Source organism: Euprymna scolopes, chromosome 13, assembly GCF_053919585.1.
Source record: "Euprymna scolopes isolate OS-2025 chromosome 13, ASM5391958v1, whole genome shotgun sequence".
Taxonomy (NCBI): Eukaryota; Metazoa; Mollusca; class Cephalopoda; order Sepiida; family Sepiolidae; genus Euprymna; species Euprymna scolopes.
The window spans coordinates 73,762,624-73,834,712 of record NC_136494.1 but is presented as its reverse complement, the minus strand read 5'-3'; positions in this window follow the sequence as shown (position 1 = coordinate 73,834,712).

Below are 72,089 nucleotides of genomic sequence, written 5' to 3'. Positions count from 1 at the left end.
GTCTTTGATAGGGTTTGTATCGAAATTTCTTCCGATACGTATCGAATATCGATAATCAAAAACATCCCATTAAGTAAGCACCATTCCGATTTTACTCAAAGTTACACTTTTTTACGGCTTACCATTATAAATACATTTGAGAAATTTTATCATCGCTCAAGCAGAAAGGGCTCGGTATATAAAATCAGCAAAGGTTCTTTGATAAGACAGGGGCGCGTCCGAAATGAGTAGTTCTATTTAGAACACAATTGACCCATGATATTTGACTTTTGTATTTTAAGCTTTAATTTTTGCCATTATACATAAAAATAATTTTATAAAATCAACAGTAGGTTCTCTGCAGTGCAATGTAGACTACAGTTTATTTTGGACTAAGTCACTTAGGGGATGCATGTGAAATTACTTCACGGTGCACTGCGGTGGATTCCTAATTAGAGTAGGAAATCAATCTATTTGGTTGAAAAAATGTTAATTCCGCCAATTTTGACGATAATGTGAAGCGTAAAACATTCGTTGATTCTCATTCAATCTCAGGCAACGTTGGATCTACCTGCTAGTATATATATATATATATATATATATATATATATATATATATATATATATATATATTACTCGATAAGCAGTTTTATAAAAATCGTATTTGATTTACTTATGCCACTATATATGAAAATATGCTAATAGAAATTTCATGGTCGTACTACGACACTTCACCCTATTCTTAAAGACGCGATCGCCTGAAGTTTTTATCTGACCCTGCTGTTGTGTTAAACACAAAACTCAAACTAAAATAAATTTCTTGCCTTTCAAGCTTGGATGAAAATGTAGAATATATTTTGTGCAAAAATAGTACAATGATATCGCGGCGTCAGTTTTCATGCCTGAGATCCATAGAATGACAATATGTCACAAACATCAATAGTCTTTTTTTAATAAGCCCCTACATTAACTAGATATGTTCGGAACCTTACTAGGAATATTTCAGTTTAAACAAAAGTGGTATACAATTTCTTTAGGGTATTCGTTCGCTCCCCATGTCCATAAAATGGAAATGTTTTAAGTATGACAATACTTATCAGATAGAGGATGCTACTGTGGAAATTTCACGGGTCCTGCTTTATAATAATAATAATAATAATAATAATAATAATAATAATAATAATAATAATAATAATAATAATAATGATGATGATGATACGGATGAAATGTTAAGAAAACTCTTTGAATCTAGAGACTAACACACAGGAGCTACAGGCACAAACCGGACACGCAGAAACCGCTACAAAAACACAAACATCACATGGAATCATGAAAACTGAAATTGTATAAATGTAAGGGAAGCTACTCCTCGAGTTCCCTGCTCCCTATTCTTGTGTATATGGGTGGGTGTCACAATAAACTGGCGCCACATCAAATAATTGAGTAGGGTCAAGGAGGAAGGAAAGACTAAGGAGAGAAAGCACTAGCCGACCTCCGCTGGATGAGTGCAAAGAGGACTTGGACGTTCAGGAGGATGATTACCACTCAAATTGCAGTGAACACCAATGGTCGCTACCAACGAGAAATCAATGGTGAGCGTCTGTTGCGTTAACGCAAGTCCATATGTAAAGTTTATCGAAAGAGGTGGAGAGTATTGGAAATCTGGAAAGACTTGTTGTCACTCAAACTCCAGAGAACATCACAAGTTGTTCTCAAAGAGATATCTTTGATGACGGTCTATGTGATTACTCCTCGTAAGTAAATAATAAGATTATCAAAATATTGCTTTTTTCAACTAAGATGGATTGTTTTTGACACGTGGTTTGGTGCGACTCATAGAATTCTTCTTCCCCTTGCAGAGTATAAAATCGGTTCCGATATCTGGAAAATAATCTCATCTGTTTACTTCTATTGATTCTAATTCCACTGTCTTTATTATCATTCACTCACTAGACGAACCCGTAAACCGTTGGGTCACAACCGCTATCACTATTTATGATATTTTGACTTCATTTGAAAATTCTTAAACCATGACATTTTTATTATATAGCAAAAATTAATAAGGTTTGCAAATCTATATTATTATTATTATTATTATTATTATTATTATTATTATTATTATTATTTACTCTCTAGGAACTCTAATGTGGGTCATTGTCAGACGATACTCACTGATAATAGCCTGTGGTGTTCCCTGAAGTTTGAGTGACAATAAATCTCTTCAGATTTCGAGTACTTAACACCTCTTTCGGTAACATTATCGGACCAGCTGCTTACCATTAAATTCTCGTTGATAACAGCCAGTGGTATTCTTTGGGATTTGGATGAAAAACCCCAAAGTCCCAATGTTCTCTTCACTATTCAAATGTAAGTCTGGTTAGTGCTCTCCTTCCTCTGTTATTACATCCTTCTTGAACCCCCATAATTATTTCGTTTAGCGATAACCAAGGTCGTTGCCACTATTTTATCATTATTGTTTGTAGTAGTAGTCGGCATAATCAACTTTGACACACCGGCTCCCGTCAAATCACCGAATTTAAGCTATGATGAGCCTGGCCAGTACTAGGTGAGTGACCATTTAGGACTTCCAGGTGCTGTATATTCTCTCCGCTTATCTTGGCATTGTTTCCAGTCATCTTGGACTTCTCCTTTCCACTGGACTCAAGTAGTGCCGATTCAGGAGAGGTGTAGTTGGTGATTGTGCAACCCTTGCCACACAATTACATACGCAGCTGCCCCTATATGAGGTATCCTTTGTCTTTCGAGATTGAACGGAGGCATCGAGTGAGTAATCATGGTAGTAGTAGCTGCAGTAGCAGAATCAGCAATAATGTGCTCCTTCTGGTGTAATAGTTTTGCTAGTATATAATATAGGTATTAAATTTGTTAATAAGCAGTCGATTGTGAAAATGTCTTTGTTGATGAAGTCTACCGCGTCCAAAAAACAATAATGCATGTACTGTGATGATGGTCTCAATACAGCAGAACATGTACTACACTATCCTCTACGAATTAGGTAATTCACTGGAGAATGGTCTTAGGATAACAGAATATATACTGCAATACCTCCGAATTGCGCATTAAAACATAATATTTTAATCTGAAATAGTACATTAAACTAAACTGAGCTGCGAATAACGTACCATTAATACGTATAGTTCCAATTTCGGATCTACAAAAAGTAAAAGCGTCGTATGTAGTACCAGCTGTGAAATATTAAGCCATTCATACACAATAATTTTCATTCTACAACTAGCAGGGCTACTTGACGTTTCCCGGGGGCATAAATAAGCAAAATAGAACATTTTTTATATTATAACTTCTACCTCTCCTTTTCTCCTTCTCTCCTTCTAGCCATGTTTGTATTTTTCTCTATTTCCCTCTCCCCGACTTTCCTCGCCTCAAACTTTCCTTTTTCTCCGCTTAATCAATGTTTTAATGTGTTGAAAAGAAAATGATGTTATTTATTTATTGGAATATGCACTCATTGCTCTTGTGCAATGCCGGATAGAATAAAACACAATTATACTCTTGTTGCCGGGTAACTCCGTTTCCCAACCCATTTTAATAATAATACAAAGAGAAATTTTTTTTTTGTACATAGGCATCACCACATTATCAAGGCCAAGAGGCCACTCAAGGATAAGGGTTAAAGAGTGTACAGTAGAAATTGGACAATATAGTAATCATTAGTAATGAAAATTTGGTAAATTTGATAACTTATATGGAACGGCTCATCAAGAACTTATTTACGTTAGACTTGAAGACAACCATATTGTAGTCAGCCGGAAAGCAGGAAAACGGAAGACAATTCCACAGGCGTGCAGTTCTAAGAAAGAAGCTTTGTTCATGGAATCTACGTTTAGGTTTAGGTACAGATAAAGAGTAGGGGGAATTATTGATAGTGTTTACAGCTAGACGAGTGTTTCTTGTGAAAGTTTGGCGAGGGGGGACCATAGATTGAGGCTCAGACGAACACTTTCCATGAAAATAACGATACATCAGAGGCAAACTCGCAACATCTCTTCTGTGAGATAGAGGTTGCAAGGAAGAGAAAAGGACATCTCCTACGAGGCTACGAAGTCTATTTTGAACTCTATCAAGGCAGGCCAAGTCCTTTCTAGCAGCTCCTGCCCAGATGTGGCAACAGTATTCCATCCTTGGACTACCTGGCTCTTATATAGATAGAGAATTGCATCAGCAGTGAGATATCTACCGGATCGATAGAAAGATCCCACCATTTTTCCAGCGGCCTTGGCAACAGATTTGATGTACGTGTTCCATTTAAGATCAGGAGTAATGGTCAAGCCAAGAAGCTTGTCAAAACTTAAGGCCTCCTGAAGACGAGAGCCATTCATTTCAATTGATGCCAGATGTGGATCAGAATGTTGATGATGTAAAGAGAGAAGCTTGGTTTTAGATGCATTAAAAGTAACCAGCCACTCCTTACCCCATTGTACTACGTGCTCAAGATCAGAGGAGAGAGAATTGGAGAGAACTTGGTCGTTTACTGTCTTAGATGTGCTACCATAAATGGTAGTGTCGTCAGCATAGATGTCTACAAATGATGTAAGGATGTGATTTGGAAGATCATTAATGTAGATCAGGAAAAGAGTTGGGCCCAGGATGGACCCCTGAGGGACACCGGCATTAAAACTGTGAGCTTCTGATTTTTGCCCCTCAACTACTACTCTTATGAACCTATCAGAAAGAAATGATTTAATAATTGAGAAGACATTTCCAGCAATACCAGAGCTAGAGATCTTATGAAGTAAACCTTTATGCCATACCCTATCAAAGGCCTTAGATATGTCAAGAGCAATTGCCCTAGAAAGGTTGCCTCCATCGAGAGATTTGCTAATCCTATGAGATATAACTGTAAGCACATCTGCTGTAGATCTAGCAGAACGGAAACCATATTGAGTGTCACTAAGAAGGTTATTTTTGTTGAGATGGTTGATTACTTCTGTATTTAACACAGATTCCAGCAACTTACTCATGACGCACAGGAGACTTATTGGCCTGTACTGAGACGGGGATGAGCGATCACCTGAATTCTTAAATACAGGGCATACTGATGAAATTTTCCAGGGAGATGGGAAACTTTTCTCCTTAAGACAACGTTTAAACAGTTTTGTAAGTATGGGCGCTAGTTCAGGTTGAAGTTTTTTGAGTACTATAATTGGAATACCGTGAGAACCAGTTGCTTTACTGGAATCAAGGTTTTTGATTAGCTTGGCAACATCACGTACAGATATACGTATATCACATAGCGTGTTTTCTGATACAGGAGGAAATATTGGGGGTTGGCGGCCTTGATCGCAAAGGGTAGAATTAGCTGCAAAGTTTTTGACAAAGAGTTTGGCTTTGTCAAATAGTGTTGATAACAAAATAGTCCAAACATATTTAAATGTAATACTTACATTTATTGCTCAGAGACAACTCCAATTAAAATACTAGGTTTCATTACGATTCTATCCTATTTCTTTTCAAATTCCTTATTTTAATTTCATTTCATTTTCATAAACAGAATGTCATCATCAAATTCCTTTTTCACATAAACAGAATTGAATCATCAAATTCATTTTAAGCCACATATCTAAGCTATTTTATGTGAAACTAAACAATGAGTAATTCTAAATTCCATTTTTATCTGTATTATTTATTTTAAACTCTCCTGAATCTTTATTCCAAACATAGCTTCCCAGCTTCGAATTCTCGAACTATCCTATCTCATTTTTACTTAGTTACAAGAACAGGCGACTGTTCTCGTAACACTAAGAGTTCTCACACAAACCCTCATCGTTTACTCACTGACAACAACCGGTGATGTTCCCTGGGTCTGGGCAACAAATCTCCTCAGATTTCTAGCAGTCCCCACCTCTTTCAATAATCTTTACAAATGAATTTGTGTTATCGCAGCAGCTGTTTCCAACTGATTCTTCGCTACGATGACCATTGCCCTTCTCTGAGTCGCCACAACCTCTCTATATATAAATATATATAATATACGGCATAATCACGTTACACACTGATTCCCGTCAGATCATCGAAGTTAAGCGACGTTGAACATGGTTAATACTAAAATGGGTGACCATTTGGTAATGCTAGGTGTTGTATGTGCCTTGAGTCTGATGACGAATGAGCGTCGCCAGGCTATTCTTGCCCAAGACACGCTGCATGAAACAATGCAGCATTCATACGACCCAGTGGGTTAAGGAACACGTCACGTCTTTGCACTTATCCAATTATCCAAGTTAGTGCTTTCTCTCATCTGCCTTTCCATTTTCCTTAATCCTTCACAACTGTCGAATTCATGGAGGAGGCGCATAGTTATTTGAAAATGTTGCGGTTTCAGTTTTCTTGATTCCTTTCTATCTTTTTGTGTTAATTCTGTTGCAGTTTCCACATGACTGGTTAGCGTTTCTAGCCCATATGCGTCAGTTTCCGCATTTAAGCGTTTTACATGAAATTGCAGTCGTTGTATAGTCTCACTCTTCTTCTTGACACCAATTTTCAGTAATTATTATTATTTGCACTCACTAGGAGTTCTCGCACAGGAACCATCAGTGATTACTCAATTATAACAACCAGTGGTGTTTCTTGGAGTTTCGGTGGCAATAAGCCTTTCTAGGGTACCAGTTCTCATAGCACTCATCCAGTGGGGGTCTGGTTAGTGCTTTCTATCTTCTGTCTTTCCATCCTCTTTGATTTTCTTGATTTGGTGTGGTGCAAGTCTGTACGGACACTACATATTTTCTTCTATTTTACTAACCAGTTCTAAAATACACTCAAACATACTTAGATCATGCAGATTTCGTATTTATTTCTACAAAGCTAATTCTCTATTGAATCTTATATTGTACCTAATATATAGTATTGATATAAAATGTACAAAAACAAAATGACTTCGGCTTCATCAGCTAGAATCGAAACAAAAACATTTAGCGCTCCAGACGCGTTCTTTTCCGTTTGAGTTTGTGACAGATAGACAAGAAAAGTTTAAAATTAAACTACTTCAAGCTATGGTTGAATTCGCACATGCGGAAAAGTAATAGAAATATATCGCCAAGTTGAAATGAACATTTTATATTTCAACTTGCTGACATATTTCTGTACGCGTTATTCATCCATACAAACAAAGATTTTACTCGTTATAAATCACACCTCCTAGTGTATGATCTTTTGTTTACATTTTCACCTCAAACAAAGCATAGTGCCACTTTGATGTAGGGGGCTACTATCTGGGACATAATTTGAAGGGACATTATGGAGGAAGTTGAGCAGCAAGATGTCTGTTTACATTACACTTGAACGTCTGCATATCGGTACAGTAAGAGAAGCAGAAACCCGGAATGGAATTCCAAAGTCTAGCAGTCCCAGGGAAGTAACTATTAGTGTAGAAGTCTTTCTTACATTTAGGGATCCCTACTGTGTGGGGTGTGATTTTGCTGCTTGTCAAGTTTGTCGGGGGTATTTACGTCGAGGGTTTACAGGTGCGTGTTGTTTCACCATTAAAATACTTGTAAAACATGCAAAGGGACGCAACATTTCGTCGATGAGATAGCGGATGAAGCCTAGCTGAAAATGTGGGACCTATTAGGTTGAACCCTATCTCGGAAGAACCCTGTCTAGGAGGAACTTTGTCTAGGAGAAAGCTATTAATATTTTCTGTTAATTTCAATGTTATGTGACCAGTAGTTTTAGAGTTTATCGATTAAATATTTACAAATACACACACATACAAACATCTACTGTTTTATTTATACAGATTAATAGAGGAAGCTTATGACCGGAAGAAGAAGGAGAAGAATACAGAAGAAAAGGGGCATGGAAAGAACTGTTAAAAGAAGAAAACAACTGTAAAAAAACAACTGTAGAAAACAACTGTAGAACGACCTGTAATAAAAAGTTGTTTTTTTTAATTACATTTTCACCCGAAACAAGGAACATTGCACCTTTGGTGTAGGGGGCTACTATCAGGTGCAACAACTACTACGGTACTATGTAGGGATTTGGGCAGCAAGATGTCGGTTCACATTACACTTGAACTTCTGCATGTCAGTACAGTTATGGAAGCAGGAACCTGAAATGGAATTCCAAAGTCTAGCGGTTCTGGGGAAGAAACTACTGGAGTAGAAAGCTCTTTTACATCGAGGAATCTCTACTGTGTGGGGGTGGGATTTAGCTGCCTGTCGGGTTTGTCGATGGTGTTTACGTCGTGGGGGCACAAGTGCTTGCAGTTTGTCAGAGCATTCACCATTAAAATACTTGTAGAACAGGCAGAGGCTGCAACATTTCGTCGATGGGACAGAGGCGGAAGCTTAGATGCCAGTTCAGGGCCTATCAGATGTGGCGACTCACTTTGAACCTTGTCTAGGAGAGAGAGAGACTAGTAGCAGATGTACCAGCCCAAATATGACAGCAATACTCCATACATGGATGAATGGAGGCCTCATAGAGGTACAGGATACTTTCGGGTGTTAGTAGTTTTCTAGCACGGTAGGGAGAGCCTACCGTCTTCGCAGCAGCCCTGGCAATGCTTTCAATGTAATTGTTCCAACTCATGTTTCCTGTGAACGTTGGGCCAAGGAGTTTGAAAGATGTACTCTCAGATAAAGAGTCGTTGGGCATTGCTATTGGTGGTAGAGAAGGTTTCTTGTAATTATTGAAGGAAACAAGTTTAGTCTTGGCGGCATTGATTATGAATAAAGAACTGTAAAAAGAACGGTAGAAAGACGAACAAGAGCTGAACAAAAGAAGTTAAAATATACTATTTTTATTAGCATTATTATTAGCGTTCGCGTTAGTATCATTAGAATCACGTCTTCTTAGCATTAATCTTATCACTAGCATTATTAAAAATTTCTATTATTAGTATTACTATTATGACTAGTATTACTATTATGACTATTTCTGTCTTCTTTCCGCTGTTAAATCGCTATCCCGTGATCTTAATGATTTGACATTGCTGTACAAAATCGATTTGTTTGGAGAGAAAATACAAAAGAAACCTTATCTTTATAGAATGCTATATTTGAGGCTAAATGTATTATTCCTGGCGAGGATTATACGAGATAAAATATTCAAAAGAACAATCAAGCGATTAATAGACTAATTACGGCACATTCTTTTCACTGTGTAATCAGTGGTCGATTAAAATGTGTTGGCACAAAACCAAAGAAATTGATGTCTTTTTGTTTTTATTCGAGATCGATTCATTCGACATTTTTATATGCACTGGATACTAATAGCTCGTTGCTATCATGTTACTGATTGACACAAATTGTCAAATGAAATGAAAAGAAAAATTAAAATAATAAAAAAGGAATAACTGTGAATAGCGGATGAAGCTCATAAACAGAAGAAAAAGAAGAAGAATACAAAAGAAAAGAGTCGTGAAAAGAACTTTGAAGAGGAGAATCAACTTTAGAAAACAAATGTAAAATGAATTGTAATAAAGGGGATATATGAATAAAAGAAGTGTGAAAAAAATACGGTAGAATGCTGAATAAAAGCTGTGAATAGGAATATAAAAGAACTGTGAAAAAAAGGAAAAGCGTGAACAGTAGAACTGTGAAATGAGCGGTGGAAAGAAAAACTGTGAAAAGAACTAAGGAATCACTATGAAATAATAATTGTAAAAATAAGAACTGCTAATAGAACTGCAAAAAGCATTTTGATGATAATAATAATTGTGAAAAAAATAACTGTGACGAGAACTGTAAAAAGCGCTGTTAACATGATAATTGTGAGAAGGAGAACTGTGAAAAGAACTGCGAAAAGTAATGTTAAAATAATCGTTGCGAAAAGAAGAACTGTTAATAGAACTACAAAAAGAAACTGTGAAAAGAAAACCTTTGAAAATAATAAGAACAAAAGAAAAAAAAATATCAAATCGTTAATGAAATTTGCAATTTTTTCTACAATGCAACTCTATTCGTTCTAAATAAACTTCAGTCTATACCTGATTTGTATTAGTTGGCTTAATCTGACTATTATATTCATCTTAACTAGCAGAGTCCGTGGAAATTCCACGTTAGTTGAAAATTTTAAAAACACACATCACTAAGAAACTTATCACATAATCAAACAAATACAATGAGGTTGGACCATGTACCATTAAAGACTTAACTAAATCACGAAACTCTGGATATTCAGATCCTAATATCTGTGCTAACAAAATTGCATCAATTTATTGAACTGTTCTGATCTTACCCTGATGTCGCAGCACTATGAATCACGTGGCAGTGTAGTAGCTCCCTTTTCGAAATTGAATAAAATTGAATTGGCTGGCGAGAACTTAGTTATTAATATTGTGATTTGCACCGACCAAACATTGGCGGATGATAATTAACTTAGTATTGTAATCTGCACCGACCAAACACTGACTGGCAATAACTAATTAGTTCGTAATATGATCTGTATCTACCAGGTACTGTCTAGCGATAAGTAACTTACTAATATTGTGATCTGCATCGACGAAACCCTGGCTATCGATAACCAACTTATTAGTATTGTGATCTGCACTAACCAGATAACAATAAATAACTTGTTAGTATGCGATATTCACTGACCAAAGACTGGTTAGCGATAGTTACTTTATTATTTTTATATTCATCCACCATACACTGATTGGTGATAAGTAATTTATTAGTATTGTGATCTGCACCAACCAGACATTGGCTGGCGGTAACTAATCTCTTATTTATAAATATCATACATGGACTACTGATAAATTCCACGAATTAATTATTGGGAATAATATTTCCCGATCCCTTCTTTAAACCGCTGTAATGTTGCATATGTTGCTCCCTCTCTTTCCTACATATATAAAGTTTGTGAAAAACAAATCATTCTTTCTTACAATTCATCACAAGTAACTTTTCAAGAATATTTTTTATAATTAATCAGAAGTGACTTTTCAAGAGCATTTTTATAATTAATCAGAAGTGACTTTTCAAGAGCATTTTTATAATTAATCAGAAGTGACTTTTCAAGATCATTTTTATAATTAATCAGAAGTGACTTTTCAAGATCATTTTTTATAATTAATCAGAAGTGACTTTTCAAGAGCATTTTTATAATTAATCAGAAGTGACTTTTCAAGATCATTTTTATAATTAATCAGAAGTGACTTTTCAAGATCATTTTTATAATTAATCAGAAGTGACTTTTCAAGAATATTTTTATAATTAATCAGAAGTGACTTTTCAAGAGTATTTTTTATAATTAATCAGAAGTGACTTTTCAAGAGTAGTTTTTATAATTAATCAGAAGTGACTTTTCAAGAGCATTTTTATAATTAATCAAAAGTGACTTTTCAAGAGTTTATCTTATAATTAATCAGAAGTGACTTTTCAAGAGCATTTTTTATAATTAATCAGAACCTACTCCATCGTTGGCCGTAACTGGCTTTTATATAGGTAGATAATTGCATCAGAAGCGAGATATCTATTGGAGCGGTAAAAGGATCCAACCATTTTTCCAGCAACCTTGGCAATGGATTTGATATATGTGTTCCATTTCAGGTCAGGAGTAAAGGTCAAGCCCAGAAGCTTGTCAAACCATGAAGCCTCCCCAAGAGGAGAACCATTCATTTCAACCGATGCCAGATTGGCATCAGAGCGTGGATGGTGTAGAGATAGAAGCTTGGTTTTAGATACATTTAAAATAACCAGCCACCTTAGTCCCCATAATACGACGTGCTCAAGATCAAAGGAAAGAGAATCAGAGAGAACTTGGTCGTTTACAGTCTTTGATGTGCTACCATAGATTGTAGTGTCGTCAGTATAATTGTCTACGAATGATGTAAGAATGTGATTTGGAAGATCATTAATGTAGATCAGGAAGAGAGTTAGGCCCAGGATGGGCCCCTGGCGGACCCAAGCATTAATACTGTGAGCTTCTGATTTCTACCCATCAATCACTACTCTTATGAACCTATCATAGAGAAATGATTTAATAATTGAGAAAACATTTCCAGCTATACCATAGCTGGAGATCTTATGAAGTAGAACTTTATGCCATACCTTATCAAAGGTCTTTGATATATCAAGAGCAATTGCCCTAGAGAGGAAGCCTCCATTGAGAGATTTGCTAATCCTATGAGATATAACTGTAAGCACGTATGATGAAGATCTAGCAGAACGGAATCCATATTACTCGTCACCAAGAAGGCTGTTTTTGCTGAGATGGTTGACTACTTCTCTATTTAACACAGATTTCAGCAGTTTACTCATGATGCACAGGAAGTGACTTTTCCAAAGCATTTAGTAATTAGCATGAAGTTACTTTTCCAAGGCATTATTATAATTAATCAGAAGTGACTTATTCTGGGACATTTTTGTAATTAATCAGAAGTGACGTTCCACGGGCATTTTGCATTAATCAAATGTGGCTTATCCTGGGCACTTTGTAATTAAGTAGAAGAGACTTTTCCATCGCATTTTGTAATTAATGAGAACGAACTTTTCCTGGGCATTTTTGTAATTAATCAGAAATGATTTTCCCAGTGCTTCTTGTAATAAATCAGAAGGGACTTTTCCTGGGCATTTTGTAATTACTCAATAGTGACCTTTCCATGTGATTTTTGTAATTAATAAGGAGCGACTTTTCCAGAGCATTTTGTAATGAATCAGACATGACTTTTCCAGGTCATTTTGTAATTAATCAAAAGTAAATGTTCCAGGGCATTTCGTCTTTTCTATGGCATGTTAGTAGTAGTAGTAGTAGTAGTAGTAGTAGTTACTTTTCCAGAGCATTTTTGTAATTAATCAGAAGTGATTTTTCCAGGGCATTTTGTAATTAATCATAAGGGATATTCCAGGACATTTTGTAATTAATTAGAAGGGATATTCCAGGAAATTTTGTAATTAATTATAAGGGGTATTTCAGGACATTTTTTTATTAATCAGTAGTTACTTTTCCAGAACATGGTCTAATTAATCAGAAAAGACTTTTCCATGACATTTTGTAATTTATCAGAAGTGACTTTTTATGGCATTTAGTACTTAGTAGGTAGTGACTTTTTCAAGGCATTTTTTAATTAATTATAAGTGACTTTTCCAAGATATTTGTAAATTAATTATAATGGGCTTTTCCAAGGAATTTTATAATAAATCAGAAGTTACTTTTCCAGGGCATTTAGTAATTAATCAAACGTGTCCTTTCACTGGCATTTTGTAATTAATCAGAAGGGACTTTGCATGCCATTTTTGTAATGGTAAGGCTTTGCAACATTAAATAAAGCAGTTGATTTTTTTTTTCTTTAATTAATCAGAAGTGATTTTCCAGGGCATTTATATAATATTAAAATTTTGTTACATTTAAAAAAAAAACTTTAAAAACAATTTCTTACTTTTCTTACAATTAATTAGAAGTTACTTTTCCCGGGCACTTTTGTAATGTGAAATTTTGTTACATTAAATAATGTAGGTTAAAAGCAAATCAGTTTTTTTTTACAGTTTGCCTTACAGCGACATCAATTTCTTTTCTTTTTAAATAAAGGTGGAAGCAAATTCGCGTATTTTCTTATAATAAATCAGAAATTGCTTTTCCAGGGCATTTTTATATTATTAAAACTTTGTTACATTAAATAAAGTAGTCGAAAAACAAACCATTTTTACTAGGTTTGCCTTAACAGTTATACCAATTTTCCTTTTATGATAACGATCGAAGTAAACACTTGTATTAATACAAAGATGCACCTAAACAAGGTTGAAATCTTGTTTAAATAATCTGAATTATCAATATTCTAATGTTTTAGATGATGGTTTAATTGTATTGTTCTCATCTTGAATGTTATTCTCACAACGTTTTGGCCGATTTAACCTCCGGATTTTTTCTGGTATATCTTGTCGAACTCGGAAATCTTTCTGTTTAACTCGGGAATGTGTACGGAATTTCTAACGAAACGCTTTATTTAATTCACAGTGGTAGCAGGCTCTTGTTTTGTTAGCTATGGCTCAATAGAAGTCCTAAGTAATTCGCAAATGTAGTTCGAATGTCACCCGTACTGCGGATTGAACCCTCAATCTCCAGAAGTGTGTCACTTAGAACTAATTTTTCTTTCGTACTTTATTTCTACACGGTTTCTTACGCAAAGAATGTGAAGTATGCTATATTGCTAATTGCAGTGGTGTAGTCGTTGAGAAAATTGACTAGGAAATCGGCGTTCCGAGTTACTTGTCAGTTGAGACTAGATTCAGAAAACATAATAATATGGGTTTTAGGTTTGTTTTTATTTTTTTTTTTTTACTCTTTTGGGATGCGGGCTCATCCTAATTCATGCATTCATTCTTTTTGTTGACTGTTTCTCTGGCCTTTTTTGGAATAAGGAATACTGAGTTTTGTAACTTATCTCCAGTAATTACCGCCTTCCATAGGTGTTATCTCATCACGTTTTGACCAACTCATCCCCTAGCCTGGTTGGGTACGATTGAAACAATTAGACAATGCTCACCTGAGAACCGTAGAGCACAGCGCCTCTATTCGTTGCGCCACGGACGATCAAGGTTTGATTTTATGGTCTTATAAATCCAATTTTGTGTCCTGAGCTGATCATCCGTAATCGGGTCTGTACGGAACGGCATTTTTTTTTCGACAATAAAATTTAAAAACATAAAAATACCATTAGGTACGAACCCGATAATGGAAGACCAGATAAGAACATAAAACTGATTTTAAAAGATCATAACATACAACCTTGATCTCAGTGGATTAAAAGTGTTGAAACAACACCTATGGAAAGCAGTATTTACTGGGGATAATTTACAAGACCCAGCATTCTTGTCCCATCGCAGTTAATCACCTGGAGAAGGCCAGAGGATGAGTAGGCCGAAACGTGGTGAAACAACTATGAATGGTAACAGTCCGCAAAAAGAACGATTGCATGCGTTTCATTTTATTAATGAAGCACGCCACATGAAGCCAAAAACCACTCGCTGATGAAGATTAATGCGATGAATTTGTTATTAATTGAATGATGAAGAATTTTATTAGGCAGTCGAAAATGATGAATGAATTTGAAAAAAGAAAACGAGAAACAGGAACGGACAGACATTGTGATTTTCATACATCTATAACTAATGGAGATTTGGTATTTTTTTCGAAACCGAAACTATGCTATGACTAGCTTTTAGTGTTCAATTCAGTTTACTGTACTATTTGAGACTAATTTACCATCTTGAACTGATCAGTTTATGTAGGTAGTACATTTTGTATTATCATGATACCATCCACCTAGGCCTTACTTCCACCTATTTTTGTGATAGTTTAGTACTTGTTCAGTTTTCAAAGACACTCTCGAGGCATAAATTCTTCCTTTGTGGGCCAGTGTAGTATATGTTCATTTATTACGATACCGCGTTCCCATACATTATCTTCTCCATGTTAGGGGGTTAGTAAAGTATTTGTTCTATTGTCATGACACTCTTCTCTTAGACAGCACGTCTCTTATTTGGAGATACTGCAGTATCTACTCTGTTGCCATGATACCATCCTCCTAGGCAATACCTCTTTCTTTGGATATAGTGTAGTATCTCTTCTCTTGTCATGATACTTACCTTTCACGTATTACCTCATACTTTGGTGGTCACTGTAGTATATGTTTATTCTTAATAAATACTAGCACACATAAACGACCAGAGGGAGCATATTTTGCTCGTAGATATTATAGTTGGTTGATTCATGACTCATAAATCGATAAGAGTCATACGACGCTGATAAACTTCGCCAAGTTTGTTGCTTTAATTACTGTAGGATATAAAAATTCTGGCAAATTACCAAAAGACAGAACTTATTTTTATTGCTGTCTCATTAAACATTTCGGGCGCGAAATACCAAGGTACAATTACTATGTTCCCTCCATCAGAAAAGATTCCAATACTTAGGGGCATTAATACCTATCTCCTTACCTCTCCTTTTTATTTTACGTGTGTCCCTTTCTTCAAAATGTTGCAAAAGAGCAATAAGTACATTGTTTTATTTTGAAATTACTCTGATCATCTGTCAAACCGTGAGTTGCGTAAAGTATCCCATGTAAAAATGACGTTAGAATGATAAATCTGAAAACTTAAGATCAAATTAGCAATCTAGTGAATAAATGCGAGAAATTCCCTTAACATAGAAGAGTTTGTCATCCCTTATATAATATTTTGGTAGCAAATTACGGTAGGTTTGCAAATAAACTTTTACTCACCATCTTATGTAACTTTTGAACGCCGTTACACACTCATTTATTCGTTATAATAAAATTATGTCTTATTTCCTATGAGCGGCATCATCACGATTGCCAAGCTATAGACGAAGTAGTTTGGATTTTCTTCTCACTCTTTAAAGTCCTCTCACTCTCCCAGTCAAGACCGGGTAATTATATTACCATTATAACTATATTGACCTGACACTCATATTAACTGGATTAAGCATTCATACTCATACACCTAACATTACATTTCACTATGCGAAAATAATGATTTCTCCCCAGTAAAATTCCGCTACGACTATGACAATCTATTATTCCGGGTTATACAAAATCATACAAAAAGCGAACACGTCGACCTTTAATCGATAATCACCACGCATTGTTTTAAGTAAGTTACACTTTCCTATCATCGCTTTTCGTCTACTTCACAAACTACTGTTTACAAAAATTAACTATAACATTTAGCTTACAGTTGCACAAACAAAATAGTCGAAACTTTCGTATAAACAAGTAAGCGCAGCTAGCTCTGGTGATGTTTACATCTACTGAACACACTGTGGCGTCGTAAATTATGCCAATTCGCATTATTTTGATTAACATTATTTACATACGTTTACACTAGAAAGATTACATCGCAGCTTTCTTATTATCATGTTCGGTTCCAGCGTCCTAAATTATGCGATGATCTCTTACTAAACGATTAGTAACTGTCCTCTGTAACCGAGTATAAACGTAAAAACAACGAACCACCGATACTTACCTTACATGAAAGCATTTACTCAAGACACAGCGAATTTGCAGCAACTATCTTATTTTTCCTTTATGACATTATAATTTATGCTAACGTTTATAAAACAGTTGTCTTCTGCATTAAACAATAAAACAAAAAATCGTTCCAACTTTCTTCCTTTAATGATTTGATTTAATAAAAACTATCTGTCGGTCGAGCGTCAAAACTTATGAGATAATAATATGAACGAGTTTAGGAAATCCTTCTCCTCTCTTAATTCCACAATTTACACTTTATTTATTACTATATGATCGATTACAAACTTACCTCCTCGGTTAAAAAATTTCTCATGACTTTTATCGTCGGGATCAGTTTCAATTATAACGTTCTACTAAATTGAACATGTACTTTGTGACCACCACCGAGAAAAATAGGGAGACAATATTTTGCTCAATCTTATAACTGTTAAACGATCCCGACGATAAGTCATAATTTTATTTTTCAATTTTATTTTTTTAGTCACAATTTGAAGTTTGTACTCGCTCAGATTTACGTGAAAAAGAAAAAAAATGTACATTGTGGAATTTAGAGAGGGAGCAAGTTCATAAACGTCCGCCGATTTTCTTAATTAAAAAGAGTTGTAGTAGCCCCCTACATCAAAGTGGTGATTGCGGTGATTAGGCAAAAACAAAAAAATATTTTTCACTTTCGAAATCATAAAAACTATTTATTTTTATATAAAACACATTTTTACATTTTAATCTTGATTTCTGTCCAGATAATTATCGCTTTCATTACTTTTCATTCAGTTTGTATTTAACTACATTTACACCAGTTTTTTTTTTGTTGCTTTTTTACTTTCTTTGTATGTCAAATAATTTACGCCGCTAAAGTACAAATTCCCCCTTTATTACATTGCCTACGAGTATACTTATTTGTTATATATTGGTTTTTGTTGTTTTTTATTGGTTTTTAATATAGTTGAGTTTTTTTTCTTTAGTTCTCTTTTCAGGAATCATTTTCCACATTGCTCAGACATTAACCTTTTTTAAGGTACATTTTTACCTTAGCACCAACTACATCATTTCCTTTGAACTAATGACTTCTATAGTTTTTAGACTCTACTGAATAAGACAATCTATTTTAACTTTGGCGGAGACAAGTAGTTTTTGAGAATAATGACATGTATTATGCACTGTAATTCACTGTTCGACACACGTGCGATAAAAAAGTGTACTTCTCTCCGTACGACACTGCTACGCATCCCCACTTGTTTTTGGTTTATAGTCTTTGCGGGTGGGTATACTGAAAACATGTATCAAGGTTAAACTTGGGACAAATACTTTGACAGACCGCCCACTCATACAATGGGGTGTCTATTACGAAAGCCGTTCTTACTATGGCGAGGTTGGTCGTGTCTATTCAATACGGCGTGCTTAACATGAAGAGGTTAAGGTGTCTATTCCGAAACCCGTTCTTAACATTAGGACGTTGGGGATTGGCCATCAACAACAACAACCGTAGTTTATTTTTTACGAGGCGGGGGGAGGGGGAATTATTTCCCCAGGCAACGCCGGTTAACGGATGCTGCTAATCAAAAATAATATTAGCATGTTACTTTGTTTACAGTGAGTGATTTCAAATCTAAACAAGAAAAACCTGCTAATCTAGATACAATAAAAAAAAACTTTGTATGGTCAAATAACTGCCCTAGATGACTTTAAATATTATTAAGAGCTCCAATATTGCACTATTGGGCTATAACTTGAATCTGTGTTGATACAGTTGTTTTGTCGAATAATGACTCTTTAGTGTGGGTATACATGGAAGATAAATAGTAGATACGTGAAAAAGAGAAACAGTCAAAATAAATAGCAAAAAAAAAAACAAGAAAGAGAGTTCACAAATTAAACAGATTTTTATATATCAGCTAATCGTAAAGAGTGATTTCGCAAGTGTATTTTTTCTGGCTACTTTACGTTGAAAGATAGTAATTGCGTCAGAACAACATTTGGCGTTTTTTATTTTTCTTTAGCGGCCAATCTGTGTTCAGACTCATTTTTTATTATTATTATTATTATTATTATTATTATTATTATTATTATTATTATTATTATTATTGGCTCACAAGGAGCTTTCACACAAGTCTTCGGAGTTCTCTCCCTGAAAACAGCCTGTGGTGTCCCTTGAAAGCTGAGTGAAAACAAGTCTCCTCAGATTTCCAGTATTCTCCACCTCTTTCGATAACATTTACAAATAAATTTGCATTATCGCAACAGCTGCTTGCCATTTATTTCTCGTTGGCAACGCCTATTGTTCTTCGTTGGAATTTGAGTAGCAATAAGCCTCCCCAAGGTCCCACTTATTCGGCTGAGGCCTGGTCAGTTCATCGGTTTTTCCTTCCTCCTTGATTCAACTTGGTTATTTGGTCTCGCTTTTTTTTTGGGGGGGGGGCAATGATGTAGCAATGGAGGGATAGGGTAGGCTTGGTTTAGAGAACTTATAGATATATAGATTTTATGTTCTTGGTTCCATGTAGTGTTTCATGTTTTGCCTTTGCAGCAGTTTGTCTGTCCTGCGCGTGTTGCTCCTGTGTGTTAGTTTTCACATTGAAAGGTTTTTCTTAATATTTCAGCTGTTTTCATTACTGTTGTTCGTTGTATTTTTTTAGTCATTCCTCTGATTCCAATTTCTCCCATTCTTTTTTCAAAGATTTCGGGATTGTTCCTAGTGTTACTGTATAAGTATTATTTGGATTTTTTTCATCTTCCATATCCCTTTCAGCTCTCTAGCTAGCTCTGTGTACTTGCTCCGTTTATGCTTTTCTTTGATATTCACCCTGTGGTCAGCTGCGATTTAACAGGATTTTTCTTTCTTGTTAATTATTACAACATCCGATCTTCTTACTTGGATGAGTTTATCAGTTTGTATGTCCATGTCTTATAGGACTTTATAGTTCTCGTTTTCAAGTACTGTTTTCGGCTTATGTTTGTACCATTTGTCTGTGCGTTCGAGATGCAGTTGTTTGCATAATTCTCAGTGTACTAGCCTTCCTACTTGGTCGTGTCTGTTCTTGTATTCCTTTTGGGCCAGTTTGCTGCATTCACTTCTTTTATGGTTTATCGTCTCGTCCCTTTATTATTATTATTATTATTATTATTATTATTATTATTATTATTATTATTATTTATTTATTTATTTATTTATTTACTTATTTATTCCTTTATTTTTTTAATTGTCAGTCAGCGTGCACGACTTCACACACATCTCGCAATACATTTACAATTAATTAAACACACACATTTGCTACACATGATTATGACTAGCCTAACACTGATATGTATATTTACATCCATATAGCACACATATAATGAACACAAACGCATTTACACTCACACATACACACATGCACACACACGGACATACATAACATACACACACACACACACACACACACACACACACACATATATATATATATATATATATATATATATATATATATATATATATATATATATATATATAGCGGGGAGACGCGACGTTGCCCAGGATTTAATACGAATCAACGACTGTATCAGCCCCTCATATTTTATTGTCATCGAAATCGGTGAAGTCGCCTATTTTTCAATCAAATTTATTTGGAGATCCATCGTGGTGTACCGGAAGAAAGCTTCACATTCCTCCCACACTTACTATGAGACACGCCCGATAATCAAACAGATCATGGCCATATATATATATATATATATATATATATATATATATATATATATATATATATATATATATATATATATAAATGTGGCGAACAACTATAGCATTAAGCCACATAAACGGACATGTAAACGTCTCTGATGTGAACGAGGAATCTTTCAATGAGGATAGCTTATCCCCTTTACTTGTTTACTTGGCGATAGATTCGTTAAGCAACCTATTGAATAAAAACAAATGTACTTACAATCTGAGCCAGAGCCGCCGACAAGACGCAAACAAAAGAATCAACCACCTGCTGTTCATGGCTTACCTCAGACGCTGACTTAAGTGAACTCTTGTAGGTGCATAACTTCTCCAGAGATATTGGCATGAAATTTGGACTGAGTAAATTTGAACTGGATAAAAAGTGCTTCATTAAATCTGAGAAGAAGATCCAAACTGAAAATGTACAGCTGGATGAATATACACACATCAAGGATCTAGAAGAGCAAGAAAAACCTTGGCATAGAAGAGAACGATACCACCATGCCAAAATGAGAGAAAAGATTGGCAGTAAATAAATATGCTGAGTCAGGAAGATATGTAAAAGGGAACTTACAGTCAAAAACAAAATAACTGCTATGAACCAACTAACCATGCCTGTTGTAACACACGCCTTTTGTATTGTCAACTGGCCACAAAAAGACAAAACAGGCAAGACACTAAAATACTGAAAAATGTTTACAATGTAGAAATAATATACAGCAACCAGTGTATGCCTAGAATATATCTGATCAGATGGACAGAGGGTATGGGGCTCTCAGAGATTGATCATAAATATCGTACAACTATTGTGAACACCGGACACTTTCTGATGAGTTCTTAAAACTCCAACTCTCAAGATGGTTTGTCAACATCATGAAACAAGAGCCAATAGAATAACCTCCATCACGAAACTGACCAAACATTTGGGGCAATACTGTACTACATATAGTAAAGAAACAAAACAGAAATCTGTTATGGAAATAGGCCGAAAGAGTCGCCAGGAATACACTAAAACTTCCATGACAAAAGAATTAAAGAATGGGCAAATCAACAGCGTGCCAAGTATTTTCTGGAAGAATTAAACTAAGATTATATAGATAAGGAAGGCTCTATACCCTGGCTAAAAGAAGGATGGCTACACTATGATCAAGAGAAAATTATAATAGCTGTTCGAGATCAAGGCTTGGTGACCAATGCTTTTAAAAAGATGAGTGGTCTCAGCAATGACAACAAATGCAGGTTCTGCCACACAGAAGAAGAGAGTGTGGGCCATTTGACATCAGGATTGCTTTTATCATAACCTATGAAAATACCGTTTTCGCTTTTAATATTTACTTTACGGGTATTTTTATATGAATGCAAAGCAATTTAAACCAAATATATGCATTTGGTTTAATTTGGATTTTACACCACAAAAGGCGATATGTTAGCCTGATATACCACCGAAAATGTGAGACATTTGTTTCCTGCTGGGCATTCTATTGGTCTGGCAGCTACTTTTATTATTTCGATCGATCGATCGATGCCTCCGTTCAGTCTCGAAAGAAAAAGGATACCCCTGTAGAGGCAGTTGCGCGTGTAATTGTGAGGCAAGGGTCGCGCAATCCCTAACCACACCTCTCCTGAATCGACACTGCTTGGGACCAGTGGCAAGGAGAAGACCAGGACGACTGGAAATAATGCCGAGATAAGCGGAGAGTACATACAGCACCTGGAAGTCCCAAATGGTCACTCATTTCGTACTCACCAGGCTCAACGTTGCTTAACTTCGGTGACCCAGCGGGAATCGGTGTGTCAACGTGATTGTGTCGTATTTATTATTTATACTATTATCGTTAGTATTACTAATTGTATTATTTCTCTTCAATATTTTATAATTGTGATTTTACGATTCTTTTTCATACAACTGCTGTTTATTTCAAAGTATTTTTATTAAAGATTGTTGTAATCATTACGTAGTCGAAAATGGTCTGTTAAGGAGTTGTGGAAATTTAGTAACGTAGTATTTTTTTCTTTATCATAAGGTTGTAAATTAGACTATCGTATTACCTCAGTTCTGGATGTTTTTGTATTTATATCACTACCTTTTATATTTAATCTGAAAGTTTTTTGCACTCGCTATTCTTAAGTGCATTGCTACGAATGCCTTTTTATCTATTGTGTGTATATATATATATATATATATATATATATATATATATATATATATATATATATATATATGGTCGCTATTGTTACCTAGAACTAATAATTGATATCTATCGAGTTTTACCCTGTAAGTTGGCGGTCCTGGATATGACCTTAAACTATATCCGATGGTGAGGCCCCAGCTTGCAGGCCTTAGGGAATGTGTAGCCACCCTTTAATTTCCATTGCTCCCAGGTCCACTCTGACCCGGAGTGGTAGTACTTGTTAGGGTCCCAACTATGGGTTAAATAGAATACGACTTAAAAAACAAATATACTATATTAAAAAATCGTTCTTCAAAATCACCAGATTCGGCATTACATAACCTGAAAAGGGTTGATATGCCGTAAAACAAAACAACCAACCAACCTGTAAGTTGGCTACAAATAATACATGTGTGTGTGTGCGCGTGTGTGGGGGGTTGCTAGGGGTTCATATTAAAAGAGATATGATGTGGAAATTCACTTTTTTAGAATTTATTAGACAAAATTTAACTTTTATTTTACCGTGCCAATAAATATGATCATCACTGTATATGTAACAATGATGAGAGGGAGAGAGAGGGAAGACATTTATACATATTACAGTTCTGTGGATTCTTATAACATATTCGCGAGGAGAGAGGGTGATCAGTTCTTTTACATCAGGAGGGTACAATCATTACTTATGATGGAGGAACACATTACTTGGAAGGGTTTTATACAAAGTTCATATTAAAATGATTAACACATTACCTTCAATTGTTGAATGACGACACGAAGACAAACAGTTACAAATATAGATGGTGATTCTTTATTTCATTTGACCGGCCGAAATAATTTGACGTCAGGAATTCAAATTGGTTCTACATGGTTAAACTTCTACCCCTTCGCCTCTAAGGGGATCCTCCTCTGACCATGTCAGCTCTTTCCGACCGACTCTGCGGACTGTTCGAATTCGACTGCCCGACTGTCGACTCTCGACTCTCTAATCTGCTAATCCTAGCTCCTATATTGAGAAATTCCCTTTCTGCTATACGGCCGATGTATGGGTCTAAAATGTGAGCAATACACGTGGCTAGGCATACGTTTCCAAAACACACTTCTGCAAACAAAGAATTCTTAACTAACCTATTTTTTCAATATATTTATATTGTTCATTCTTTTTTAGCTGACGTTTTTAATTCAGTTTTCAAAAAAGAACACTTAATTCTTTTTACAATACAAACAATAACTATTTTATATGAAATTTAACAATAGCGAAGTTCTAACATTCCAATTTCTGAATCTATTCTGAACCTTGCTTACGATCTCCTAATATCATTTTCCACTTATCTAATGTTTTTCCTATTTACAGAAAAGGGGGACAGCCTTTTCTTGTAACATCCTTATCCTCTCATTTTTCAAAAAATGTACGCATTTTTAAATTCTAGTACATTTTTCTCTATATCTATACAACCACTTGGCTAAGATCAGACCCCATAAAAAACCCTCCTTTAGTCAGCCCTTTTCAACTGACTTCATAATTATATTTTTTGGATAAGAATCTCTCTCTGATCTTCCTGGCATTTCCTTTTTGGGTGGAGTGTATACCTCCTATGATTCACATCAGATGCTTCATCCAGCCACCCTTATGCCGTAAACCGAGGTCTCATTTTACCTCTCTCGAGATCGGCGACTTCTTTCGTCCCAAAGTGTCCTGATCCTGGGTTTTGTACTAATTAGAGCTTTGTTTCATTTTCTAACTATCTTATTTCTTTTGGGACATACATCAAAGCTAAATTACTTAAATCTTTGTGGTTAGATTCCAATTATTAAGATATACCTTTTCATCACACTGATTTACTTGGATTTCCTTGCTTGGACTCTTGGAACTTAATGAAGACTTAGAAAACATCACCTTTAACTAAATAGCCCCCATACTTGCGTTAAAATTCCTATTTACACACTAAATTCTAACTATGGCCCTGTGATTTTTCTTTTTTTCATCAGAGCGTCCAAGATTCAAGCAGAGATATCTCGTATCCATACCTCTCTAAAAAATATAAGTTATATATTCCTACGTACTTAATGTATATTTTACTTTTCTCTCCCTTCTTAATGTGATTTGCCCGTGGTACTGACTCTTATAGTCCTTTTGGGACCCTAAGGAATTCTCGTATCCTTCACCGCCTGCCTTTTTAATTTATTGAGCCAAGACTTATAATTCTGCTTGGTTCCATCACTTGCAGCATGCTTTATAAGCGCCCAATTCCGCAGGATCCATTTATCTCTAACGCTGTTCGGTGACAAGCTACACTTTTTGCGAAAAATGTTTATGGAATTCATTTTATACTTGTTCAGAAACATTTTAGATTGTGAAATTAAAAAGTAAAAAATGAATATAACAAAAAATGAATATGCCAGCTTACCGGTATCGAAGCTCGCTTAACAGAGCTAAAATCGAAAAAGAAAAAAGGGCGAAAATGAATTAGAATTTGAATTTAAATAGAAACCAGATTAAGCCCTAAAAGATTCTCTTTTTGTTCGCAAAGAGGTCTCAGAGTTTTAATGTATGTGGGGTCTAGAATTGTGAGAGGGTAGAGAGAGTGCGACTTAATAAGATGGGAAAAAGTCAGATTATTTATAAAGTGCTCTCCTATAGATGAGCCATGGGTATTGCTCAAGAACAAGTATAACATTGTTCTGTACATAGCCATGATATATACATATATATATATATACATGTGTGTGTGTGTGTGTGTGTGTGTGTGTGTGTGTGTGTGTGTGTGTGTGTGTGTGTGTGGTCAACTTACAAGATGATTAATTAGCGTAGGGTTTTTCTGCTGTTTATGCAATTTCACTTATATATATAAGGTTTGTTATATATAGTATACATATATATATGGTATATATATACACACATGCATATACATATGTAAGTAAGACTATATATATATATATATATATATATATATATATAGATAGATAGATAGATATAGATATAGATATACATAAGAAAAAAATATGCGATTAATAAAAGTTTTTACGATATTACGTCATTGAAACCTTTATAAATCCGCGTATCTTTTTTTCTGTTTGTATAATCTTACTTATAAAAGCAAGACATGTGCATTGAGTAGTTTGAAATAAAGGGTTGTTGGTTCAATACATTTGTACTTATATGTATACATATATAGTACTATATAAAAGAAACTTATTTATATGTCTTCGTCCGATATATTTGTTTATTCATTTGTAAAATAATCTGTGAGATGCATCATCATTATCCTCATCATTATCATCATCAGCAGCAGCAACAGCAGCAATAGCGTGAGTGTTTTAAATAAACTTTACATTTACAAATTTCGAGCCGTTTACAGCGCAAACAATTTAGATGAACTTACAAATAACTTGTTTTGCTTTTCATTTCTACGACTTTTGAATATAATTTCTAAATTTTATCACACACAGAGAAACATATATATATATATATATATATATATTTATATATATATATATTTATAACTACTTAATTTACTCACATAAAATTAATATACGAAAGTAGTATAGATTTATGCGTAAACTTTAAGTATTTACTTCAAGGAATGGGATATATATATATATATATATATAAAGCTGATCGTCTGTGTGTGTGTGTGTGTCTGGTCACGAATAGGCTCCTATATGGTTAAGTATTTTAAAAAACCGATTACATATAATGATAGAAGATGTATCCAGGATCAGGAATGGGTATGTTTGATCTGGCAGAACGATGGTTCATAAAAATTGTGGTGTCTGCGTTCGCGCCTGTTACTCAAAGTATGGAAATAAAAAATGAAAAAAAACGTTTACAATGGTTTTTGATATAGATGTACATAATAATACTTTGATAAGTGTGTTTCAACTTAAATAGGGATGGTATAATAAAATTGTGGGGTCTGCGTTCACCCCTGTACTCCAGGGAAATAGACACAAACTTTAACAACGACTTTTCATATCTATTTGCGTTAGTATACTTTGATAAATATTTTTTAGTTTGAAGAAATATGGTATAATAAAATTATTGGGTGTTCGCTCGCACTTGACCTCTATAGAATATAAATATGTCACAAAGTTTAACAAGGTTTTTTAAAAGGGGTGATGGTCCACAATAACATCTTAACTTTAATCTTAATTCACGTTACCTTCTATTTATTTTTTTAGTTGAATCATATTGTGTCGAATAAATTCACCTCATAAATTCACGTTCTTATTAAAGTGAAAGCCAAAAAAAAAAGTCGGAACTTTAGACAATTCTCGACACAATTTTTGCATAACTCTGTTTTTTCCTTCTCCACTTGCACGTGGCACTCTTTCGAAAATAGATAAATAATAAAAAATAAGAACTTTACTTCTAATCGTGTCAAAAAAAAGAAAAAATCCTTCTCACGTGATTACGTGTCTTTTTAAAAACATTTACATAACCTTTTTATTTTTATTTATATATCTGTTTAAGCTTTTTTATCAGTGTACTAGAAGGAATTCAGTTGATTACCACCCTTTCTGTGTGTTCTGTACATTACAATGGTACAACCCTGAATCCGAGGACGGAATACTACACTGTTCAATACTGTAAAACTGATACGAAGCTGTTCGGCTTGAAAAGGGCGCCATTTTCTTTTTATTAATATTATATCAATTCTTTGCTTTAAAAAAACTAAAGTAATTACGTGTTTTCTTTTTTAATATCCCATTTTCCTATTTCGGATTATTTTACTAAAGTAAGTAAAGCTACATTATTTTTCAAAATTGTTTTTGTTTCTTTGTTTTTCGATATTTCGTCGATATTATTTAGTAAGAGTGTTTAGCAGAAAAGCCAAAAAAAACGACTACCCGAAAAAATAAATATACAAGAAATAAATGTTACCATAGTCAATAAAAGTTCAGTTCATGTTTTCTCTTTGTTTTGAAATAGTTTTTAATGCCCTTTACTTGAAATAATTTCAGCGAACCGAAATTAAAACGAAATTTGAGGTGATAACTACTTAAATGAATTTTTATATTAACTACACATGCCATAATCAAATATTCCACAAGCACGAAATAACGGAAAACATTAAAATATGTTTATAAATATTCCTTACGTTGACGGAACCCTCTTAAATTGTTAACACAGAATGCTCAGCTGTCCCTCCTTCAAATTGAAAACGGGGCTCTCCATTTCAAAGTCGCTGCCATTTTGATTTTTTTTAAACCGGTTCGTGAATTAAAACAATTTTTTTTTTTTTACAAACTACTTAAAAATACAAACCAATGAATATTTTTACCATAAAAGTAACTTTTACTGACTATGGTAACATTTATTTCTTGTATATTTATATTATTATATATATATATAATATTTCCTCTTCTAAGGAAACATCATTTTGTTGGTCACTCTTGGCTACGAATGGAAACAAAGTTGATATGAAAAAATATATTTTCGCGAAAATTATCTTTACTTTCATCATATTTTGCTTAGGGTAAAATTTTTGAGTATCAAAACCTATCTCTTTACAACCCCCTCCTTTTCATAACCTATCATACTTTCATCAATCACAGTCCATTTTCTGTAGGCTGTTTTTTGAACCCAGTCAATGCCGGGTACTTCAGCTAGTGTCTATTTATATATCTATAAAAGTCTGTATGTCTGTGGGAAAATCGATGTGATGGGTTTTCGGCCAGAAATTTGGCTTTTAAGAGTTCAAAGTTCAACGATTTGACCTTTAAGAACTCTACCAAACTCCTCCGACAATTTTCTCTCTAAACACTTGAAATTTTAGATAAAGGTTACTTGGACATGGATCTAACTTACTAACTTGATTTGAGCCCAAAACAATAAAGGTTAAGGAATCATAATAGGGGGCAAATTTAAAAAAATTTACCCTATTTTTTTTTTGCTCAGCATACACCTCCAAACACCCGGGCAACGACAGGCACCCATGCTAGTATATCTATAAAAGTGAAAGTCTGTGTGTGTGTCTGTGTGTCTGTGTGTCTGTGTACATTTCTCTACACAATAACTCTGTCAATTCAATTTTCAGTCTACAGACTCGAAATTTGATATACAGTTTATTGAGTTTTGGAAAAATCTTTTTAATCCTTTTTCAGCCAGAAATTTGGCTGTTAAGGGGTCAAAGTTCATAGATTTGACCTTTGAGAACTCTACCAAACTCATCCGCCAATTTTGGATATAAACAATTGAAATTTTAGGTATAGGTTTCTTGGACATGGATCTAACTTAATAACTTGATTTGAGCCCGAAAATTAAATGTTAAGGGGTCATAATAGGATTCAATTTTTTTTTTTTTAATTTGAACTCTGCGGTTTCTACCAAATTACTCAGACAATTTCTGGTCTAAATATTTGAAATTTTACATAAAGGGTATTCAGAGATAGGACAAGCTTTTTAATCGGTTTGAGTCGAAAATTGTAGTTACCAATATATAAATGTATGTAAGTATGTTTGCATGTCTGGCTAAAACTTTCGATAGAGGCGACGGATTTTCACAGACGACAAATACCGAGATATTGCCTAAAAATATTAATTTCTTCACCCTCAACTGGACACTTTTCTACAGGGATGGGTCGCTTTTTCCCGATATTTATGAAAGTCATTCCCTCTTTTCTGATTGTCTAACCTTAATTACAACCTACGTCACCTCCGATTTGGCAATGGTCGTAACAGCAAAGACGTCACGATTTTTCCGGTTATTTTCATCTTTCACAGTATGGGTTCGAGCCTGCCTTCCTACTACCACTTTTTTTGCTCAACACACACCTCCAAACACCCGGGCAACGCCGGGCACCCATGCTACTTATATATAGGCAAAGAAATAGAGAGCGAAGGAAAGATTTAAAGATAGCGAAAGAGAAACTTATTGCAGGTAAATTGCACGGAAACTTTATATATATTTATATATATGTTTGTGCGTGCGTGTGTGTGTGTGTGTGTGTGTGATATAAAATTGAAGGTGGAATTGCTTTGTTAGCGATCTAAAACTTTGCTAATCAAATAAAACGAAACGATCCTTTTTGAATCTCAGAACGTATTGTTTATTGTTTACAAAATAGTCCTGGCAGATGATAGCATCTAGATTGTGGCTCAGTGTCACGTGTTATTTAAAAGAAATTATTAGCGTACATTTAAGAGCAGTTAGTTGGACTCACGCGTGGACGAAAATAGAGGACATTATGGACAATGTGGTGCTAATCAACATGGATGAGAAAGGCTAATGGAAAGTTCTTGGACGTGAACTCTGTAATTAATTACTATTTCTATGTAATTAAGGAATGGATAACATACATTCTAAGACTGAATTAGCGCCTTTCTTCAAGACAATTTCCAACGAGATGAAGCGGAATCGAAAGTAGATGCCTGATACCACATGTGAAGAAAATGCTCCAAGGCCTAATAGCCTCTAAAAATTCAACACGTCCTATTAATGGTTTGCTTTAGAGTTGGTTGATAAAATAGTTTACCACGTTTTTTTTCGTGATAGATGACAAACGCGTAATATCGTGCATTCTACAGAAAGTTTTTAAGGGGTTTCCTTGTTTTGTTTTTTTTTTAAGACCGGTTTCGTCAAGATGATCCTTGAAATGCCACCCATAATCGTTAATTAAATTTACAATTCATTTTTAACAAACAGGCTGTACGAGTTTCTAACTTTTTAAGAGGAGGATTCATAATTTGGATTATTTGAATTATTCGAACTACTGTTCTTATCTTTAGTGTTCTCATAACGTTTCGGTCTATCTAACCCCCAACTTTTATCCAATTAAACCCAGGAATCTTTTTGTCAGACTTGAGAATCTGTACAAAATTCTGAAAATAACCTTTTATTTAATCCATGGGGATAGCATGCTATCGATCGGTCATCCATGAGTGGATAGAAGTTTTACATAATTCGCAGTTGTAATCTTAGTATATGATCTGTGACGTAACGGATAAAGTGAAATACAGCTGTCAATTACACTCTGCTTAAGGTTTAAAGTTCAATCCTAATATGTTTGATTTGTACAGCTGGTTTAGCACGGAATATGTCAAAGTATTTTTTTGTTTGAAAAAAAATACTAAGTAGTCTACCAACTTATTAAGGATAAGCACTCGATGATAAGAGTTAATGAGATATATACATTCTAAGTTGAATGTTTAGGGACATTATAAGAGTATTAAAACTGATGAACAGAACGAACAATATATTATTACGTATGAGAATTGTTTGTTTTTTTTTTACATGGGATTTTAAGCTGACGATTTCGGTATTGGTCAATATTAAAATAAGTTTAGAGCCAAGATAAATTGGACAGATAAGAAGCAGTCTTCGTATCCAAACTATGAAAAACAAATGTTTGAGTATTCGTATTATTTGTATTATTCGGACTATTTTTCTCACCTGGAGGGTTATTTTCACAGCGTTTCGGTCGATGTAACCTCTCACTGTCTTCATGTATATCTTGTCGAAGAATTTACTATATAATAATAAATACGAAACTTGCATGAATTGAAATATTATATTGAAACATATTTAATGGCCGGGCAACTCCGGGTGGCATGCTAGTACTTAATAAGATACGCTTTTAGAATTTGTGATATTCAATACGATCTAAAATGTCATTTGGAGCAAGAAAGCTTTTTATACAATCTTTTAAAACCGTGTATAAAATATAATTGCAGTAGAACTCCTGCATGCGGCATTAAAAATTATTAACAAGTATTAACAGTAGAGTATATACACATGTATATAATCAAATAAGATTATAAATAACACAGTAAGGCGGGGCAAAAACAATAACCAGGGGCCGGAAAAAACATTGTATTCCAAATCGTAACCTGAAAACACCGTATCCTGGGGTCATCGTATACAAGGGCCCCTCTTATCTTTATTACCGGCGGAATGAATTAGTGGGAGATAGAGAGAAAGGAGAACACACACATGAACTTATAAGGTAAAAACTTGGAGCTGATCACATTCACCTGTAAACGGCTATTCTGGGAACTCACTTTCGTTGTTGAGGTAACCACGCCACTAAGGCGTTTATTTAGAGATATGTGTTTTTGTCTTAGAATAATTAACATTTTTATTTTCAACAATCCTTATTTTCTACCTTAACCGTGTTTCTTTCTTTCCTGCGAGGCCGTATCTATATTATATATTGTCAGGTGACACTTCCGGTATACCTGGTACGGATATTATGTTTGGCTTAGCAAAAAAAAAAAATGAAAGCCACTATTTTTTTATACAAAATCGTAGTTTATTATTTTATTGCTTAAGCAAATAAAATTATATAAATCTAAAAGAAAATATGAATAGAATTTTTCTAATGCGGAAAATGACAATTTAAATTCGATCTTCGTGGCGCCAGATTACAATAGAATAGACGGATGGAGCAAAAACGCTGAGATAACTTGTTGAACCAAATGTGTATATAATATATTCGTTTAAAATACAGTAGAATGTTTTTAAATGTCATAAAGTAATCTATAATTAAGCAAAGTACAGCAAGCAAGAATTAAAAAAGGAAAAAGAAAAAAAAGAATTTAAAATAAATGAAAATCATTTCCGTATATTTACAGTGAATTCCCATATACTATATACATTATTTTCAAAAAATGCCCATATACTATATAACTTATTTTCAAAACATGCCCATATACTATATACCTTATTTTCAAAAAAATGCCCGTATATTACATATCTTATTTTCAAAAAATGACCATATATTAAATACCTTATTTTCTAAAAATGACCATATATTAAATACCTTATTTTAAAAAAATGACCATATATTAAATACCTTATTTTTAAAAAATGACCATATATTAAATACCTTATTTTCAAAAAATGACCATATATTACATACCTTATTTTCAAATAATGACCATATATTACATACCTTATTTTTTAAAAAAATGACCATATATTACATATCTTATTTTCAAAAAATGACCATATATTACATACCTTATTTTTTAAAAAAATGACCATATATTACATATCTTATTTTCAAAAAATGACCATATATTACATACCTTATTTTTTAAAAAAATGACCATATATTACATATCTTATTTTCAAAAAATGACCATATATTACATACCTTATTTTTTAAAAAAATGACCATATATTACATATCTTATTTTCAAAAAATGACCATATATTACATACCTTATTTTTTTAAAAAATGACCATATATTACATATCTTATTTTCAAAAAATGACCATATATTACATACCTTATTTTTTAAAAAAATGACCATATATTACATATCTTATTTTCAAATAATGACCATATATTACATACCTTATTTTTTAAAAAAATGACCATATATTACATATCTTATTTTCAAATAATGACCATATATTACATACCTTATTTTAAAAAAATGACCATATATTACATATCTTATTTTCAGAAAATGACCATATATTACATACCTTATTTTAAAAAAAAATGACCATATATTACATATCTTATTTTCAAAAAATGACCATATATTACATACCTTATTTTTTAAAAAAATGACCATATATTACATACTTTATTTTCAAATAATGACCATATATTACATACCTTATTTTTTAAAAAAATGACCATATATTACATATCTTATTTTCAAAAAATGACCATATATTACATATCTTATTTTTTAAAAATGACCATATATTACATACCTTATTTTTTAAAAAAATGACCATATATTACATACCTTATTTTTTAAAAAAAATGACCATATATTACATATCTTATTTTCAAATAATGACCATATATTACATACCTTATTTTTTAAAGAAATGACCATATATTACATATCTTATTTTCAGAAAATGACCATATATTAAATACCTTATTTTAAAAAAAATGACCATATATTACATATCTTATTTTTTAAAAATGACCATATATTACATACCTTATTTTTTAAAAAAATGACCATATATTACATACCTTATTTTCAAATAATGACCATGTATTACATACCTTATTTTTTAAAAAAATGACCATATATTACATATCTTATTTTCAAAAAATGACCATATATTACATACCTTATTTTTTAAAAAAATGACCATATATTACATACCTTATTTTTTCAAAAAATGACCATATATTACATATCTTATTTTCAAAAAATGACCATATATTACATACCTTATTTTTTAAAAAAATGACCATATATTACATATCTTATTTTCAAAAAATGACCATATATCACATACCTTATTTTTTAAAAAAATGACCATATATTACATATCTTATTTTCAAAAAATGACCATATATTACATACCATATTTTTTAAAAAAATGACCATATATTACATATCTTATTTTCAAATAATGACCATATATTACATACCTTATTTTTTTAAAAAATGACCATATATTACATATCTTATTTTCAAAAAATGACATTATATTACATACCTTATTTTTTTAAAAAATGACCATATATTACATATCTTATTTTCAAAAAATGACCATATATTACATACCTTATTTTTTTAAAAAATGACCATATATTACATATCTTATTTTCAAATAATGACCATATATTACATACCTTATCTTTTAAAAAAATGACCATATATTACATATCTTATTTTCAAAAAATGACCATATATTACATACCTTATTTTTTAAAAAAATGACCATATATTACATATCTTATTTTCAAAAAATGACCATATATTACATACCTTATTTTTTAAAAAAATGACCATATATTACATATCTTATTTTCAAAAAATGACCATATATTACATACCTTATTTTTTAAAAAAATGACCATATATTACATATCTTATTTTCAAAAAATGACCATATATTACATACCTTATTTTTTTAAAAAATGACCATATATTACATATCTTATTTTCAAAAAATGACCATATTTTACATACCTTATTTTTAAAAAAAATGACCATATATTACATATCTTATTTTCAAAAAATGACCATATATTACATACCTTATTTTAAAAAAAAATGACCATATATTACATATCTTATTTTCAAATAATGACCATATATTACATACCTTATTTTTTAAAAAAATGACCATATATTGCATATCTTATTTTCAAAAAATGACCATATATTACATACCTTATTTTTTAAAAAAATGACCATATATTACATATCTTATTTTCAAAAAATGACCATATATTACATACCTTATTTTTTTTAAAAAATGACCATATATTACATATCTTATTTTCAAAAAATGACCATATATTACATACCTTATTTTTTAAAAAAATGACCATATATTACATATCTTATTTTCAAATAATGACCATATATTACATACCTTATTTTTTAAAAAAATGACCATATATTACATATCTTATTTTCAAATAATGACCATATATTACATACCTTATTTTAAAAAAATGACCATATATTACATATCTTATTTTCAGAAAATGACCATATATTAAATACCTTATTTTAAAAAAAAATGACCATATATTACATATCTTATTTTCAAATAATGACCATATATTACATACCTTATTTTTTAAAAAAATGACCATATATTACATACCTTATTTTCAAATAATGACCATATATTACATACCTTATTTTTTAAAAAAATGACCATATATTACATACCTTATTTTTTAAAAAAATGACCATATATTACATACCTTATTTTTTAAAAAAATGACCATATATTACATATCTTATTTTCAAATAATGACCATATATTACATACCTTATTTTTTAAAGAAATGACCATATATTACATATCTTATTTTCAGAAAATGACCATATATAAAATACCTTATTTTAAAAAAAATGACCATATATTACATATCTTATTTTTTAAAAATGACCATATATTACATACCTTATTTTTTAAAAAAATGACCATATATTACATACCTTATTTTCAAATAATGACCATGTATTACATACCTTATTTTTTAAAAAAATGACCACATATTACATATCTTATTTTCAAAAAATGACCATATATTACATACCTTATTTTTTAAAAAAATGACCATATATTACATACCTTATTTTTTTAAAAAATGACCATATATTACATATCTTATTTTCAAAAAATGACCATATATTACATACCTTATTTTATAAAAAAATGACCATATATTACATATCTTATTTTCAAAAAATGACCATATATTGCATACCTTATTTTTTAAAAAAATGACCATATATTACATATCTTATTTTCAAAAAATGACCATATATCACATACCTTATTTTTTAAAAAAATGACCATATATTACATATCTTATTTTCAAAAAATGACCATATATTACATACCATATTTTTTAAAAAAATGACCATATATTACATATCTTATTTTCAAATAATGACCATATATTACATACCTTATTTTTTAAAAAAATGACCATATATTACATATCTTATTTTCAAAAAATGACATTATACTACATACCTTATTTTTTTAAAAAATGACCATATATTACATATCTTATTTTCAAAAAATGACCATATATTACATACCTTATTTTTTTTTAAAAATGACTATATATTACATATCTTATTTTCAAAAAATGACCATATATTACATACCTTATTTTTTAAAAAAATGACCATATATTACATATCTTTTTTTCAAAAAATGACCATATATTACATACCTTATTTTTTTAAAAAATGACCATATATTACATATCTTATTTTCAAAAAATGACCATATATTACATACCTTATTTTTTTAAAAAATGACCATATATTACATATCTTATTTTCAAAAAATGACCATATTTTACATACCTTATATTTTAAAAAAATGACCATATATTACATATCTTATTTTCAAAAAATGACCATATATTACATACCTTATTTTTTAAAAAAATGACCATATATTACATATCTTATTTTCAAAAAATGACCATATATTACATACCTTATTTTTTAAAAAAATGACCATATATTACATATCTTATTTTCAAAAAATGACCATATATTACATACCTTATTTTTTAAAAAAATGAACATATATTACATATCTTATTTTCAAAAAATGACCATATATTACATACCTTATTTTTTAAAAAAATGACCATATATTACATATCTTATTTTCAAAAAATGACCATATATTACATACCTTATTTTTTTAAAAAATGACCATATATTACATATCTTATTTTCAAAAAATGACCATATTTTACATACCTTATTTTTAAAAAAAATGACCATATATTACATATCTTATTTTCAAAAAATGACCATATATTACATACCTTATTTTTTAAAAAATGACCATATATTACATATCTTATTTTCAAATAATGACCATATATTACATACCTTATTTTTTAAAAAAATGACCATATATTACATATCTTATTTTCAGAAAATGACCATATATTAAATACCTTATTTTAAAAAAAAATGACCATATATTACATATCTTATTTTCAAAAAATGACCATATATTACATACCTTATTTTTTAAAAAAATGACCATATATTACATACCTTATTTTCAAATAATGACCATATATTACATACCTTATTTTTTAAAAAAATGACCATATATTACATATCTTATTTTCAAAAAATGACCATATATTACATACCTTATTTTTAAAAAAAATGACCATATATTACATACCTTATTTTTAAAAAAAATGACCATATATTACATATCTTATTTTCAAAAAATGACCATATATTACATACCTTATTTTTTAAAAAAATGACCATATATTACATATCTTATTTTCAAAAAATGACCATATATTACATACCTTATTTTTTAAAAAAATGACCATATATTACATACCTTTTTTTTTTTAAAAATGACCATATATTACATATCTTATTTTCAAAAAATGACCATATATTACATACCTTATTTTTTTAAAAAAATGACCATATATTACATATCTTATTTTCAAATAATGACCATATATTACATACCTTATTTTTAAAAAAAATGACCATATATTACATACCTTATTTTAAAAAAATGACCATATATAACATACGTTATTTTCAAATAATGGCCATATATCACATACCTTATTTTCAAAAAATGACCATATATTACATACCTTATTTTCAAAAAATGACCATATATTACATACCACATTTTCAGTGAATGATCATATATTATATACCTCATTTTAGTGAATGTTCATATATTTTATGGCTCATTTTCATCAAATGGCCAGATACTCTGTACTTCATTTTCAACAAAAAAAAAACATTTATCGTATATCTTATTTCAGCTAATACCCATATACTGTACATTCCATTTTTAGAGTATGTCCAGCTATTATATACTTCTTTTCAGCAAATACCCATATAATGTATACCTCATTTCAGTGAATGTCCATATAATGTATAATTCATTTTCAACAAATGTTCATGCATAGTATACCTATTTAAGCCAATGTCCAATATACTGCATACATTATTTTCAAAGAATGACTATACTGTATATATAATTTAAGGGAATGTCCATACGCTGGATGGCGTTTGTTTTTCAAAGAATAACCATATACTGTATACCTCATTTTGAGCAAATGCTAGTATCCTGGAAACCCCAAGCCTACACTTACCCTAAAAATCGAAATTACTTTTATATCAAATCACATTCATAAAGATATAAATTTAGTTGGATTTCGGACGGTTTAGTGAGCTGCATTGCCTCCGGGTTGAGGATTTTCATTTCACTATTTGATGTATTTGATCCTAATGCCAAATTTGGCCAGGAACCAAATCAGAAATGCCACCGAAGTTTCAGGTCAAATATACAAACGTCCGACTTTACTACAATATAGATTAAGATAAATGTCCATGTGATGCATAGTATGTGGGTCTTTAAGAGATATTCAGTGCGTTCTAATGCGATTGGAATGAACATTGAATTTGCAGAAAGCTATTAATGTCAATTTTAAATATATACATAAAATTTGAAATATAATCCTTGCCATAAGACGATCAGGAGAACTAGCAAGGCGTGGCCATGCTTAATAGCGACTCGACTATTAATCAACGCGGTTATTCCAAAACGACGCACATGTTGGATAGTAGGGGGTTAAATTTTATCTGTATATTCATGTACGTGTAAATGCATGTATGTATATACGTCGTATTATTTAGTTGATCATCTAGTGTGTATATTTTAACATTTATGCAAGAGTTCTAACAGGTGTAATTAACACAACACATACTTGGATTATATACGAACATTTATTTTCATGATTCCAGCCGGCATCTTCAGAGATAACAACGTCTTCACATCTTCACTGAGAAAACGCCGCTCCCCATGTCATGGAGAGACCAACTCCCCCTCGAGAGTTCTTTCTGATATTCAGCTAACGACAGACGAGAATCTCCCCAAATCTACATCCCATCACGTATCTAAGACCCCAACCGCTGACGTAATATAAATCTAATTATTTGTTTATCTAAACCAAAAATTATGTTTTCCTGCATTTTCTAAAATCACATTATTTTTGTAGTTGTTTCTCATTTCAGCTGTCAATCACTTTTTCCCAATCTAATTCTTTATTTTTCTAACGATAATAATCGATCCAGCGACCCGCCGTCGCTCAAATCAATTAATAATAATAATAATAATAATAATAATAATAATAATAATAATAATAATAATAATAATAATAATTTTTATCCCTGGCCCTGCCTGCCACAGTTAACATAGATACTACGCTATGATCACAGCCAAAGGGTCACAACATTATACATTAACTTACGCGTTTAATAATGACATTAGAATTCTTACTTAAGTGTTATAAACTAACACAGATTCTATGTAAAAATTTAACGTGACAGACCTACAAAATTAAGTGGTGTTCATACAATCTGTGCGTTTAGCGATGCAAATACTATTTCAAACTGAAACACAAATCTTTAAACGGATATAGATTTTATCACGGATATCGATCTATCTATCCGTTTGTCTCTCTCTCTCTCTCTCTCTTTCTCTCTCTTTCTTTATATAATATATATATATATATATATATATATATATATATATATATATATATATATATATAAATTATTATACTATATTATTGCTATTGAAATCTGTGAAATTGCTCATTTGTCAATCAAATCGATTGATTGTTGCTCTGGGATGGAGGTTTCACATGTCTCCTTACATTGTGTTATTCCTCAGTACATTGTAGTTTACATTGCACTGTAAAGAACCTACTGTTAATTTTATAAAATTATTTTATATATAATGGCTTAAATAAACATTTAAAATGCAATAGTCAAGTATTATGGTTCAATTGTACTCAAAACAGAAACATTCATTTGGAACGCACCTCTGTCATGTCAAAGAAACTACTGTTGATTTTATATGTCTGGCCTTACTGCTTGTTTAGTGATAATGGCTTTCATTTAAGTCTAAAATGAAAATGTCAGGTAAGGTATCATGGTGCAATTGCGCTTTAAACAGAAACAGTAATTTCGAACGCGCCCCTGTCATATCAAAGAACCTACTGTTGATTTTTATGTTGGGCCTTTCGGCTTATGTGGTAATAAAATTTCTAAAATGAACTTATGATGTTAAGCTGCATGAGGTGTTAACTTTGGCCAAAGTCGCCTTTTACTTCTTTTATTTTGATTATCGATTATCGATACTTATCGAAAACATTCCGATACAAACTCTATATGAGAACACTGCCAGACACATGAAGTATCTTCGTGTGAAATATCATAAAAATCTTCCCAGCCGTTTTCGAGTCTATAGGAAACAAACTGACACATATACAAACACCCTGACAAAGTTGCCTTCATATAATAGTAGATATAAAGAAATAATATTTACTCATCTCATTCCATTTTATTTTAATTATATAATTAGATTCTTGCTTATTTAGAGTTTAGATATATTGAGAGCATTGCCAAGGCTGTTGCGAAGAAGGTGGGCGGTATTTATTTGCTCCCCCACCGAGCAAATTAGGCACAAGGCCGATTTTTAATGTGAGGAGTGAAAGGAGAAATGGGGACCAACTCCCTGGGGAGTAGAGGAGCTGGATAGTGACAATTGGTGTGAAGGGTTGCCCTTACATTGACCAAGGTCTTATCTGTGGGGTCGCCCCCACATAGGGTCTTTGCTTGCAGTATCTTCCGGAACAGATACTACACTTTGATCTTGGCCCGAAGGCCACGAACGTCCTCTTCTTGCGAAGAAGGTGGGCGATATTTATTTGCTCCCCCACCGAGCAAATTAGGCACAAGGCCGATTTTTAATGTGAGGAGGGAATGGGACGGGGAAGGGAAAAGGGGACCAGCTCCCGAGAGGTGGGAAATAGGAGCTGGATAGTGATTTGCCAGCTGGCCCAAGTAGGGTTGCCCCTACATGGACCAGAAGATTGCCACAAGGGCAATGGTATTTGCTTGCAGCATCTGCCAGAACAGATGGTATTTATTTGCTCCCCCACTGAGCAAATTAGGCACAAGGCCGTTTTTAATGTGAGGTAAAAACCAGCTCCCCTAAAAGTAGGCAAAAAGGGGGCACTCTGGTTACCAAAAATAATAATTGTCCCAGTATAGAGGGTTTCCCCTCCATTGACTGGTACAAATTATCTTAAGTGCAGCATCTGCCGGAACAGATGGTATTTATTTGCTCCCCCACTGAGCAAATTAGGCACAAGGCCGTCCTCAATGTGAGGCAAAAACCAGCTCCCCCAAAAGTAGGCAAAAAGGGGGCACTCTGGTTACCAAAAACAATAATTGTCCCAGTATAGAGGGTTTCCCCTCCATTGACTGGTACAAATTATCTTAAGTGTAGTATCTGCCGGAACAGATGGTATTTATTTGCTCCCCCACCGAGCAAATTAGGCACAAGGCCGATGTTTAATGTGAGGAGTGAAGGGAGGGGGAAGGGAAAAAGGGGACCAGCTCCCGAGAGGTGGGAAATGGGAGCTGGTTAATGGTCAGGCATGTGGGGTTGCCCCCACATCTGGTCTTTGCTAGTCATAGCTAGTCATAGCTTGTAGTATCTGCCAGAACAGATACTACACTTTGATCGTCCTTGCTTGATCTTGGCCTGAAGGCCACGGAGGTCCCTCTTCTTGCGAAGAAGTTGGGCTTTCTCTACCGTGCTAGAAAACTACTTACGCCTGAAAGTATCCTGTACCTCTATAAGGCCACCACTGGCCCATGTATGGAGTACTGTTGTCACATTTGGGCTGGTGCATCTGCTACTTGTCTCTCACTCCTTGACAGGGTTCAAAAGGGAGTTGCCAATCTGATAGGTCCTGAACTGTCATCTAGGCTTCAGCCCCTGTCCCATCGACGAAATGTTGCATCCTTCTGACTGTTCTACAAGTACTTGAATGGTGAATGCTCTGGCGAATTACACGCTCTTCTATCTCCTCCACGTCAATACCTCCGACAAACCCGACAAGCAGCTAAATCCCACTCCTTCACTGTAGAGATCTCTAGATGTAAGAAAGCTTTCTACTCCAATAGTTTCTTCCTCAGAAGTGCTAGACTTTGAAACTCCCTTCCGAGATTCTGCTTTCCCAACTGTACTGACATGCAGAAGTTCAAATGTAATGTTGACATACATCTTGCTACTCACCTCCCTTCATAATACCCCTGCAACTTATGTCCCCGATAGTATCCCCCTACTTAAAAGTGGCACTGTGCGTTGTTTGGGGTGAAAATTGAATTTTAAAAAAAAGAGTTTTATTATATACTTTAGATAGTACCCTCAACTTCAATTATAATACGTATAAATATTATCATAAGCCAAACCAGAGAACATTTTAAATACATAAACAACCTAACCGACTAAAGCAAATAAAAAGAACACATATTAATGATATCTCTAATAGAATTTCAAAAGTATCTGCTCGTAAATATATATTTAATGAAATAAAAAAGAAATATTTTTATGTTGCACTCAGAAGATAAGGATTTAAAGAATATATAAAATACATAAGTGGGTTTAACTTATTATGATGGAAATAAAAATAGAATAAAAAGGAACAATATAATATCGTATAATATTGCCTTTGGTAAAATATCAAAAACCTAAGGGATAATAACGTAAGTCTCGCAAATAGTAATCTCGAGACAGAGAGGAATACCATGAATACATATATGGAATTTAAAGTTATAGATAACTAGCGGGGGTACCCGGCGTTTGCTGGGGGTGTAGGTGTGTGTAAGGGGGGGGTAAAGTAGTGAATAAGCGAAGTAATAACCCTGTTTCAAGTTTAAAAAAAACGATGTTAAACTTTTAAAATAATCGGAAAAAAACGAAAACAGAAAGAAGACATCGAACAAAACGAAATGAAACGGAAATGATGTATTATATGTCTATTTAAAAAAAAGTGGAAAGAATCCTTGTTTCTTTTTTTTTTAGTGTATAAATGTTGGGAAATAAATGGTAATTAAGCATGTAAAAGTAAGCATAGTGCGTTTTACCAATAGGAAGTATCGAACGGAAAGGCACGCTGAAATTCCATTCAATTTTTTTAAGCAACTACTAGTATAGAAAACCGAAACCGTGTTCGTTCGTAACTGTCCCTTGTGAACGATCACGCAATGGTGTAAATGGGTGGCGGGGGAAGGAGGAATTTATTAGAGAGAAAAGATTTTACTACTTAACCGATTTTGGCAAAGAACTCTCAACAGAAAAAATATAGGAATCTACGATTAGCGATGAAGTGGAGAGGTAATATGCCTGCAACACAACTCCGATATTGTGCTGCAGTTTGTGCATATTACATTTATAGATCACCTTCTCAGCTATATTGTGAAAAAAAACTCAATTTTCCTTAAGTGAAACAAAAGTTATGATGAATTTACTGGTGTTCAAAATCATATAGTCATCCACATACACTACTGTTTCGCTGTTTCACAGCTCATCAGTGCGGCTTGACAGACAACTACCTCATTGTTATATATATATATATATATATATATATATATATATATATATATATATATATAACAATAGGAAATTGATTCCTAACAGGGGTAAGGACAGTAACAACGAGGGAGAAATTAGGAGGAGAAAAACGATTTCGTTTGACCTCCCTACGTTTGTGAATACGGTAAAACGGATATTTCAACAGAATTTAATAAAATAATCCATAATGATTTTAAAGACAATGAGATATTCAGTAAACTGCTTTATAAAAATATAATTAAAAAATATCTTATTCAACCATGATAAGCATTAAAAATTAATAAAAACAACATAAATCCAAACTTGAGAAACTAAAGAAGAATAACATAGAATGTGAAGAGTTTTAAACTGGAAAGTAAATGCAACTGAAGCGAAAAGAAGAATGTCCACTAAAAAGTAAATATCTGACTAAAAGTATTGTGTATAAGCGTAATGTCACAGCAGGATAGAAGCCATCAGCATATATCGGCTCTACAGACGTTTCAATTCATGTATAATAACTACATGACAGATATTAGGAAAACGTGTAGAAACAAACGAAAACCACGATTTCATTAACATCTTATATAATGGAACATCAAGTAATAAAAACAAGGAATTTGCCATAGAATGGGCAATTCTTTATTAAGGAAAATATACACATTTCCTAACAGAAAAAGAATATGTAATTTACGTATTACTGAGTCGGTATACTATTGAAATTAGTTTTGTGTTAAAAAAAATTATGTTTGAACATTGTGTGTATAGAAGCGGCGAAATTGACAACTCTAGTTCTTTTTAATTGAAGATTTGGCAACCATCAATTCTTTTGATTTCAGCTTGGTTTGGCAATTCATCGTAAAGAGCCTGACACCTGGGCACTTAATTATTATATCAATCAGTGAATCTATTTTGCCCTTAACTCGTCAAAATAAATAGCAACTATCAATCCACTAAAAGGAAATAAAATGCGTTTGGTAAAAAAAAAACGAAAATTGGAAGAGAACCTGTAATTACTTCATTATTTGTTTATATTACAGCATTTTGAATTTAAAAAGTGAATGGCTTTATCCTACAAAACAGCCACTGTCAAGAATTCTAAATGTCAACTGAATTAAAGAAATAAATTGTAAGATGGTCAATATCATGAAATTTGAAATATAGGCTTTTGTCGTTGATTAATTACATATTTATATTTATATATATATATATATATATATATATATATATATATATATATATATGAGGAAAAATGTTTATTCAACTATATTTCACATTTTATTTATACCAATTCTTTCAATTATGAAGCTCGATACTGATGAGAGAAAACAGAAAGAAATGCAAAATAAGTTTATTCTCTTGTCAATAAATCTATATACGAATACAAAAACAATTGAAAGGATGACAAAATACGAATATTGTTGTGCTATTTATTTTATTTCATAGACGATAATGATATCATCACGTTTCTCTTCTTCTTCTTCTTCTTCTTCTTCTTCTTTCAATCTGCAATAACTTGCGGTCACACATCGTAATGTACGTGTCAAGTAATGGCGGAATGACTTCCTCGTCGTTGTGCAGAAGTCAAAAATACAAACAAAATAGCCATCAATTAATTAGACAACATTAACAAAGATTTACACCGGCTGACTTAATGATTGTCTAGAGAAATCAATCTTGTTTTGTAGCGACGTAAAGAGAGGCAGTCAATAGACGCTATGAACGATGGGAAACTGGGTTCATTTATTTTCTTGATGTTCTACATACGATATAACAAACCTGCGAAATTATTTTTTCAGTTGTCTAACGATCGACCAATGTTTAAATCACGTTTTATTGAATCTACTACTTAGATTATCATTTTTTCGGGAGGGGTGGGGGTGCTTCTTTAATTATCATCTTTAAAGTTAGTTTTTGGTCCCTGTAATTTCGGGCTAAAATGGCTAAAATTGACATTTTTGCGCTTATTAAAAAAATTGATGCTTTGGATTTTTATAAACCTTCCTGAAAAGTTGTAATTAACTGATTTCTATATAGTTTTTTTGTCTATACTTCGCGATAACTCTTGGGTGTGCCCCAGTGGCTCTTTTAGGGCTAATAAAAACACTCTATAACTGGTTTATGAGTATATTAGCAGCAGTGGACGAAAGAACGCGCATATGCAAATGAGGAAGTGTAGGCGAGTTTGCGTGACAAGAAAAAGATATAAAAAAAGGACACCATGTGGTCGGGGGCAGAAAAAGTGTGCTTGGAAAAGATGGACGTGTAAAGTCTGGTGCCGGCGTGTAGTGGAGCAGAAAGAAAAAAGCGACCCGGGGAGATGGACATGTGCTACGCAGTTAAGATGGTGTCGAGACGGAGAGAAAGAAAAACGGTAATAAACGACTTGTGTTAAAAAAAATAATGAAAAGTCGAGCCGGATTTATTTATTTTTGTTTCTTTATTCTTTTTCGACAGTGCCGAACGGCGTGGGGGTCCGAAATAAGTTTGAACAGTAACAAATACGGTTCGAACCTAACTGTCACGCTACATTACAAGGGAGTAACGAAGCCCGAAGGCCACTTGAGGATAAGAGTTATTGAATGTAAGGTGGTAGTGTAGTAATCGTTGACGATGTAAAGATTGGGTAGACTTTGAATTGTTTAAGGGGACTATTCAACAAGAATGGTTTGCACTAGATTTGAAGGCTACCGTATTGTAATCGGCTGGGAAGCAGGCCAGTAGAACAGCTTTCTACAGGCAAGCAGTTCTAGGAAAGTAAACCTTATTCGTGGAATCTGCGTTTGGGCACAGATAGAGAGTGGAGGGAATTGTTGATAGTGTCTGTAACTAGTCGAGTGTTTTTTTATGAAAGTTTGGCGAAGAGGACTATAGATTGGCGCTCAGACGGGCACTTGCCATGAAAATAACGACGAAGCAGAGACATGCCCGCAATGTCTTTTTCTGTGGGAAAGAGATTGCCTGTGGAACTCTATTCCGTCTGCCTGCTTCCCGCCTGACTACAACTTGAATGTCTTCAGACAATGCTCACCTGAAACCGTAGAGATTCAACGTCTGCGCCACGGGCCACGAAGGACGATTAAGGATTGTTTTTTTAGTCGTATAAATCCACGTTTATTTGTTTTCTAATCTTCCATTGTCGGGTTCGTACCGAATGGTTTATATTATTTAGTTAATTGGAATGTTTTTTTTTTACATGGGGTCACTACTTATCAAGGCCCAGAGGCCACTCAGGGATAAGGGTTATTGCGTGTACAGTAATCAATGAGATAGTATTGTAGTAATCATTAGTATTGGATATTTGATAGAGTGTCTTACTTAAGGGGCGGTTTGTCAGGAATTTGTTTATGTTGGACTAAGAAAGAATATGTTCGGTTTCGTCTCCTGTAATTGGTTTCAACCTCTGGAAGGTTGGAACGTAGTTCCCTGATGTTGGAAAAGGAGACCTGGTAGTAGAGGTCTACGTTGGAGGATGGGGTTCTAGGTTTATTCGTGTGTTTTCTTTTTTGTTTTTTTAGATTTGTCATGATGAGGTTTTGGGATTTGTGGAGCAGGTTGGTAGACTTAGTTGGAGCAGGACAGAGAGGCAAAGTAAGAGAGAAAAAGACAAGAATTTTTTTGTAGCACATGATAAGGTATACAATCAGGCGGGTAACATCAGCCCAGATGAAACGTTTACTTCCAGCACCCTTACTAGTGACATGACCACAAGGATAGACATAGAAACAGAAATTTTCCGACATCTCAGGCTACTGTTTACAAAGTACTACTGACCTAGAAAGCATCTTTTTCTTCACCATTTGTCAGAAAAATCACTCACTGGAAATGAGGACTGAAGGACAAAAAAGGAGAAGCGAGAGTTACTGGAACTGCCGATAACACATCCACATGCATTATCTACTCTCCATTAAAAAAAATGGAAAAAGGCGAGAAGGACTTATTAATATGTACTTAATATAAGTCCTTTGTCCCATTCCCAGTTTAGGATATTACTTGAAGATAGTCTCTCCTCCCATATTAAGTCTCCCCTCCCATATGAGTATTATTTATTGATTTATTTATTGCGGACTATCATCCTCATCTTGAAGTTGTTGTTTTTATCATGTTTCGGCCAACTATTCCCCTGGACTTCGTCAGGTGGTTACCGCGACAAAAGCCAGAGGAATAGTTGGCCGAAACGTCGTGAAACAACAACCAAAAGATGAGGATAATAGTCCGCAATAAAAAAACAATACATAATACTCATATCAATAAACATTCTAATTAAATAAATAAGATTATAACTCTTTATTGATTCTTATTTCGGTCAATAGGATACAATTAAAAGTATAGCTCCGAATAACTTTATTGAGCTTGTTATTTGTCACTCTTTGGTATATATTATAAAGTATATATACCTTAAAATATTTTTGTATAATGTAAATAATGTATATATATATATATATATATATATATATATATATATATATATATATATATATATATATATATACTAGCAAAAGTAACCGTCGTTGACTGGGTTCAAAAACAACCTACAGAAAATGGACTCTGATTTCTGAAAGTATGATAGGTTATGAAACGGAAGGGTTGTAGAGAGATAGCTTCGAATTTGGGGGTATCAAAACCAAAGCAAAGTATGATGAAAGTAAAAATAAAATAGATAAACCCCATAATTTATTATACCATACCTGTTCACACTAAAACACTTATCACAATATTCTGTGGATCTATATTAAAAACCCTTGTTAAACTTTGTGACATATTTCCATTCTATGGAGGTCAGGTGCGAACGAACATCCCATAATTTTATTATACCACATTTCTTCAAACTGGAACATAATTATCAAAGTATACTTACGCAGATAGATATGAAAAGTCTTTATTTAAGTTTGTGCCTATTTCCATTCTATGGAACCAGGCGCGAACGCAGACCTCACAATTTTATTATACCATTCCTATTTAAGTTAAAACATACTTATCAAAGTATTCTTTTGTTCATCCAAAACAAAAACACTTGTAAACGTTCTTTTTAATTTTTTAATTTTTTATTCCCATAATTTGTGGACCAGTAGCGAACGTAGATCCCACAATTTTAATGAACAACTGTTCTGCCAGATCAAACATACATATTCCTATGTCTCGATACATCTTCTATAATTATATGCAATCAGTTTTTTAAAATAGTCAACCATATAGGAGCCTATTCGTGACCAGACACACACACACACAGTCATTTAGCTTTATATTATATATATATATATATATATATATATATATATATATATATATATATACCATTTTGCTTTTCCAGTTTTTTATATGTTCGCAAACTTTATAACTTGAAACACTTGAAACCGAACTTTTAAATAATAAAAAATTCATTCATAATTTTCTTGTAAACTGAAGATTAAAACTCGCTATATAAACATTAACAGTTTCATATTTTTCATAGAAATGTATATAAAACCGTAATTAATTTTTTTTAAAAAAGACATTAATTCGCTTATGCGATGGTGTGATGTGTGTTACTTTAAATTAAAGCTTAGAGGCATATGGCAAACCATTTGACCCCAACGTCACCAGAGTCTAGATCATGGTTTAAATGAATTATTGCCTTGCCTTCTATCCCTTTTAAGAAACGCGTAATATATTGCTAATTGCCGGATACTTTTCTAATTGGGAATGTCGACAGGGCTTGGGACACTTGGATATACGATACAGAGGAAAATAAAAGTTCAGGACTATATAATTTTATACATATGATAAACAATATAAAATAATTTTATACATATGATAAACAATATAAAATAATTTTATACATATGATAAACAATATAAAATAATTTTATACATATGATAAACAATATAAAATAATTTTATACATATGATAAACAATATAAAATAATTTTATACATATGATAAACAATATAAAATAATTTTATACATATGATAAACAATATAAAATAATTTTATACATATGATAAACAATATAAAATAATTTTATACATATGATAAACAATATAAAATAATTTTATACATATGATAAACAATATAAAATAATTTTATACATATGATAAACAATATAAAATAATTTTATACATATGATAAACAATATAAAATAATTTTATACATATGATAAACAATATAAAATAATTTTATACATATGATAAACAATATAAAATAATTTTATACATATGATAAACAATATAAAATAATTTTATACATATGATAAACAATATAAAATAATTTTATACATATGATAAACAATATAAAATAATTTTATACATATGATAAACAATATAAAATAATTTTATACATATGATAAACAATATAAAATAATTTTATACATATGATAAACAATATAAAATAATTTTATACATATGATAAACATTATTAAGATTATCACAAAAAAGGGTCTGATAGTCTAAAGCCATCGCTTGCTAGCAATAAATTCTACAAATCAAGCGATTTTTAAGAGCATCAGGTCCACTTCTATAATATTATTTTATATTGTTTATCATATGTATAAAATTATCTAGAAAATACATTATCTTCCTTGCGTGCTTTAACAATGGGGATATCATAACAGCCGCGAATCTTGTGACATATTCATTACTAAAGCAAACAAGGACAATAATGCTATATTTTAGGACGTCAGTATAATCAGAAAATAGCCGATGCGAAATAAAATATAATCTTACCAAAGGAAGCTTCTAAACTGTCTCCTTCTGACAGATAAAATTGGATTACTGAAGAAATATTTTTTTACTATTTAAAATATAGCCAAGCTAAGGAATTATCACTTAAATATTTAATTACTTCTCTTATATATTCTAAATTTGATCGCATTGAACAAATCGCTATTATTATATAAAAGAATCTTTGTGTGAGTGTCTGTGTGTGTGTTCGTTTGTTATTGACTCGACAATGGCTGGACAGATTTTTATGAAATTTCATACGAAGGTACTTTATGTGCCTGGAAGTGTTCATAGATATCATATTTTATATCCGAATGTTTTCGAAAAAATTATAAATAATATACTTCGATAATCGAAATAATCAGTTGAAAGAAGGAACAATTGATTTAAACCAAAATTAACACCTTACACATCCTAACCACACGAGTGCATTTGAGACGTTTTATTATCACACAAGCCGAAAGGTTCGACATCTAAAATCAACAGCAGGTTATTTGATACGACAGCAGCGCGTTCGAAATGAATGTTCCTGCTTAAGCACAATTGCACCATGATACTTGACGGTTTCATTTAAAACTTAAATTCAAGTCATTATCACTGCACAACCAGTACGTCCAAGAATATAAAAACAATAGGTTCTTTGATATGATAGGGGCGCGTTCGAAATGAATGTTTCTGTTTGAGCACAATTAGAGTATGATACTTGACTTTTGCATTTTGAACTTTAATTCGAGCCATTATGCATAAAAATATTTATAAAGCCAACAGCAGGTTCTCTACAGTGCAATGTAGACTACAATGTATTGTGAACTCAGTCACTGTGAGAGGCATGTGAGCCTTTCTCCTGATACACCGTGATGGGTCCTCAAGTAGAGCAAACAATCGATTTGATTTAAATGGGTGATTTCTCCGATTTCGATGACAATAAAAATGTGGAAGTGTGAAACATTTTCTGATCATCATTCAACACCGGGCAACATCGGATCATCCTGATAATTTTTAATAAAGTGTATGACGGTAATAATAATAATAATAATAATAATAATAATAATAATAATAATAATAATAATAATAATAATAATAATAATAATAATAAACCTTGGAGGCATACAATTTAGATCGCTTGGCTGCTGATACTTCTTTTCAAGAATTCATTCTGAAATGGTACTTACCAAAAAGGATTGCTTAAAAAAAAAAAAAAAAAAAAAAAAACAGTTCTGATAAGACTGGAAATTAAACTGTCAGCTATTTTTCTGTGTTCGTGCCAGTTCAGAGGTTGAGCAAAATTTCATTTTGTTTTGGAATATACTATTCATGGGAGGAAATTAGAAAATAGATTCAATTCCTCTATTTTGCAATGCGTTTTCTTCTTGTTCTCCTCAGTGAATCTATCACCTTTAGAAGGAATTAATTCGGAAAATAATTTACGATTTTTGTTGTTTTTCTCTTGAGTTCAGTGCGCCCCGAGAAATGCCGAGTTAAGGCAGCTAGTATATCTTAAGATAAACACAGGTGTTTTCTTTTTTGTCTATTAGTTATCTGTGTGGCTTGATGCATCAAGTCTATTCATGTCAAGATTTGAAATTTGAACGGTCGTTCACCTACACATCTGATCAGCAGTCCAATAATATAATTCTCTGCGACAAATATACCCACTGTGAAATACCCACGTTCTATGCCTTGCACACGCTCTCTCTCTCTCTCTCTCTCTCTCTCTCCCTCTCTCTCTCTCTCTCTCTCATTCACACACACACACACTCTCTCTCTATCTCTCTCTTTCTCTCTCTCTCTTTCTCTCGATAAATATGTGCGTATATATATATGTATATATATATATATATATATATATATATATATATATATATATATATATATATATATTAGGCATTAAGAGGATATATATACAGGGTGACTCAAAAAAAACGCGCCCCAACTCTAATTAGGCCCCGTTTCTTAGTGTTTTGTCCTGTTTAAATGAAACTTTGGTCATAACTAGTTTATTATATTCAAAACATCACATCAAAACATTAGGGTCTTTTGCCTTTTTTTCTTTTTTTCTCCGTTCTACAGCATATGTTCTAGATGGCTCTTTTATTTTTTTTGGTCACCCTGTATATATATATATATATATATATATATATATATATATATATATATATACGCATGGATATATATATACGCATGGAGTGTGTAATACTGACAACCTAACCATATTGGCGTTGTCCGTTGTCGATGCAATTGCTCAATTCTATCTAATTCTGGGTTCTAGCTTTATCATGGAAATGTGTATGTGAACGGGTATTTATATATGTATGTGAACGGGTACATATATTAGACATTAAGAGGATATATATATATATATATATATATATATATATATATATATATATATATATATATATATACTCTTAATGTCTAATATATGTTAATGTTAATGTTAATGTTCGTAGATGTGATATCTACCGTCTGTACTAGCAGTAACTATCTTAGTTGTATATGACGCGTTGTCACATAGTAGAATGTAGAAGTAGATAAAAATATAAAAATTAAAATCGCTGCATAGCCAATAGATTACGCCATGGCCCATTTGGTTAGCACACTTCATGCGTGCGACGACCTGAGTTCACGCCTATGTCGGAGCACGTCACTGATGGGATACAGTAATCCGTTGTCGGTGCAATTCCTCGATTCCATCTAATTCTGGGTTCTAGCTTTATCATGGAAAAGTGTATGCGAACGGAGATATATATATATATATATATATATATATATATATATATATATATATATATATATATATATATATATATATATATTAAGTAATGTGATTTATAATTTAAAAGTTTTAAAATTTTTAAAATTTAAAAATCAAAATTTAATTAAATTAAAAATCAGTTTCATAAGAAGGAACAACAACAAAGTCAATTATCTGTACGATCGTTTCGGAAATCCGTGCTTTTTATTTGTGGTATACATGAAGTCACGTAGAATAATTATACATAGTTTTTTTGGTAAGCACGGTCTCCTCATCAGCAAATTTAGGAGGATTTCTATTGAATTGAAAAGACACCAAAAATAAACCTAGCATTAAAAGTAAGGCAGATGAATCTGAAAAATTGAAGTAAAAGGTTTGGATATAAAATTTATAAGAAAATTAATAAGGAAATTGGTATAGGTTAGAGATAGAAATGAGTAGAAAAAATATATATATTTTTGAATTTACATAATAAATTTGATTTAAAAATATATATATAATTACCTTTTGGTTTTCCTTTTTTTGAAATCAGGAACTGTATTTAAAGTAGTCATTTAGATGTTTGCTATAGCTTGGCAAATAATTGAGACTTGCAAATCATATAAACCAGGAGATAAATTTTGTACATTATGTACAAAAGAAACCGTAAAAATTTTAAAATATGAAGATATAAAAAGCACAACCAAACTAGTAAATTCAAGACACGAGCTTCTATCGTGTAATCATAAACGTTGGTTTAAATTTAATAAATATAAACCACCTTAAATCATTAAAAATTACTCATTAGTAAAAATAGATTTTTTTTTTTTTTTTTTTTTTTTTTTTTTAATAAATTAAGTTAAACCAATTACCGCCCTTAGACTCGTAAATCAAATAATAAATAAAGCCATGACAATTATCTCCCCTTAAAAACTTGCAAAAAAAAAAAAAAAAAAAAACTCTCTCTCTATAGATATTAACTGTAGCGTCTCTAAATCAAATACGCTAACGGAAACAATTTACTGCACGAGCGTCGCCCTTTTAAAATTCATCATTCAATAAAATAAAAAGCTATAGCAAACATCTAAATGACTACTTTAAATACAGTTCCTGATTTCAAAAAAAGGAAAACCAAAAGGTAATTATATATATATTTTTAAATCAAATTTATTATGTAAATTCAAAAATATATATATTTTTTCTACTCATTTCTATCTCTAACCTATACCAATTTCCTTATTAATTTTCTTATAAATTTTATATCCAAACCTTTTACTTCAATTTTTCAGATTCATCTGCCTTACTTTTAATGCTAGGTTTATTTTTGGTGTCTTTTCAATTCAATAGAAATCCTCCTAAATTTGCTGATGAGGAGACCGTGCTTACCAAAAAAACTATGTATAATTATTCTACGTGACTTCATGTATACCACAAATAAAAAGCACGGATTTCCGAAACGATCGTACAGATAATTGACTTTGTTGTTGTTCCTTCTTATGAAACTGATTTTTAATTTAATTAAATTTTGATTTTTAAATTTTAAAAATTTTAAAACTTTTAAATTATAAATCACATTACTTAATATTGAATTAGCTCTAGGACATTTAACTATCGAGCTTATTATATATCTAAATTACAACGAGCATTTCCTGTATTTTAATTAAACTAGTAATTTCACTATTACATTAAAATACACTTAGCTCTTTAGACTATTATTCTAATCTCCTTTATATATATATATATATATATATATATATATATATATATATTTGTTTACTGTTTTTTGTGGAAAGGATTCCAACAAAGTGCTCGATTACAAAAAAAAAACTTTTTCGATATAAGAGCTTAATATTTATTTATTCAATAGTCCAGAAGTTCTGAAAAACATTGGTACCGTCGGTTTCAAGCCCAACATAAAGGGGACCAGTTAATGGTAAAACGTAAATGATGTTAGGCTCTCGACAGCCATGTTGTTTCTGTCTGAGGAAAAAATTTCAGGCCCGCATTTATATTTTTATAATGATGTTCATTTTTATTTAACTCTATCTTATTCCTATCTCTGTATATTTTATTTTATTCTAATATGAATTTTCTAATTTTTTTAATTTTTTATTTAATGCATTTTAGTAAATATGTACTGTTCTGTTTTGCATGGTTTCCGGTCTGCCTTCTGTTAACTTTAGCTGGTGCAAGGGAGATAATTACTTTATCTTATTTCAGTTAAGGGGAGATAATCCATGTTTCAGTCGGTCCAAGGGAGGTAATTAATCTATCTTATTTATTTTTTAACCTTTTTTATTTTATTTTATTTTAATTAGTTGAGGGAGGTATGCAGGCTATTTGATTTCTAAGTATTTTATATATGTGTATTGTATTCTTTAAGGTAGCTGTAATTTTCATACTTAATTTATACTTAATATTTATACTTACAATTGTATAAATGTCCATTTTCACTTTACTAATTTATGCGCTAAGTTGACTGCATCTAGAATACTCTTGAAAAACCTCCTTTAGGTGGGGTCTTTGTTCGTTGTCCGGTCCTCCCAGTTTATTAGGAGCGCTTGTCTCCTATGTAAACAGGCTTTGAGGGTCTCACTGCGTACGTTCAAGCAGGTCTTTTGAGGGTCATTAATAGTCTTTATAATGTGGTACTTCTCCGCATCTCAAAGGGGGCACCGTTTTGAGGCTGGTGAGTATGCTGGTCTTCTCTCTATGATCTTCCATTTAATGCTGAAAGGTGTTACGTTATCTTTTAACTGCCATACTCGGGCTGCTAGTGCTGTCTTTATCATTGTTTTTGCCCTGTTTTTGGAACTGTTGTAAAATGACGAAAGGGACGTTTAAACAGAGATTTTACATACACAACAGTTCCTTCAGAAACAACATGGCTGACGAGAGCCTAACATCATTTACGTTTTACCATTAACTGGTCCCCTATATGTTGGGCTTGAAACCGACGGTACTAATGTTTTTCTGAACTTCTTTAATATTAAATAAATATATATATATATATATATATATAGTGCCCCGCAAAAGTTTATAGTACACATATAAAACTCAGTTTTTGTATTTTTAGCTGCCAAATGGTTATGTAACTTTTTATAACCATAGAAAATGTATTGAAACTAAGATAGAAACAGTGGGAAAAACAATTAACGCGAAAAGAAAACTCAATAATTAGCAACGCAAAAAGTTTACAACACATTTACAAAATAATATCTAGTATTTTGTAGCATAACCATTATTGTTGATTACAGCATACAGACGTTTTGAGTAATCTCCTACGAACTTCTTACATGTGTCGTGTGTTATTTTATTCCATTCTTCCACATAGATTCTCTCCAATTCTCGCAGATTTGAAGGTTCTCTTCTATGGACCCGTAATTTCAATTCTCTCCATAAATTCTCTATAGGGTTGAGACAGGGAGATTGACTAGGCCACTTTTAAACATTCACTTTATTTGAATTAAACCAATTTTGTATGAGTTTCGCAGTGTGTTTTGGATTGATTTCAATTTGAGGAACTTCATACTTTCTTTAAGGTTTTTCTCCAAGATACTCCTATAAAGTGCTTCATTCAGTTTTCCTTTTATTATTTCCACTTTTCCTACACCTCTTGCACTAAAACAATCCCAGATCATAATGGATCGTCTTCCAAATTTTACTGTTGGAATGGTCTTTTTTTACTGTTATTCAGATAGTCAATAACTTTCGAAGATATCGGCGAAAACAGCGATCCCTACTTGTAGAAAAGTTCCCAGTTGAGGTTAATTAGCAAAATTTTCGATATTTGTCGTCAGAAATGTCGAGCTTAAAAACGATACCGATCTTGTGAAAGTCCGTCGCCTCTGTTGAAAGTTTTAGGCAACCGTACATACATACATGCATACATACATACATACATACATACATACATACATACATACATACATACATACATTTAAACAGACAGGTGAGATTTATATTATAGATTACACTAATCGCTGAACCGAGAACTCTATTCTTTGCAGATTATATTTTATCCTAATTTCTTTGTCACAGAATATATAAATAGGAGGCATATATATATGTATATGTGTGTGTGAGAAAGAGAGACAGAGACAGAGAGAGCGTTATGTTTGTGTTGCTTCGAGACGGTCAGTTTAGCGGAAATGCGTCTGTGGTTGCTATGGGAAGTTTGAGATTCGACGTACGTTGCAGAATCAGTTGATGTCACTTGTCTCAAACTCATTTCAGTTCTTACCAAGTGTTTGGTGCTTCTGGCAGAGCTGGTCTGTCGATTACTTGTCTACTCAGATGCATCAGATCTCATGGCAACAACCAATAGTGAAATCAGCAAATGGGAGACGAGCACAAGTTTTACAAACTAAACAGTGGCCTTTTATGCCATATATGCAGCACGACCACTAACGGTAGATCTGCTAAGCCATTTCAGTGTCCACACCAGTTTTACAAACTAAACAGTGGACTTCTGTGCAATATATGCAGCACGACCAGTAACGGTAAATCTGCTAAGCCATTTCAGTGTCCAAAGCAGTTTTACAAACTAAACAGTGGCCTTTTATATCATATGCAGCACGACCAGTAACGGAAGATCTGCTAAGCCATTTCAGTGTCCACAGCAGTTTTGTTGATATGAACTTCATATGAAAAGAAAATATCAACCACAACACACAAAATAACTTACATACATATCTCTATCTCTACCTATCTAACAACTATTATATAAAAGAAACTCTGTGTGCCTGTGTGTGAGTTCGTTCCCTATGGACTCGAAAACAGCTGGGTCTTTCATATGAAGGTACTTTATGTGCGTGGTAGTCTTCTTAGATAGAATTTGTATCGATAATCCATAATCGAAGTAATCCGATGAAAGAAGAAACAGGCGATTTTGACCAAAGTTAACACCTTACACAACCTAACATCACAAGTGCATTTGAGAAGTTTTATTATCACTCAAACCGAAAAGCATGTCATATAAAATCAACAGTAGGTTCTTTGATACGATAGGGGTGCGTTCGAAATAAATGTTTCTGTTAAAAGTACAACTGTAATGTGATACTTGACTTTTTCATTTTAACTTTAAATGTAAATCATTATTACCGCATGGGCATACCAGCAGTAACTATCTTAGTTGTATATGACGCGTTACTTGTCACATAGTGGAATGTAGAACTAGATAAAATATAAAAATTAAAATCGAGGCATAGCTAATAAATTGCGCCGTGGTCCATACGGTTAGGTTGTTAGTATTGCACACTTGCGACGACCTGGGTTCGCGCCTATGTTGGAGCACGTCACTGATGAGATGCAGTACATCGAAACCCACTTTGGGTCTGGCGTTGACCGTCGTCGATGCAATTGCTCGATTCCATCTAATTCTGGGTTCTAGCTTTATCATGAAAAAGTGTATGTGAACATATATATATATATATATATATATATATATATATATATATATATATATATATAGCATTTCCCGGTGAAGATTTGTTCATTGAAGCTGGCTTATTGTTAAGACAATGCGTGTGTATAATATATGTCAATCTCTTTATTGCAGATTAGTAAAATGTCATTATTTCGTTAAATATACTTGAAAAAAAAATCTAAATGATATTATCAGAGGACTGATTTAAGGTTAGTTATTTCGCAATATTTTATTTAAATTTATGCGATATTTACGATGTTATGATATTTTATTTTTATCAATGAATTTCTACTGTCCATCGCTCTATTTCAGCTCTCTTAAAATATTGTTTTAGGACAAAAGTTCAATGTTTAATCATGAAAATTTTATCTTTTTATATTTTTCCTAGAGAGTAGCCGGGCCTCATCCGTAAATAGGATACGTTGGTAATGTATATTCATGTAATTCTCTACCCAAGCCATTCGTTTTCCCTATGTTTGCTCAACGGGGGAATTAGAAGAGGTTTGATTTTCCTTGCCAATTCGTTCGACACATTGCATCGGGTCTGCCTGGACCTTTGAACGATTCTAGCTCTTGCAAAAACGGAAGCACTGATGCTGCTTGGGGCTAGGTTGACTTCCCTGTGAATTTTCCGAATATCACGATCTGAAGAGTTTCTCTTGGCGCATTCCTTTCTGGATTTGGTGTTGGAATTGTTTACGTATGAAGAAAAGGTTCTTGGATCCCTTTCCAGCTCCGTGGCTATATCTTTGATGGACAATCCTTGTGCGAGTCCTGAAACAATCCTTTGCTTTTCGATAACCTTTAATCGCCGTTTTTTGTTTGTTTGTTTGTTTGTTTGTTTGTTTTTGTTTTTTTTTTGTTTTGTTTTTTTGGGGGGGCATTGTAAGTGATTGTCAACAAAGCAATGGACAGTATGAATTCCTTGATAATAAAATGCTATAACTTCGTGAATATGGCATGAATTTAAATAAAACTTTGGGAAATAAGTAATCTTAACGCAGTCCTCTTATAATATAATTTAATTTTTTGTAACGTATATTTAGCGAAATAGTGATATTTTACATTTTACTAATCTGCAACAATGCAATTGACACAGTTTATATATATATATATATATATATATATATATATATATATATATATATATATATATATATATATATATATTATATTTCATGATTTTCTTGTGGGTACAAAACTTTATTAAGGCAATCATGAAGGGAAGACGTATTCCTTCGGAATTCATTTTATATTAAAAAAAAAGACCGACGAGAAAAGGAAAATGGATAACGACTAAAAAATAAAAGCAGGGAAATAGAGGAAAAAAATCAAAACGAGTCAATTGGCATGTTTCGCCCTCACTCATCAAAATTGAAATCGAGGGATTTACTTTTTAGTAATTTGTTTTCCTTAATGATAAAATCTAAAAAAAGAGACGGGCGCAACAGCAATCGTATGGGGATCAATATATATATATATATATATATATATATATATATATATATATATATATATATATATATATATATATAATACAAATTTAAATAGTTTGTATTAAATCCTCTCATGATAACGGGCGCTTGATATAATAAATTGAGCATTAATATAAGGGAGACGAGCACAAGTATTATAATACCATATCGAGATTTTATTATGGCCAGGAATACTATGAGATTTTGAATATTTAGTCAGGATTTACTTGTAGGAAAAGTATCCCTATGCCCCGTTGTCCGGACAAACCTCCGTACAGAGATCCCTGAGCCACTTGTGGATAGTGTCTAGAAGGCATTCAAGTTATATATATATATATATATATATATATATATATATATATATATATATATATATATATATATATATATATAATTATTTTTTTTTACTATAATAATTAAATACCTACAGACACTAGTGTTTCATCCTTTCGGAGATCTTCAGTGCAGGGTGTCACGATTAATACCAGTCAGACGATTTGAACCAAACACGAGACATCTCTGGCTCGATTAGCGGAGACCTAATTCATTCGTCTACCATTAACCGCGTAAAATAACATTGAATTTAAACATCTTAATTTTAAATGTTCATTTACTTCAGTCAGAGAGTGATCTAATCGTTATACGATGATCTATGCATAAGAGCTAAATTGACCAACTTTAATTCAACTGAAATTGCTCAGCGATAAGAAACGAATTTCTTAAAGGGGCTGTCATAATTATTTTTTTACTATAATAATTAAAATATATATATATATATATGTATATATATATGTATATATATATATATATATATATATATATCGTGGGGAGTCTATCGATCAACGTTTGTGAATTCTTCATGTACTATCAATAATCTCCATAAAAGAAAAGCAAAACCATCGAACCAATTCGATACATGAAAAATCTAGAATTAAAATGATGGAAGTTATATTATTTATTTATTAGATCAGCATATGTTAAAACATAAAATGTACAAAAAGATTTTTCCCTTATTTCAGTAGGTTTTAAAGCTTAAATTTTTCTTTTCAAGGGAAATAAGTAGCAAAACAAATCTTAATTACTTGTTTGCATGAATTTGAAACGTTTGGGAATTGCGAGTGAAAAAAATTATACTATATTTGAAAGTTTTTTTTTTGTTTTTGTTTTCATTAAAATTTCAAAACTTTAAATGTTGAGTAGTAAAACAATGTTAAAAGCGATTCAAATAGAATATCGGGAAGTTGAGCAATAAAATACATGAATCCAGAGTCAAATTACAAAACCTGTGAGAAATGAGTTAACACGAGTAAACATTTGATGAACTAATAATATAAATGTTATATTTCATTTCAATTTGTTTTATACAGGCAGTCCCAAAATGATCTGACACGTTTTTATGTCAAATAAAAAATTAAATTACAATAAAATAAAGAAAATATTTGTTTATTTTTTTAAATGTACGTATAATGCTATTCTATTTTAATTCGATCAAAATTCATTTATATCTGTACTTACGCATTTTTTTAAGAAATGTTCAAGAATCATTGGATTTCTTTGCGTAGTGATATTGGTTAGCACGCAAGATCGCCTGATAGAAATCCCTGCGATTTTTTTTTCTTTTTGTAGGGATATGTGAAGTCGAAAGTATTCAGCTACCACCCTCGATCTCTTGAAGAATTAAAACAAGCTATGCGTTTTGGAATTGCTGTGATTGAGTTATTGACATTTTTCGTGAATGTCTACAATCTTGTGTATGCAAGGATGTGAAACATTTGGCCGATTTAATATTTAAGACTGTGTGAAATAAAACGGCATTCTCCGTACATTTACAAAATAAAAAGTATTTTTTAATTAATTGTTATGTAATTATTTTGACCAACAAATGTGTCAGATTATTTTGGGACACCATATGTATATATATATATATAGAGAGAGAAAATAAAAAAGGAACAAACCGTATTATGTGTTCACCAACGTTTCGTCTTTATTTCGAGACTTCCTCTGGGTGAATGAGATTAAGAAACCAAAAAATATACCAGTACAAAAAATATTTGAAAAAGTTTCACGTGCACAGTGTGACGCAGTTCTATTTAAGAGAAACGGAAAAATTGATGTTGGAAATTCAAAAAGGAAGGGGGGCTGGCGCTGTTAAAGAGAAAGGAAATTTTAGTGACGTCATATACGTCACTAAAATTTCCTTTCTCTTTAACAGCGCCAGCCCCCCTTCCTTTTTGAATTTCCAACATCAATTTTTCCGTTTCTCTTAAATAGAACTGCGTCACACTGTGCACGTGAAACTTTTTCAAATATTTTTTGTACTGGTATATTTTTTGGTTTCTTAATCTCATTCACCCAGAGGAAGTCTCGAAATAAAGACGAAACGTTGGTGAACACATAATACGGTTTGTTCCTTTTTTATTTTCTCTATTTTGTCGGAATACTATTTCCATTATTTTCATCATATATATATATATATATATATATATATATATATATATATATATATATATATATATATTTACCAGTGGTGAAAAAACCAGACTAGAGTGCTCAATGTGTAGTCAGAGCAGTATATAGGAAATTTATTACTGTGAGTCCAGAATGAGTTTACAAATTGTTTCAGCTAGAGGAAAATCCTCAAAGAGAGGAAAAATCCAACTAGCATCGTCAGAATTCATAGATGGACTAAGTTATAAAGTCAAATAAGAATGGAAAAATCGTAGATAAAGGGGATTTAGAAAAGAAGGGGGAGGGGTAGGGAGAGGACGTTGGAGTTTAAAGTAGTAGGAGTGTATGCAATAAGAGAGAGGTTTATAATTAAATATTAATTATGTGTAAATTCTTATATACGTTTTTTTAACGGTTTAAACTTAAAAGACGCTACTTTTATTGATAACGACATAAGTAACAGTTAATTTAAAGGATCACCATGGCAACAGGTTGGAGAGTTAATGTTAGTGAAGGAACGGGTTTAAAATGGGGTTTAAAGTGATTTAGCCGGGCGGGGAGAGATTGAAAGATATTTATAGTTTATAAAATGGAAAGAAAAAGAAAAGGAAAAATAAGTTAATGAATTATACTTTACAGGTTTATTTTGATAGTATAATGATATATATAATTAAATATAATATATATATATATAAATAAATTAGCCGGGCAGGTAGAAATTATACGTTATAGGTTTATTTTAATAAAATAAAATAAAATAGGTGAAAGCTTAAGTAAGTAACTTAAATAATAGATAAAAAAATTAAGGGGAAAAAAAACATTTTTAATAAGTAACACACAAATACAAGCACACGCATAAATATGTACAGCAAATGCACATAAGTAAATGGGGGAAAAGCACATGCGTGATTACACATACATATATATATATAACACATACATATATATATATAAACATACATACACATACGCAAACACATATATATATGCACACATACACAGATACGTAAAAATACACACATATATACATATATAAACATATATATAAATACACATACATCCAGATGCACACATTTACACATACATATACATATACATACATATCCATATACATACATATATATATATATAAATATAAATTAGATTATATAGATAGATAGATAGATAGATAGATAGATTCTTTAGTGTTTCACTTAACTTCAGTTAAAGCTCTCAAAAAAAGAGGCTCCCTTCTCGAGCTAACATGATCTGTATACGCGATACGTAAACATTTGAATATTCCAGTAAAGTTCTTTCTTTCCCTCTAAAACACTGAGTTAGTAAAGCATTTAAATGTGTTATAGTATGTTTTTCTTGGTTTTGGTTAATCATACCGAGGAGATCTTATTTTGGCCGCGAATAGTATGTGCTTTGGAATATTTAGTCAGAATTTGCTTGTGGGGGAAAGTATACATAAATATACAATTATCTAAAATTTGTTTGGAGTCTACTCGGATCGATCAACGTGTCTACATTCTTCGTATATCGACAGGGTCTCTAATGAGTTTCATAGTAGAAAATCAAAAGCTTTTGGAGCTCATTTCGATACATGGAGACTGTAGAAACGTTGGTCGATCCGCGGAGACTCCTCATGATGCTTACATAACTCTATATAAAAGGTATATCCGTGTATACAGAACTAAAAAGGGGCCTGTTACGTATTATGTGTGTATATGAATATGTTCCATAACGCCGTACATGTTGAATAGTTGGGTTTTATATTTTATCTGTATATTCGTATACGTGTAAATACGTGTATGTATATACATAGTGATATTTAGTTGATCGTCTAGTGCATATATTTTCACATATCTGCAAGAGTGCTAACAGGAAACGATTTACGTTTATCTATCAACAACTCTATATAAAAGGTCTATCCGTGTACTGAGCACTTTTTAATAAACATTCGTTTTAGCTTATGTTTTCAATATGCATGAAAACTTAGTTGATCAATTATTATGTGCGTGCGTGAGTGTGTAGCGTGTTTTTTTATATGTGTGTGTGCAAATTAATTCCAGTCTTGATAATTTAGCTGCTGAGACAAGAAAACGCTGCGGCCATGTTAATTATATCACTTTTACAATGAAGGATAATTGGAAATCCATGCTTAGTATCTCAACATAAAATCGTATAGGGGAAATTGATGCTATTAAATTCCTCGCTTTACAGTCTTTTAACATATAAAGCAATATAAGCAGCCGCATAAAATTCGCTTATGATGTGTTGTTGCGTCCAAATCGTTCTCATTCGTTGGAAATAAACATGCAAAGTGATAATTAATTCTTGAACAGTAGAAGTACTCAATTATAAGTTTCTCATTCAATTATACAATTAAGCTGAATGTAATTCAGTGATGATAATTGCACTTTTGACTATTGTCATTTAGCAATATTATTATTTATTAATCTCTTAAGTTACAAAAGATATTTATACTGGTTTATCATGATATCGAAAGAATTTAAAGGTTATATTGTTAGCATTGGTTTCCTTGATACTTTTCTAGTCAGAATTCTTTTCTTCTTTTTTTTACATGAGGGTCACCACTTATCAAGGCCCGAGGGCCACTCAGGGATAAGGGTTATTGCGTGTACAGTAATCAATGAGACAGTATTGTAGTAATCATTAGTATTGGGGGTTTTGATAGAATGTCTTACTTAAGGGGGCGGTTTGTCAGGAGTTTGTTTATGTTGGACTTGAAGACGTCCAAGTTGTAGCCAGGTGGGAAACAGGCAAGCGGCAGAGAGTTCCACTGGCGTGCAGTTCTAAGAAAGAAGCTTTGCTCATGGAATCTACGTTTGGATTTAGGCATAGATAAAGAGTGGGGAAAATTATTGACAGTAGTTTCAGCTTTTTAGAAAAGACATTAGGTGCTAACGGAGGGACTACGATAAGGTTGACAACATTCTAAGTGAAAGTGATTTTATAGCGCTAGTTGGATTCAAACTTGGGACGCCCAGGTTGTCAGTAAGCCACTAGACCATCGTCACCGCTCATATCGGTTAATGAATACATGATAACGTTGAAACATTGGTTCTTGTCAGCGCACCGAATTAAGGTAAAGTTCATGCTTGTTAGTATGTTTGTATGTTTGGTTTGGTTTTATTTGTGTGATTTGTTATACAGCAAAATAACACTTTTTGAGTTAAAATCGAATCCATTCATGTTCGCAAAGCCGTCTCTCCTTTTCAAATATCATCGATTTTAAAAGTTTCCTCTTGGCGCACTTATCCTTTCTGGATTTGGTGTTGGAATTGTTTACGTATGAAGCAAAGGTTCTTGGATCCCTTTCCAGCTCCGTGGCTATATCTTTGATGGACAATCCTTATGCTAGTCCAGAAACAATCCTTTGCTTTTCGATAACCTTTAATCGCCCGTTTTTTTTTTTGTTTGTTTGTTTTATTTTTTTGGCATTGTAAGTGATCGCCAATAAAGCAATGGACAGTATGAATTCCTTGATAATAAAATGCTATAACTTCGTGAATATGGCATGAATTTAAATAAAACTTTGGGAAATAACTAATCTTAACGCAGTCCTCTTATAATATAATTTAATTTTTTGTGACGTATATTAAGCGAAATAGTGATATTTTACATTTTACTAATCTGCAACAAAGCAATTGACACGGTTTATACACACACACACACATGTATATATATATATATATATATATATATATATATATATATATATATATATATATATTTCATGATTTTCTTGTGGGTACAAAACTTTATTAAGGCAATCATGAAGGGAAGACGTATTCCTTCGGAATTCATTTTATATTAAAAAAAAAAGATCGAGGAGAAAACGAAAATGGATAGTAACTAAAAAATAAAAGTAGGGAAATAGAGGGAAAACAAATCAAAACGAGTCAGTTGACATATGTCGCCCTCACTCATCAAAATTGGAATCGAGAGATTTATTTTTTAATAATTTGTTTTCTTTAATGATAAAATCTAAAAAAAAGAGACGGGAGCAACAGCAATCGTATGGGGATGAATATATATATATATATATATATATATATATATATATATATATATATATATATATATATATATTAAATGATAAATAATAAAAAGGTGTAACTATTTTGAATCCAACGATTCTTTGAGCGTTTTATTTATTTTTATTTCCCCCCTCAAGTTTCGTTCAGACTGTTACATTATTAATGATCCAATGTAACAATTTTTTTTAATATATAACATAAACAGATTAGCGATAATCGAGCTTGTCTAATACTTTTGACATTTGCTTTCTATTGTCCACTTTGCAGGATAATTAAACATAGCTAAGCGGACCAGAAAGCCATTCTTAATGTGGTAAAAGGATAGAGGGGATTTCACGTTATCTGTGGGCAAGATACTCCTTAGAAAGAATTGTATATTACTTGTAATCGTCATCTTATCTGCGGAGCAGAAACCGAAGGTAAAAACAAACAGACAATATTGACTAAAACTAAGAAATTTCATAGAAATCGCACCATTATTAGTAGATGAACATACCCGACGCAGCCAGGAAAAAAGGAGCGGAGGGTTTATAACCCTAACCCCTCTTCTGTCCGAGGGCCGGTCCGCATCCGTCGCTATCCTGGTTCACGGGAGCATACTTGTGATGGACTTCTGGCCGTGTTCGCCGCTCCCAGCTCACAGGACCATAGATGCAACCCAGCAGGGCTACATTCTTACTTGTCTACTGGTGGACCCCTCAAGGGTGACCAGACTCTCACTGGTCACTGGAAAATATCTTTCTGCTGCTCAGGGCACGCGAAATGTGCATGACCCTAAGTCCGTGTGGCAACATTGTCGATTTCGGCCGTCACTCTGGCTTTGTACTGGATCCAGTCTGTCTCCTTCATCATCTGGCGTCAGGGCATACCTGAAATAAACTGCATCTTCATTCAGGCGGCAAATCGAGAAACAAGGAAAAACTCTGGGACATTTTTATATAACGAAACAAAATAATTATTCATAAATCGTTTTACACTTGTTTATAGTCGAGTTCTTTGATTCAAGCTTCATGATGCAGGTTGTATACTTAAGTTCCACTAATCAATTTCCCAGCTAAGAACAAGAGCCTTTCAACTTAGCTCTTATGAGAGTTTCGCCCCCACCCCAGACGGGGTGAGAGCGATGTGGACGTCCAATTCTGAATTCTTTGAGATAAGATGTGAATGTTTGTATTATTTTGATAAATCGGACGATTATTCTCATATTTTGTGCTATTAGCACAACGTTTCTGTCGTTGTACACTGCGACCTTCTCCGGGAGCTAAATACATTTTTCCTTTTCCTCTACTAAGGAAAAGAGGGGCTAGTTCTTCATTGCAAAAGTTCGAACCATGTGTTGGTCCGTAAATCATAAATGAAAGTTCAATCTTCAGGGGTCACTAAGATATTTTTTAAGGTTTTCTTATGACTCAATTTTTCGGGACATCTATGCTAATTGTTAATATTAGTGAAAAAAAAGTGTTTTACGAAACAGAGGATCGATACACACGTGTATTTTTATTTGAAAAAAAAACCCACACACACAATCCAAGGGAGACAACTTCAAGGGGATAAGCGTTTATCTTTTTTAAGTTACATCCCTTGGGCTGGGCATATTTTTTGTTATTTCTCCTTTTTTCCTATGAATTTGTAATTATGGGAATCCAAATATGATTAAAATTGCTTCCCCTTGCTATTGTATGTCTGTTTTTTTTTTCTTAGTAATGATGACTAGGGCTAGGACAACAGCATATTCTTTTCATTGTTTTGGCTCTCGAGTGTGTATCCGTTGGTATCTTATATCCTTTTATATAGCGTGATGTAGTTCTCAGTTGATTACCTGTGTCTAACTGTGTCGGATATGTAACGGAGAGTCAAAACAGTAAAAAGAATATCCTGTTGTCATAGCCCTAATGATGACACAAATTAATCTTTTAAATGTTCCTAATGAAATTAAAAGAAGAAATCGATTCGCTTGAGAAAAATATGGCGTCGTTAATAGATAAGAGGAAAAGTGGGAGGAGAGAAAGCAAGCTAGTAAAACAGCCAGCCACTACGCCTTTCTTTTTTCTCTTCTCACCTTTGCCTGGAGGTTAGAATACTTGTGAACGATGACATATAAAGACGGATTTTAGAAAGGTATTCGTATTTTATTAAAGCATGTTATTACTGTTAATATCGACGGAATTATTGTATATACATAAACTAAATGATACAATAAAATTACAAATGTATACCATTAAATATTAATTTATTATGAGCTGTTTAAGAATAGATATGCAAATTATACATTCAAATAATTGTCTTTGGTTACTTCATCTCTAGAATATAAAGAATATTTCAAAATATTGTTATACTATTAATTTAAATAAATTAAATAAGTGGACGCCATTTTAACAGTAATATGAGACTGATTAAATAAATAGAAAAAAAAACCTTTGCCTTTATTCATTTGAACTTATTATTGTGTTATTCAGCTTAATGTCATTAATTTTAAATAATGTAGTTTCTTCTAATTTGAAAATCCCCATGAACAGCATTAGGTTTATTTCCCTCCATACCTCCCCGAATATTTACGGTGCGTGTACCAAAATCCAACTTCTACTCTTTCCTATTTCTCATGCTTAAACTAACCAATTAGTTATCTAAATTTTTGTTAGGCTAATTATTTCACTGCAACAGACTATTTAGACGAAGGTTCGTCACATAAACAGTGCATTGTTGCATAGATGACATGTCGCAGCCGTACTCGTAAAAATTATTTTACACTTTTTCTTTTTCTCTTTTTTTTAGGTATAATCCGTCTTCTTTTTAATAGTGTAAAAGTTTTAATAATTACATTACATTTGTCATTTAATAACTATTTCAGCGCTTTAATCTTTCTTTGGCATTATGCAGCATACATAGATAATATCATCTGAGTTTACCCCAGATGCATCTGCCAGAATAGAATTCAGCGAGTGTCGCAAACACGCCCTCTTCTCTTTTGCGAGTCACAAACATAGGAAAGATGTCATGAGCTTATCCTTTACGTATTACTGGAGACTTCCTCGCTGTGACGTAACATTCTGGATATTTTTTAGTGACTCTAATTCTAATATTTATCACCTAATTGAATTTTACGAGTTTTTGCTTATTAAAACCTTCGTATAGAAAATTGCGTTTCTCACATGATTTTAACACAACCACGTTTAATATCGTTACATTTGTTGTTCTATCACTGTACTCGAAATTATATTTTATTTTGAAAATAACTTACTGTCAGGTATATGCAAGAAAACATAAGGATCAGTAAACGCCAACGTAATTACGATCAAATATGTTTTTTGTTTTGTTTTGTTTTTGTTTGTTTTTTTTTCGTTTTTTTTTTTTTTGTTTGTTGCTTTCTTATAAAAACAGGTAATTTTAGTTGAGTGATGGAATCACAAGATATTTCCTTTTCTACTCATCAAAGTTTAATATTTAGTACCAACCAATTGTACTAATATTAAGCTTATGGAAATTGGGTATTCTGGTTTGAACGTTAGTGTGGTATTTTTTCCATTACACGCGGTCGTCATTTTGTATGCTGCTTCCTCTTGGGAACACACGCGAAATTCGAATAAGATTAGAGAACGATAATGCAAAGCTGAATTTTAATATGCATACATTTATTCTCATAAATCGAAACGTAAGAGAGATATAGCGAACATGAAATATAACTAATACTTAATAATATATATAATAGGAAAATAGGCCACTTCCGGTTTTGAAATTCGTCGGAAGTAAACGGTGTAACTTAATCTGAAGACCCCACTATATTACGTTCCTATAATTAATCTAATTAATCTATTACGATTCATATTTATTATATAGTTTAATTAGACACATTTTCTTTTCGTCCTGATTAGTTTATTTATTTTATTATGCGTGGAAAAATTTTTTTTAACTACGTTACGTAAATATTCATCCATTTTATTTTCCATTTAACTAAACATTCCTTCATTTTCTTCAGTGTATTTGTTCCTGTTTACGTTGCCCTGTGTGTGTTAAACCTGTGAGTTTGAACGATGATCTCCCAGGTAGAGTGTTATTAGTTATGACAATCGGTGGTTTTATAACTGTTGTATTGTTTTTATTTAATCTATCAGTTTGGAGGCTATTTGCAGCAACGAACGTAAAGCCTACCAAACATCTCTCCTCCACCTCCTCTCTCTCTCTCTCTCTCTCTCTCTCTTCTCTCTCTCTCTCTCTATCTATCTATCTTTCTCTCTATCTATCTATTATTGTCTCTCTCTTTCTATCTATCTTCTAATCTTGGTTATGGCTACACATTTGTCTACCTACTGTATTTGTACTTTAATGTATTCTCTCCATATTACGTATGCCTCAGCTTTCCGTTGTAAGCACTACATTAAACTAATTTTCAAAAGAAAAAGAATGTCTCTTTATGTTTAAGAGCATTAACATCTGCTTCGCATGAGAGGAACAATTAAGTATTTAAATACATTGTCTTTTTGAAATTTTCAAATTATTTTATTTGTATTATTATTATTATTATTATTATTATTATTATTATTATTATTATTATTATAATTATTATTATTATTATTATTATTTTTATTATAATTATTATTATTATTATTATTATTATTTTTATTATTATAATTATTATTATTATTATTATTATTATTATTATTATTATTATTATTATTATTATTAGCTCAAAAAGAGCTTTCACACAGGTAATCAACGATCTCTCCTTGAAAACAACCTGTGGTGTTCATTGAAAGCTAAGTGACAAATGTCTCCCCAGATTTCCAGTACTCTCCACCTCTTTCGATAACATTTGCAAATGAATTTGCGTTATCACAACAGGCGTTTACCATTGATTTCTCGCTGGCAGCGGTCATTGCTCTCCACTGGAATGTGAGTGGCAATAAGCCTCTCCAAGGTTCGAGTTCTCTTCACACATGTCCAGCGGAGGTCTGGTCAGCGCTCTCTCCTCGGTCTTTCCATTCTCCTTGACCCTTCTCGACTATGTGGCATTACTCTTGGGGGGGAGTTGGAGGTAATGGGGGACGGATAGAGAACTTATAGCTATGCAGCTTCAATGTTCTTAGTTCCGTTTAACGCTTTTTCATGTTTATTATTATTATTATTATTATTATTATTATTATTGTCATCATTATTATTTTTATTATTATTGTTGTTGTTATTATTATTGTTATCATTATTGTTCTTATTATTATTATTGTTATTATTATTAATGTTATTATTATTGTTATTATTATTGTTATTATTAATGTTATTATTATTGTTATTAATGTTATTATTATTGTTGTTATTATTATTGTTATTATTATTGTTATTATTATTGTTATAATTACTATTATTATTATTGTTATTATTAATATTATTATTGTTGTTCTTCTTATTATTATTATTGTCATTATTATTATTAATGTTATTATTATTAATCTTATTGCTATTATTATTATTTTTTTATTATTATTGTTTTATTATTGGCTCACATGGAGCTTTCACCCAAGTCAACAAACGATCGGTTTGGAGACCTGTGGTG